A 72,089-nucleotide genomic window follows, 5' to 3' on the forward strand; every position below is an offset into this window, starting at 1 on the left:
TCCAAACAGGCATCCAGACACTGACGAAACAATTTCTTGTCCCCTGACATGTGTTATTAGAACTGAGAGCTGCTTTTACTCATGGCTAATGTTGCTGTCCCAATGTTATCTTTTGGCACCAGATGAATGACATCTGGTTTCTCCGTCATCAGCCTTTTCTCTCTGTCTGACATTTATATTTTCCCTGTAGGATGGAATCCCAACAGCATGGGAACAGGCCATTCAGCCCATTGTCTCCACATGGACCCCCACCCCTGGGATGTCAGGGTGACCTTGGAGTGGTTTATCAAATCATGAGGGGCATGGATAGGATAAATATCCAAGGTCTTTCCCCCCCCCCCCCCGAGGTGGGGGAGTCCAGAACTAGGGGGCATACGTTTAGGGTGAGAGGGGAAAGATATAAAAGAGACCTAAGGGGCAATGCAGAGGGTGATACGTGTATGGAACGAGCTGCCAGAGGAAGTGGTGGAGGCTGGTACAATTACAACATGTAAAAGGCATCTGGATGGGTATATGAATAGGAAGGGTGTGGAGGGATATGGGCCAAGAGCTGACAAATGGGACTAGATTAATTTAGGATACTTGGTTGACATGGACGAATCAGAGATGGCTCACCAGATTCGAAACATTAACACTGATTTCTCTTCACAAATGCTGCCAGACCTGCTGAGCTTTTCCAGCAACATCTGTTTCTGTGTTTTTTTTAAACAAAACAAAATCAGTCTCCTCTTCCCTTGAGAGAGCAGAGTCCTTCCCTTCACTCCACACTGAATCAGCTCCTGAAAAATGTTTTGCTGGAAAAGCGCAGCAGGTCAGGCAGCATCCAAGGAGCAGGAGAATCGACGTTTCGGGCATAAGCCCTTCTTCAGGAATGAGGAGGGTGTGCCAAGCAGGCTAAGATAAAAGGTAGGGAGGAGGGACTTGGGGGAGGCGCGTTGGGAATGCAATAGGTGGAAGGAGGTTAAGGTGAGGGTGATAGGCCGGGGAGGGGGTGGGGGCGGAGAGGTCGGGAAGAAGATTGCAGGTCAAGAAGGCGGTGCTGAGTCCGAGGGTTGGGACTGAGATTAGGTGGGGGGAGGGGAAATGAGGAAGCTGGAGAAATCTGAGTTCATCCCTTGTGGTTGGAGGGTTCCTAGGTGGAAGATGAGGCGCTCTTCCTCCAGGCGTCGTGTTGCCATGGTCTGGCGATGGAGGAGTGGAGTGGGAGGGGGAGTTGAAGTGTTGAGCCACGGGGTGGTTGGGTTGGTTGGTGCGGGTGTCCCAGAGGTGTTCTCTGAAATGTTCCACAAGTAAGCGGCCTGTCTCGCCAATGTGGAGGAGGCCACATCGGGTGCAGCGGTTGCAATAGATGATTTGTGTGGAGGTGCAGGTGAATTTGTTATGGATATGGAAGGATCCCTTGGGGCCTTGGAGGGAAGTAAGGGGGGAGCTGTGTGCATTTCTTGCGGTTGCAGGGGAAGGTGCCGGGAGTGGAGGTTGGGTTGGTGGGGGGTGTGGACCTGACGAGGGAGTCGCGGAGGGAGTGGTCTTTTCGGAACGCTGGGAGGGGAAGGGAATATATCCTTGGTGGTGGGGTCTGTTTAGAGGTGGCGGAAATGACGAAGGATGATATGATATATCTGGAGGTTGGTGGGGTGGTAGGTGAGGACCAGTGGGGTTCTGTCCTGGTGGCGATTGGAGGGGCGGGGTTCAAGGGCGGAGGAGCAGGAAGTGGAGGAGATGTGGTGGAGAGCATCGTCAACCACGTCTGAGGGGAAATTGGGGTTTTTGAAGAAGGAGGCCACCTGGGTTGTTTGGTATTGGAATTATTGTGGTTCTGTTCGCCGAGCTGGCAATTTGTGTTGCAGATGTTTCGTCCCCTGTCTAGGTGACGTCCTCAGTGCTTGGGAGCCTCCTGTGAAGCGCTTCTGTGATGTTTCCTCCGGCATTTATACTGGTTTGTCTCTGCCGCTTCCGGTTGTCAGTTCCAGCTGTCCACTGTAGTGGCCGGTATATTGGGTCCAGGTCGATGTGTTTGTTGATAGAATCTGTGGATGAGTGCCATGCCTCTAGGAATTCCCTGGCTGTTCTCTGTTTGGCTTGTCCTATAATGGTAGCGTTGTCCCAGTTGAATTCATGTTGCTTGTCATCTGCGTGTGGATACTAAGGATAGCTGGTCGTGTCGTTTCGTGGCTAGTTGGTGTTCATGGATGCAGATCGTTAACTGTCTTCCTGTTTGTCCTATGTAGTGTTTTGTGCCGTCCTTGCATGGGATTTTGTACACTACATTAGTTTTGCTCATGCTGGGTATTGGGTCCTTCGTTCTGGTGAGTTGTTGTCTGAGAGTGGCTGTTGGTTTGTGTGCTGTTATGAGTCCTAGTGGTCACAGTAGTCTGGCTGTCAGTTCAGAAATGCTCCTGATGTATGGTAGTGTGGCTAGTCCTTTGGGTTGCGGCATGTCCTCGTTCCGTTGTCTTTCCCCTTAGGCATCTGTTGATGAAATTGCGTGGGTATCCGTTTTTGGCGAATACATTGTATAGATGTTCCTCTTCTTCTTTTTGCAGTTCTGGTGAACTGTAGTGTGTTGTGGCCCTTTTGAACAGTGTCTTGATGCAACTTTGTTTGTGTGTGTTGGGGTGGTTGCTTTTGTAGTTCAGGACTTGGTCTGTGTGTGTGGCTTTCCTGTATCCCTTTGTGGTGAATTCTCCGTTCGGTGTTTTCTGTACCATCACGTCTAGGAATGGGAGTTGGTTGTCCTTTTCTTCCTCTCTCGTGAATCGGATTCCTGTGAGTGTGACGTTGATGATCTGGTGTGTGTTCTCTATTTCTGTGTTTTTAATGATTACAAAGGTGTCATGCACATATCTGACCCAGCGTTTGGGTTGAATTTGCGGTAAGACTGTTTGTTCTAACCTTTGCATTACTGCTTCTGCTATGAGTCCAGAGATCAGTGAGCCCATGGGTGTTCCGTTGATTTGTTTGTATATTTGGTTGTTGAATGTGAAGTGTGTTGTGAGGCACAAGTCCAGTAGTTTGAGTATGCCGTCTTTGTTGATAGGTTCAACGTCCGGTTGTCTGTTCTGTATGTCCAGCAGGTTGGCGATTGTTTCTCTGGCTAGGGTTTTGTCGATAGAGGTGAACAGTGCAATTACATCGAATGAGCCCATAGTTTCTTCCTTGTCTATGTGTATATTTCTGATGATGTCCAAGAATTCCTGTGTCGATTGTATAGATTGTCTGGATCCGCTGATCAGGTGTTTCGGTTTCTGCTGTAATTCTTTGGCTAGTTTGTGTGATGGTGTCCCTGGTAGTGATACTATGGGTCTGAGTGGGATGGCTGGTTTGTGCACTTTGGGTAGTCCATAGAATCTGGGGGTGTTGTTGCTTTCAGGTTTCATTCTCTGTAGGTCAGACCTGGTTATCTCAGTCAGGCTCACTGCCTTTATTCCTGATGAAGGGCTTTTGCCCGAAACGTCGATTTCGCTGCTCGTTGGATGCTGCCTGAACTGCTGTGCTCTTCCAGCACCACTAATCCAGTATTTGGTTTTCAGCATCTGCAGTCATTGCTTTTACCTCAGTGTGTTGTTTATCCTATTGGTGAGCTGTGGGGTGGGGTCATACTCCCTCTTTTGGTAGGTGTTGGTATCTGCAAGTAGTTGTTGCGCTTTTTGGATGTAGTCTGCTTTGTCCAGGATGACCGTCATTCTGCCTTTGTCTGCTGGTAGTATGATTATGCTCTTATCGTTTCTTAGTGATTTTAGTGCTTCCCTCTCCTTGGCGTTGAGGTTATGTGTCTTTTCCTTGTTATCAGGGGGACGATACTTTGTCTCACTGTTTGTTGTGTCTCTTCTGTCAGTCCAAATGTTCCTGAGTGTGCATTCTAGTGCTGCTAGGAAGTCTGCTGTCTTGGTGTCCCTGTGGTTGTAGTTGAGTCCCTTGGCCAGTATGGTTCTTTCCGTGTCTGTGAGCTGTCTGTGGGAGAGGTTTCTAACCCCGGTGTGTATTGTGGTGTCCTCTCTATTGTGTGTTAATTTGGCCATTTTTTCTTTTAGTGCCGTTTTTTTGCGGTGTGTGGTCCTGTTCTGTCCTATGGTGACGGCCTGTTCTATGGTCTGGGTCCATTCCTGATTGGTGGTTTTTGAAATTAACGATTTTTGGGTGCAATTTCTTGTCTGTATTTGTGAAGTCTGTTGTGAGCGTGTGTAATCATTACCTGGATCATCCTGAATCCGTTCTGCCTGGCAGTGTCCCTGGCTTGTGGATTGTTGACTGGTGGTCTGTATCTGACACATGGTGGAAGGATTCGATTCTTTCGGCATTCATGCAGGAACCGGAGTTGTTCGTATGTGGTGCTTAGGCGGTTGGCACAGGATTCCCATTTCCTGGCTTGTCTTAGCATCTCTCGCCCGTAGGTGTTCAAAGTTTGGGAGAAGATTTGTAGCTCGTGTGCTCGTTGTTGTGGTTGTGTTCGCCGAGCTGGGAATTTGTGTTGCAGACGTTTCGTCCCCGGTCTAGGTGACATCCTCAGTGCTTGGGAGCCTCCTGTGAAGCGCTTCTGCGATCTTTCCTCCGCTATTTATAGTAGCCTGTCTCTGCCGCTTCCGGTTGTCAGTTCCAGTTGTCCACTGCAGTGGCCGGTATATTGGGTCCAGGTTGATGTGTTTGTTGATAGAATCTGTGGATGAGTGCCATGCCTCTAGGAATTCCCTGGCTGTTCTCTGTTTGGCTTGTCCTATAATGGTAGCGTTGTCCCAGTCGAATTCATGTTGCTTGTCATCTGCGTGTGTGGATACGAAGGATAGCTGGTCGCATCGTTTCGTAGCTAGTTGGTGTTCATGTATACGGATCATTAGCTGTCTTCCTGTTTGTCCTATGTAGTGTTTTGTGCAGTCCTTGCATGGTATTTTGTACACTACATTAGTTTTGCTCATGCTGGGTATCGGGTCCTTCGTTCTGGTGAGTTGTTGTCTGAGCGTGGCTGTTGGTTTGTGTGCAGCTATGAGTCCTAGTGGTCGCAGTAGTCTGGCTGTCAGTTCGGAAATGCTCCTGATCTTTGGTAGTGTGGCTACTCCTTTGGGTTGCTGCATGTCCTCGTTCCGATGTCTTTCCCTTAGGCATCTGTTGATAAAAATGTGCGGGTATCCGTTTTTGGTGAACACAAACCAACAGCCACTCTCAGACAACAACTCACCAGGATGAAGGACCCAATACCCAGCATGAGCAAAACTAATGTAGTGTACAAAATCCCATGCAAGGACTGCACAAAACACTACATAGGACAAACAGGAAGACAGCTAATGATCAGCATCCATGAACACCAACTAGCCACGAAACAACATGACCAGCTATCCTTAGTAGCCACACACTCAGATGACAAGCAACATGAATTCGACTGGGACAACACTACTATTATAGAACAAGCCAAACAGAGAACAGCCATGGAATTCCCAGAGGCATGGCACTCATCCACAGATTCAATCAATAAGCACATGGACCTGGACCCAATATACTGGCCACTGCAACAGACAGCTGGAACTGACAACCAGAAGCGGCAGAGACAGGCTACTATAAATGCCGGAGGAAACAGCACAGAAGCGCTTCACAGGAGGCTCCCAAGCACTGAGGATGTCACCTAGACAGGGGATGAAACGTATGCAAGACAAATTCCCAGCTCGGCGAACAGAACCACAACAACTAGCACCCGAGCTACAAATCTTCTCCCAAACTTTGATATTGGAATTGGTCCTCCTGGGAGCAGATGCAGTGGAGGCGAAGGAATTGGGAATATGGGATGGCATTTTTACAGGGGGCAGGGTGGGGGGAGGTGTAATCTAGGTAGCTGTGGGATTCGGTCGGTATATAGTAAATGTCCGTGTTGAGTCGGTCGCCCGAGATAGAAATGGAGAGGTCTAGGAAGGGGAGGGAGGGGTCTGAGACGGTCCAGGTAAATTTGAGGTCGGGGTGGAAGGTGTTAGTAAATTGGATGAACTGTTCAACCTCCTCGTGGGAGCACGAGGCAGCACCGATACACTCATCGATGTAGCGGAGGAAAAGGTGGGACGATGAGGTTGGAGGCGGTGGATGGGACCATCCCTAACCTCATCACCTCAGGGGATCGCCCACCTACCGCCTCCAACCTCATCGTCCCACAACCCCGCACCGCCCGTTTCCACCTCCTGCCCAAAATCCACCAACCCGACTGCCCCGGCCGACCCATTGTCTCAGCCTGCTCCTGCCCCTGGGACCCTGGTGCTGTGAAGCAGCAGTGCTAACTGCTGAGCCATTGTGCTGCCCCATGGTTACAGACTGTCATTCTGAAGATGTCTCCTTTTCCCAAGTCCCTGTCTCCCGTCAGTTATACAACCCTTTAATCCCTCCTCTCGGTTAGCTACCCTTCTGTGCTTCAGTCCATATCTAACGCAGTGAAGATACTTCACAGGGACTTGGTGATACGCTGAATAGTATTGAGGAATTTTAGAAGCCAAGAAAGAAAACAGAAGACACTGTCATAAGAATTAGACAATGCTGCAAATACTCAGCAACGTCTGTGGAGAGACAAGCACAGTTACCAGCAACAGACAAAGAACAAAGAACAAAAAAATATTTACAGCCCAGCAACAGACCCTTCAGCCCTCCAAGCCTGAGCCGATCCAAATCCACTGTCGAAACCTATCACCCGATTCCTAAGCATCTGTATCCCTCTGCTCCCCACCTACTCACGCATCTGTCCAGCTGTATCTTAAATGAATCTGCCGAGTCTGCCTCTATGCCTCTGCTGGCAACGCGTTCCAGACACCCACCACCCTCTGTGTGAAGTACTTGCCATGTGTATCCCCCTTAAACTTTCCACCTCTCACCTTGAAATCATGACCTCTCGTTATTAAAACCTTCACCCTGGGAAAAAGCTTATCTCTATCCACCCTGTCCATACCCTTCATGATTTTGTAGAACTCGATCAGGTCCCCCCACCCAATCTCCTTTTTTCTAATCAAAACAATCCTAACCTACTCAACCTCTCTTCATAGCTCGCACCTTCCATACCAGGCAACATCCTCGTAAACCCTCTCTGCACCCTCTGCAAAGCGTCCACATCCTTTTGGTAATGTGGCAACCAGAACTGTACACAATATTCTAAATGCAGCCGAACCAAAGTCTTGTGCAATTATAAAATGACCTGCCAGCTCTTATACTCAATACCCCGTCCGATGAAGGCAAGCATACCATATGCCTTCTTGACCACTCTATCCACCTGTGCAGCAGCCTTCAGGGTACAATAGACCTGCACTCCCAGGATCTCTCTGCCCATCAACTTTTCCCAAGGCTCTTCTGTTTACAGTCTAGTTCACTCTAGAATTAGACTTCCCAAAATGCATCATCTCATATTTGCCTGGATTGAACACCATCTGACACTTCTCCGCCCAACTCTCCTTCAGTCCAACTCATCCATGCTGACCAGATATCCGAAATTCATCTAGTCCCATTTGCCAGCATGTGCCACATATCCCTCCAAACCCTTCCTATTCATATACCCATCCAGATGCCTTTTAAATGTTTCAATTGTACCAGCCTCCATCACTTCCTCTGGCAGCTCATTCCACACACGTACCACCCTCTGTGTGAAAATGTTAGCCCTCAGGTCTCTTTTATATCTTTCCCCTTTCACCCTAAACCTATGCCCTCTAGCTCTGGACACCCCCACCCCAGAGAAAACACCTGGTTTATTTACCCTATCACCCGAAGGTGGGATCGAACCCAGGTCCCTGGTACTGTGAGGCAGTAGCGTTACCCACTGAGCCCACGCCTCCTGTGCTTGATGATGCACCCTGAGAACTATCTAAGGAATGATATCATTTCCTTGGAGGCTGTTAAAGAAATCTCACGAGGATGGCCCCTGGCAGGGAGGGATTGTCTTACCAGTTGAGGGTTGGGACGGTACTCCCTGGAGTTTCGAATGAGAGGAGATCTCATTGAACCTTAAGGGGTTCGACAGGCTCACTACTGAGAGGATGTTTCTCCTCATGGGAGAGTCTCGTACCAGAGGGCACAATCTCAGAATAAAATGGCACCAATGTAAGACTGAGATGCGGAGGAATTTCTTCTAGAACGTAACACATACAACATTCCAACGTAGTGCAGGCCCTTCGGCCCTCGATGTTGTGCCGACCTGTGGAACCAATCTGAAGCCCATCTCACCTACACCATTCCATTCTCATCCATATATTTATCCAATGACCATTTAAATGCCCTTCCAGTTAGGGAGTCTCCTACTGTTACAGGCAGAGAGTTCCACACCCTTACTACTCTCTGAGTAAAGAAACGACCTCTGACATCTGTCCTATATCTATCACCCCTCAATTTAAAGTTGAGTCCCTTTGTACTAGCAATCACCATTTGAGGACAAAGGCTCTCCCTGTCCACCCTATCTAACCCTCTGATTATCTTATATGTCTCAATTAAGTCACCTCTCAACCTTCTTCTTTCTAATGAAAACAGCCTCAAGTCCCTCAGCCTTTCCTCATAAGACCTTCCCTCCATGACAGGCAACATCCTGGTAAATTTCCTCTGAACCCTTTCCAATGCTTCCACATCCTTCCTGTAATGCGGTGACCAGAACTGGACACAATTCTCCAAGTGCAGCCGCACCAGAGTTTAGTACAGCTGCAGCATGATCTCATGGCTCTGAAACTCTTGCAACCTTGAAACCTTATTTCTGAGCTCGCTACTCTCAATCTCCTGGACACTGGAACTATAATTCCAGTTCCTATGCCCCTGTTGAATTAGTTTAAACCCTCCTGAATAGCATTAACAAATATCCCCCTCCCCAGCACGTTGGTACCCTTTGGTTCAGGTGAAGACCATCCTGTTTGTCGAGGTCCCACCTACTCCAGAAAGAGCCCCAGTTATCCAGGAATCCAAAACCCTCCGTCCTGCACCATCCTTGTAGCCACGTGTTCGACTCCTCTCTCTGCTTATTCATCGCTTCGCTAGCACGTGGTACGGCTAACAAACCAGTGATAACAACTCTGTTTGTTCGAGCTCTAAGCTTCCACCCTAGCTCCCTGAATTCCTGCTTTACATCCCCATCTCTCTTCCTCCCTATGTCGTTGGTGCCTGTGTGGACCATAACTTGGGGCTTCTCCCCCACCCCCTCAAGGATCCCAAACACACGATCAGAGACATCACGACCCTTGGTACCTGGGAGGCTACGCACCAACCGTGAGTCTTTCTCATTCCCACAGAACCTCCTGTCTGTCGCCCCCTAACTACGGGGTCCCCAGTGACTGATGCGCTGCTCCTCTTCCCCCTGCCCTTCTGAGCAACAGGGACAGACTCTGTGCCAGAGACCTGTGCCCCATTGCTTTCCCCTAGTAAGCCATTCCCCCCAACAGTATCCAAATCCAACTTGTTGTTGGGGTGAACAGCCACAGGAGATCCCTGCACTGCCTGCTGGTTCCCTTTCCATCCCCTGACTATAACCCATCTACCATCTTCTTGTACCTGAGGTGTGACTAGCTGCCTGCGACTCCTCTCAGTATTCCCTTCCACCTCCCGAATGATCCGAAGTCCATCCAGTTCCAGCTCCAGTTCCCTCATGTGGTTTTCGAGGAGCTGGAGTTGGGTGCACTTCCCACAGATGGAGTTTACAGGGACACTAGTGGTGACCCTTACTTCCCACATTCTGCAGGAGGAACATTCAACTGCCCTAACCTCCATTCCCACTGTTCTAAATTCCCAACGAGAAAACTGAAGAAAAAAAAAACAACTAGTTACCTTACCAATCCGGCACACAGAACCTTTATTTTGGTAATCAGAGGGTTGAGATTCCTTGTCACAGATAGCCAATCCATGGGGGCAGAGCCCTCGTGTGTATTGAAGGCCGTGACAGATAAATTCTTGATCAGTCAGGGAATCAAAGGGGAAGGACAGGAAAATGGACGTGGTGAGTGTTGGAATCAGCCATGGTTTGCTTTGGTTTGGTTTATTATTGTCACATGTCCCGAGGTACAGTGAAAAGTTTTGTTTTATGTGCAGTACAGACAGATCACATCATACAATGTGTGTAAGGGTAACAGAACAGAGTGAGGAATACAATGCTGCAGAGAGCTAGAGTTAACACTAAATTTAAAATCTGAGAGTTCCACTCAACAGCGGGGAAGGTTAGAGAGTCACAGAGTCATAGGGGCTGACAGCAGGGAGACACACCCCTTTAGCCCAAACCGGTCCATGCTGACCAAAATGGCCGTCCATGCTCACCCCATTTCCCTGCACTTGGCCCATGTCCTTCTAATCCTTTCCAGTCCGTATGGTTCCACATCTGTGATCCTACTGAACGATGGAGCAGGGTTTGGCAGCCCTATGGCACACACCTGGTCTTATTTCTTATGGTCTTTGCTGGAGGAGGTGAAGGCTCATTCCCCCAGATCCCCCTCCTCACTCTCGCCGACCCATCCACCCATCGACCAGCCTGGTCGCAATTCTCTACCCTGGGGCAATTTCAAATTGCCTCGCCCAACATCTCTGTTCCACTCGCTGCTCCCTATGCAGGATGCCAGTATCGCTACCCGTCGGATCTCTGACTGCCCTTGGTCCTTTCAGACTAATTGAATGCAGAGTGACTGGTGCCTGGTGAGGACATCCCAGTTCACACCCCCTTTCTGCAACTTCTTCCAAGTAGTTACATGTTAATATTGTCGACTGGTTTGCTTCTCTTTGTCTGGGTCGATTCCCAGTGGTTTTTCAAATCCAGACTCTCACCTTCTCGTGTACTCAGCCCTTGAACTACCAGCCTTTGTCACAAACAGATTATTTGAGGGAGCTGGATTTTAACCCTTTCAAAGTCTTGTCCCTTTAAAGTTGTGTTGGAATGTATATTCTGGCTGGCTTTTGAGGGAGAGGGAATCCAATGTGTGAACAGAGGAGGGCTTACAGTGATTCCTGATGAAGGGCTTTTGCCTGAAACGTCGATTTTACTGCTCCTCGGATACTGCCTGAACTGCTGTGCTCTTCCAGCACCACTAATCCAGAATACAGTGGTTCATTGCCAACACTGCCCACGAGCTGGGAGTTATCAGTATCATACCACAATTGTTTACTGTTGCTATGTTTTATTGACCCGGCGTTTCAGGCAGTGACAAGTTCCTGCAATGGGACAGCAGTGTGAGTGCTACAATAGAAGTCACTGCAATGTCAGAGAAAGGCATGGGAAAGCAGTCAGGTTATTTCTGGTTGCCCTCTGCTGGCCTCTCCTAGAGATTGTGCACAAGAGAGGGGAAGCTCATGTCTATGTGTTTGTGCATAGGTATACGTGTGTGTGTGTGTATGTATGCATCTGTCTGTGTGCGTGTGTGTGTGTGTGCGTGTCTGTCTGTGTGCCTGCGTGTGTGTCCTGTGTGTCATTGTGTGTGTGTGTCCTGTGTGTCGTGTGTATGTGTGTGTCCTGTGTGTCGTGTGTGTGTGTGTCCTGTGTGTCATGTGTGTGTGTGTGTCTCTGTGTCTGTGTGTTGTATGTCTGTGTCTCTGTGTCTGTGTCTGTGTGTCATGTATGTGTGTGTCTGTGTGTGTGTGACTCTGTGTGTGTGTGTCTGTGTGTTGTGTCTGTGTGTGTGTGTCTGTGTGTGTTGTGTGTGTGTCTGTGTGTGTGTGTGTCTGTGTGTGTGTCTGTGTGTCTGTGCCTGTGTGTGTGTGCCTGTGTGTGTGTGTCTGTGTGTGTGTGTCTGTGCCTGTGTGTGTGTGCCTGTGTGTGTGTGTCTGCCTGTGTGTGTCTGTCTGTCTGTGTGTGTGTGTATGTCTGTGTGTGTGTATGTATGTGTGTGTGTGCGTGTGTTTGAGAGAGAGAGAGTTTAAGTTGCGTTAAACACCAAGAATCCTGGAGAAACTGAGCAGGTCTGGAAGTGAGAGAAACAGAGTTCATGCTTCGAGTCTGATATGACTACTTCAGAACTGATAATGGCTGGTCAATGGATGTTAAACAGTGACAGTGGGGCAGGTGAAGCGAGGGGAACTGCTTATGAGGGTGCTCAGAGCAAAACATCATCTACAAGGCTCAAGTCTTTCACAACACACACACGCGCACAGACTCATTCTCACACACACTGTCTCACTGTCTCACACACACACATTCTCTTTCTCACACACACACATAGACACACAAACTCTCCCTCACTCACCCACACAGACACAGGCTCACATGCTCTCATTCACACACACAATCTCACTAACTCAAACACACATTTTTTCTCTCTCACAAACACACAAACTCTCTCTCACTCACACACACACAAACTCATTTTCACACTCTCTCACTGTCTCACACACAAACACAGACTCTGATACAGACACATACACACTCAAGACACACACTGGCACTCCCAGACACACACATTCAGAGGCACACACAGATACTCACAGACAGATAGACAGACACAGATACACATAGACACTGGCATACACTCATAGACACATGCTCTCTCTCTCACACACACACACACACACACACACACAGTGACGCACACACACTGCTTTTCTCATTCGAGAGTAATAACTGGTGAGAGGTTGATCTGAGCGAGGGGAGAGAATGAGAAGGCGAGGCCTTCATGGTAACCTCAGCCAGTGCAGTGGTTGAACCCACACTGCAGCATCGCAGACCAGCTGCCCAACCAACTGTGGGTCAGTTAGTTCACACCCAGCGCCAGACATTAACTCTGTTTCTCTCTCCACGGAAGCTGCCAGACTTGCTGCGTTTCCACATGGTTCTCTTCAGATTTCCAGCGGTTTTGCCGTCACTGAAGCCAGTTGGATCGATCGGTCGAACAGTGACACACACAAACAGAAATGGCTGGAGAAGCTCAGCAGGTCTGGCAGCGTCCGTGGAGAGAGGGAGAGAGAGAGAGCTAACGATTTACAACTGGGTAGGTGATGCAATGCTGAGTGCATGAGCATGAGAGCTAGAATCTAACCCGTGAGTGTGAGAGAAGAAGATTTGACTGTGAGAGAAAGGTAAAATATTTATGAGAGAAAGCGTGTCTGAACAAATGGGTCAGTCTTTTCTGTTTACCAGTAATGGCTTTGTGCGAGGACGATAGTGTATATGGGTGTCTGTGTGTGTGTGTGTGTCTGTGTGTGTGTGTCACTGTGTGTGTCATTGTGTGTGTCTGTGTGTGTGTGCCAGTGTTTGTGTGTGCGTGTCACTGTGTGTGTTTGTGTGTGTCACTGTGTGTGTATCAGTGTCTGTGTGTCAGTGTGTCAGTGTGTGTGTGTCTGTGTGTGTGTGTCTGTGTGTGTGTCACTGTGTGTCTGTCACTGTGTGCCTATGTCTGTGTGTGCCTGTCAGTGTGTGTTCCTGTATGTGTGAGTGTATGCGTGTGTTTGTGTTCTCTGCGTGTGTGCCCGTGTGTGTGTGTGTGTGTGTGTGTGTGTGTGCGTGTATCTGTGTCTGTGTGCGTGTCTGTCTGTGTGTTTGTGAGTGTGTGTGTGTGTGCGTGTCTGCGTCTCTGTATGTGTGTTTGTGTGTGTGTCTGTCTGTCTGCATGTGTATGTTTGTGAGTGTGAGTGTATGTGTGTAGGTGTCTGTCTGTCTGTCTGCGTGTGTGTGTGTCTGTGTTTCTGTATGTGTGTGTGCGTGTCTGTCTGCGTGTGTGTGTTTGTGAGTGTGTGTGAGTGTCTCTGTATATACGTTTGTGTGTGTGTGTGTGTGTGTGTGTGTGTGTCTGTCTGTCTTTGATGGAGATGCCAATGTTGGCTGACACTTTGCCCAGTGCGCCCCTTCCTTCACCAAGTGCCCCCACCCTCACCATTTCAGAGGCGACAGTTCAGGCAAAGGCAAGGTGAAGGTAGGCCTGGGCCCTCAGAGAGCAGCTTGACGTGACGATTTCCTCTCCGATGTCTCTTTGGTTCGAAAGCTGATTGTAGGCCCGTCGCCCCGGCAACACAAGCGCCTCCACTGGAAGGTGTTGCTGGTGAATGAGTAGACCACGGGGTCCAGGCAGCTGTTGAGGCTGGTCAGCGCCATGGTAACCCGCCGGGCCGAGTAGGTGAACTGGATGAGGCGGCAGCTGGACAGCACCCGAATCCGCCTCAGGGTGTGCACCAACTGGATGAGGTGGTAGGGCACGAAGCAAATGAGGAAGACCACCAGCACCACGAGTACCGTGCGGAGGGCCTTTCGCTTCACCGTGTGCACCGACTCCTTGCCGGCGGTGGGCTCCAGCAGCTTCTTGGCGATGAGGGGGTAGCAGACGATGATGACCACCAGCGGGATGAAGAAGCCAATGATGGCAGCCACGATACTGATCCGGGAGATGCGGCGGCCCCAGGACTTGGCGTTGAAGTTCTCCAGGCACGCGGTGTTGCCGTTGGGGAACTGGCTGGTCAGCGGCCCTCCGAGGCACAGGTAAAGCAGGATGGAGGCCAGCAGCAGCCAGATGAGGCAGCACGTGACCACGCGGTAGCGGGTTTTGCGCAGCCAAAGCGAGCGGATGGGGTGGACCACGGCGATGTAGCGGTCCACGCAGATGCAGGTGAGGAAGAGAGTGCTGCCGTACATGTTGGCGAAGAAGAGGGAACCGGTGATCTTGCACGCCACCTCACCGAAGATCCAGTTGTTCTCCAGGGTATGGTAGATGATTTTGAAGGGGAGCAGAATGGTGAAGATGAGGTCGATCACGGCCAGGTTGATCATGAAGATGTCAGAGGGCGTGAACTCCCCCTTCTTCCTGAAGAGGTACCAGAGGACGCATAGATTGGAGACGGTGCCAAAGACAAACACGAGGCTGTACACCACGGGAAACAGGACATACTGGAAGTCAGCGCTGACCTGGCAGGGGTTTGTGTTGTTGGTGAGGTTGGCACTGCCTGTGGAATTGATACCCATTGGAGACGATGTGTGTGACTCCCATCCCAGGGACCAGTCTCGCTGGGTCACAGTGAAACCAGTTTCAGCTGTCAGCATGTTTGGGTCAGTCACGGCAAGGAATCTGAAATTATAACAACAAGAAGCAACAGAATTGCATTAGCATATGCGAATTTCGGTTTGAATCCAACAAAACATCTTTGTTATGCCACTAGAGTGCACTGGCCTTAATCTACACATTTTAAAATCCTTACATCGGGAGAAGGCGTTGGTGGGACAGTCTTTACAGGCTGAAGGGCCTTTTCATTACTGTATGATTCAAACTGTCATGAAGTCATCGAGATGTACAGCTCAGAAACAGATCCTTTCGATCCAACCCGTCCATGCCAACCAGATACCCCAACCTAATCTAGTCCCACTTGCCAGCACTTGGTCAATGTCCTTCCAAACCCTTCCTATTCATATACCCATCCAGATGCCTTTTAAATGTTACAATTGTACCAGCCTCCACCACTTCCTCTGGCAGCTCATTCCATACACGTATCACCCTCTGCGTGAAAATGTTGCCCCTTTGGTCTCTTTTATAACTTTCCCCTCTCACCCTAAACCTATGCCCTCTAGTTCTGGACTCCCCAAACCCAGGGAAAAGACTTTGTCTATTTGTCCTATCCATGCCCCTCATGATTTTATAAACCTCTATAAGGTCACCTCTCAGCCTCGGACGCTCCAGCTGTTTTCCCTGGAGCGTCCGAGGCTGAGAGGTGACCTTATAGAGGTCCCACCCTGTTCAGTCTCTCCCTGTAGCTCAGATCCTCCAACCCTGGTATCATCCTTGTAAATCTTTTCTGAACCCTTTCTAGTCTCACAACATCTTTCCAATAGGAAGGAGCCCAGAATTGCACGCAATATTCCAACCAATGTCCTGTGCAGCCGCAACATGACCTCCCAACTCCTGTACTCAGTACTCTGACCAATAAAGGAAAGCATACCAAACACCTTCTTCACTATCCTATCTACCTGTGACTCCACTTTCAAGGAGCTATGAACCTTTACGCCTTGAAATTTGAGACCTCCCTCTTTAGAGCAAAATCCTGAGGAAACAGAAATCATAGGAACTGGAGGAAGCTATTTGCTTTTTTGATCAAACCAGAAGCTTATTTTTCACTTCATTCTTTCACAGGATGAGGGCATCATTAGCTAGGCCCAGCATTTATTGGCCATCCTTAATTGACCAGAGGGTTATTAAGACTCAAGCACATTACTTGTAGCTCTGGAGTCACATAGCGTCATAGAGTCCTTCCACATGGGACAGGCCCTTCAGCCCAAATTGGTCCGTGCTGACCAAAATGGCCGTCCATGCTCACCCCATTACCCTGCACTGGGCCCATACCCTTCTAATCCTTCCCTCTCCATGTATTTGTCCAAATGCCTTTTAAATGTTGTTAATGTACCCGCCCCAACCACTTCCACTGGCAGCTCATTCCATCTGCGTACCACCCTCTGGGTGAAAAAGTTGCCCCTCAGGTTCCCTTTTATTCTTTCCCCTCTCACCTTAAACTGATGCCCTCTAGCCCTCGATTCCCCAACCCTGGGGAAAAGGCTGAGAGTATTCACCCTATCCGTGCCTCTCAGGATCTTATACACCTCTATAAGGTCACCCTTCAGTTTCCAAAGAAAGTATCTAGACCAAATGACAGTTTCCATCCCTAAAGGGCATCAGGGAACAAGATGGATTTTTCCTGACAAACTGGTCAACATTAGATTCTTAATTCCACATTCTTTTTAGAATTGAGTTCTAATTTCAGCATCTGCCACGGCAGGACTTGAACCCAGATCCCCAGAATGTTACCTGGGTCTCTGCATTAGCGGGGAGAAAGTGAGGACTGCAGATGCTGGAGATCAGAGCTGAAAAACGTGTTGCTGAAAAAGCGCAGCAGGTCAGGCAGCATCCAAGGAGCAGGAGAATCGACGTTTCGGGCATCAGCCCTTCTTCAGGAAACTTCAGGAAACGTCGATTCTCCTGCTCTCTGCATTAGCGGTCCAGCGATAATACATCTCAGCCATCACCACCCCCCATTTGCTCATTCATGGGATGTAGGTTTTTTTTAAAATTAATTAACTAATTAACTCATAATTAAACAACTAATTCAGTCAATGTGAAGATTGTGAGCCAAGTGCTGAGAAGGTGGGATTGGAATCATAATGTGGTTATCTTGGACTGGTGTAGACTGAATGTGTTGAAGGGAACTTTCTCGTGCTGTAGATCTTGCTGATGAATCTTCTTCATGCTTGTTCTCTCCCATGTTTTTGTTTTATTTCTGTTTGCATCTTTTCCCTTTTGCTTTCTCTCTCTGTCTGCCTTCCCGCCTGAATTTATCCATGTGAACCTCCCCTTCTGCTTCATATTTTCATCTTTAAATTCCACAGGTTCTGAGGTTTAATGAAAAATTAGCACCCGTGAACTCGTCGTATCAAAATCTAGAATGGCACGTGATAAAGAAAGGTTTTCCTCCCTCTCTTCTCTAAACCTCTCGCCTTTCGCTTTAAAATGATGCCCCCTTGATATTGACCCTTTGATTAAGTTGCTATCTACTCCCTCTTAATCTTATCCAAGTCTGTCAGGTGACCCCTCAATCTTCTCTATGCCAAAGATACCAACCTGGGCTTATCCAGCCTCTCTTAGTCACTAACCTGCTCCATCCCAGGCAACATCCTGGTGAATCTCTTCTCTCAGATGTCTTTGTGGTGACCAATACTGCACAGAGTACTTCCCACAGTGGCCTAACCCAAACTCCTGAACAGCTCCAATATAACCGCCCTGCCCTTAAAACCTATACTCTAGATCAGAGTGGTGCTGGAAAAGCACAGCAGTTCAGGCAGCATCCGAGGAGCAGGAAAATCGACGTTTCGGGCAAAAGCCCTTCATCAGGAATACAGGCAGAGTGCCTGAAAGTCTCCACCCTTCAGGCTCTCTGCCTGTATTCCTGATGAAGGGCTTTTGCCCGAAACGTCGATTTTCCTGCTCCTCGGATGCTGCCTGAACTGCTGTGCTTTTCCAGCACCACTCTAATCTAGAATCTGGTTTCCAGCATCTGCAGTCATTGTTTTTACCTTGTAACCTATACCGTGACTGATTAAGGTAAGTGTCTTAAATGACTTCAGAATGACCCTATTAATCTGTCCGACCAGCACCAGGGATCTGTGCACGAGCACACCAAGATTACTCTGAGCATGTTATTCATTGAGCACTTTCTTGCTTTGTTCCTTCTTCCAAAGTGCATCCCCTTTAAATTCCACCTGACAAAGATCTGTCCAACCCATTTATATCCTCCTATAACCAAACCTAGTTCATGGAATCCTCACTACATGGAAGGGGAACCAAGCCTATGTTTGAGTCCAGATGACCTCAGTTGAAATCATAGAATCCCTGCAGTGCAGAAAAAAGACCATTCGGCCCATTGAGTCTCTCACTGACCCCTTCGAAGGGCACCCCATCCTCACCAGCCCATGGCTCATCCATCTAGTCTGCCCTCCCCTGGACAGGGTAGGGCAATTTCTCGCAGCCAGACCACCCTAACCTGCACATCTTTGGACAGCAGGAGGAAACCCACGCAGACACAGGAAGAGAACACACAAACGCCACATAGACAGCTGCCCAAGGCTGGAATTAAACCCAAGTCCCTGATGCCATGAGGTAGCAGTGCCAACCACTGAGCCATCATCCCAAATTTATTTCCCATGGTGTCCGTACAATTTCTGTTTGAAAGCATTGCTCACTTCCGACATACGAATGGCAAAGTGTTTCAGACAATTAACTGCAAAATGATTTTCCTTCAGAACAAAGGGGGACCAATTTAAGACCAACATGAGGGAAGAATGTTTCCTCTTGGGGGAATGAGTCTTTGGAACTCCCTTCTTGCCACAGAGAGCCGATGGAGGGAGGTTAGAGTCCTTGCGTATATTTAAGGCTGAGTTCAATTGATTCTTAATCAGTCGGGGAATGAAAGGTGACTGGGAAAAGGGAGGAAAATGGACACAAGGAACGTTGGATCAGCCATGCTCCCCTTGAACAGTGAGGTAAACTCGAGGGAGTCCAACACACTACTCCTGTTCCAATTTCTCGTGGTCGTTCCTGGTCTTATGTCTCCTGCAAATCTTGTTGAAAACCTCAAATCTATAGTTCCAAGTCTTTGGAAATAAGAAGCAGCTTCGCCAACCTTCCATCGTGATTTTGTCCAAGTCTATGCAAACAACTCTCCATGTTATTTGCTCCAATGTCTCCAGCCTGAACGTATCTTAAAATGTACTCACTGTACAGCGATATATCCTGTTACTCCATCAGGAAGTATCAGGAAGTATCCTGTTACTCCATCACTGAGGTGATGCCAAGGAAGCTAACGAAATGTTGGCTTTTGTGTCGAGAGTGTTGGAGTACAAGGATGCTGATGTTGTGCTGCAGTTATACAAAACCCTGGGTCGACCCCACTTGGAGTACCAGTGAACAGATGAGGGCACCACACTTCAGAGAGAATATCTTGGCCTTGGAGGGAGCCCAGGACAAGAATGATAGCTGGGCTTCAGGAATTAAGCTGTGAGGAGAATTGGCACAAATGAGGCCAGTTTTCTCGAGAATGTAAAAGGTTACGGGGTGATCTGATTGAAGCCTTCAAGGTACATGAGGGGCAGGCAGCATTGAGGAGGTGGGCAGGTTGCGGGAGGATTTGGACGGGTTAGGAGAGTGGGCAAAGAAGTGACAGATGGAGTACAACATGGGAAAGCGTGAGGTCATGCACTTTGGTCAGAAGACTAGAGACATGGGCTGTTTTCTAAATGAGGAGAAAATTCAAAATCTGAAGTGCAAAGAGACTTGGGAGTTCTAATCCAGGATTCTCTCAAGGGAAATTTCAGGTTGAGTCAGGAGTTGGGAAGGCAAATGTAATGATGCATATTTTGAGAGGACTTGAAGATAAGAACAGGGATGTATTTCTGAGGCTCTATAAACCACTGGTCAGGCCACATTTGGAGTATTGTGCGCAGTTTTGGGCCCCATATCTCAGGAAGGATGTACTGGCCCTGAAGCGTGTTCAGAGGAGGTTCATGAGAATGGTCCCAGGAATGAAAAGCTTAACGTACAAGGAACATTTGAGGACTTGGGGTGGCACGGTGGCTCAGTGGTTAGCACTGCTGCCTCACAGCACCGAGGTCCCAGGTTCAATTCCAGTCTCAGGCGACTGTCTGTGTGGAGTTTGCACATTCTCCCTGTGTCTGCGTGGGTTTCCTCCAGGTGCTCCGGTTTCCTCCCACACTCCAAAGTTGTGCAGGTCAGGTGAATTGGCCGTGCTAAATTGCCCGTAGTGTTAGGCACATTAGTCAGAGGAAAATGGGACTGGTTGGGTTACTCTTTGGAGGGTTGGTGTGGACTGGTTGGGACGAAGGGCCTGTTTCGACACTGTAGGGAATCTAATCTATATTTGATGGAGTTGAGAAGAATGAGGGAGGATCTAATTGAAACAGCCAGAATAACAAATGGCCTGGACAGAGAGGATGTTGGGAAGATGTTCCCATTGGGAGGAGGGACTAGGACCCGAGGGCACAGCCTTAGAGTAAAGGGAAGAGCTTTTAGAATAGAGAGAAGGAGATTCTTCTTCAGCCAGAGAGTGGGGAATCGATGGGATTTACAGAAGGCTATGGAGGCCAGGTCATTGAGTACATTTAAGAGAGAGAGAGGTTCTTGATTATCAAGGCAATCCAAGGTTACAGGGAGAAAGCGGAAGAATGGGGTTGAGAAACTTATCAGCCATGGTTGACTGATGGAGCAGAATCGATGGGCAGGAAAGCTTAATGTTTGCTCTTACGTCTTCTGTCTTATTAACAGCAAAAGACAGAGATAAACCATTTCCACTGGTTGGAGGTTGTAGAACTCAAGGGCATTGTCTGAGAATTTGAACCGGACTGTTCAAGAGAGACGTTAGGAAGCACTTCTGCACACACAAAGGATGGTAGAGGTTTGAACCTCTCTTACATAACTGGCTGCGTTAGTTAACTTCACACCTGAGATCAATATTTTGGTCAGTGTGGGTAGGTTTGAGCCGAAGGGCCTATCCGACTCAATGACTCTACTCCTTTCATGAAACAAAGGTATTTAAGGGGTATGGTGTTAGGCCACAGATTAGCCACTGAGTAGTGGAGTAGGGCCAAGAGGCCTACTCCTGTTCCCATCAAAGAAAATCGATGATATTCGTCCAACACCTTCAGGGTTGTGCAAATAGCTTTCGGCCTGCCTTGAAAAAACGCAAAGCTTCCTAGATTCCCGTTGTCTTTTCGTCACTCCGTTGTGGTGTATGGGTGTACCGGTAAAGCCCAGTATCTGTTGCCCATCTCTTCATCGCCTGTGGGAAGCTACGGGTGCGTCATCTTGCTTGAGCTGCCGCTGGGTGTACTTTTAGGGAGGGAGTTCTGGGATTCGCAGCCAGCGACAATGAAAGAGTCGGGGCGGTGCGTAACTCAGAGGGGGGTCTGCAGGCGATGTGCCCGCTGCCCTTGTCTTACGAGCTGGCAGAGTAGGTGGATTTTTGGTAGGTGTTGCCCACTGGTTGAAGTGTCGGAAATGCGCCTTGCACAGCAATGCACACAGCTCTCCACTGCATGTTGGCGTCGGTGAGAGATAACCTTTCTTAATAATTGTATATTATTCATTAATTAGTCTTTATTTATATACATAGTCACTGGAGCAGTTCGATTCAGTCGATGGGTGACACACCAAACAATTGGGCTGCTTCACTCTGGATGGGGTCATGATAAATGAGACAAAACCTGCATCCCCACTCTAAGTGATTAAAGACTTAACAGCAATCTCGATTGTTCAATACATCACATCAGTTGTATGGCACTTTGATCCTTTTACTGTAAATTCTGACTCCTTTAATCCTGCCCCACCTGGCAAAGGAGCAGTGCTCTGAAAGCTACTGCTTCCAACTAAACGAGGTCAATTCCCGGAATGGCGGGACTATCTTACACTGAAAGATTGGAGCGACTGGGCTTGTATACTCTTGAATTTAGAAGGCTGAGAGGGGATCTGATTGAGGCGTATAAGATTATTAAAGGATTGGACACTCTGGAGGCAGGAAGCATGTTTCCACTGATGGGTGAGTGCCGAACCAGAGGACACAGTTTAAAAATAAGGGGTAGGCCACTTCGAAAAGAGTTGAGGAGAAACATCTTCACCCAGAGAGTGGTGGGTGTATGGAATGCTCTGCCCCAGAAGGCAGTGGAGGCCTAGTCCCTGGATACTTTCAAGAAAGAGATGGATAGAGATCTTAAGGATAGTGGAATCAAGGGTTATGGGGATAAGGCAGGAACAGGAAACTGATTGTGGATGTCAGCCATGATTATAATGCTCGCAGGGCAGAATGGCCTACTCCTGCACCTATTGTCTATTGTCTAAACCTGTTGGACCATAACCTGGTTGTCAGGTGATCTTTTGTCCACCCCAGTCCAACACCAGTCCTCCACATCAAGTTTTGTCAGCAGTGTTTAGCCACTCCAGGCTAGGGATGGAGGGGGAGGGAGGCCTATTCCATCATACTCCGGCCATGTGTCTTGTGTATGGTGGACTGCTGGGGAGTTGGGGATAACTTAACTCTGTATTCAGAACTACAGTAATTACGTAGCTGCGTGGTTCAATTTCTGGTCGATAGGGTGAAGCAAAAAGCTGATAGTAGGTGGAATTCAGCACTGAGTGCCAATGTTTTCCCATATTATTGTTTGTAAAATCTCTTGCTCTTGTATCAAGCTAGCACAAAACGCAGCTAAGAGTCTCTGCCTTGGCTACAAGCTTTCAATGGTTTCACGTTTATTTGAATTCTTGGAACCTTTGCTACATTCTGTAGCACACCTTGTCTTCAAAGCCTTGTGAGCAGCATGTAAATAAACTACCTTCACCCACCCACGTCTCCATCAATTCCTGACAGAGCCCAGTCAGGTTGGTTAAACATACTCAGCATTCCCCGCTTATCCCAGGATCGGGAAATTCTCCCCCGCCCAGAAAGAGGCCGTTTCACTCAAAGGCTCGCTTGCCCCAGCTCTCTGAATGAGCAACTCGCTTATTGCCAATAACCGCCATCATCTTTATGGGCGGCATGGTGGCACAGTGGTTAGCACTGCTGCCTCACAGCGCCAGAAGCCCGGGTTCATTTCCCGTCTCAGGCGACTAACTGTGTGGAGTTTGCACGTCCTCCCCGTGTCTGTGTGGGTTTCCTCCGGGTGCTCCGGTTTCCTCCCACAGTCACAAAGATGTGCAGGTTAGGTGAATTGGCCATGCTAAATTGCCCGTAGTGTTAGGTAAGGGGTAAATATAGGGGTATGGGTGGGTTGCACTTCAGCGGGGCGGTGTGGACTTGTTGGGCCGAAGGGCCTGTTTCCACACTGTAAGTAATCTAATCTAATCTAATCTTCCTCTGATTGCCCGCACTATACCCTTTCTGATGACAGTCTGGCTCCCACTTCAGGAGAGTTTGCATCTCGTCTCATCGTTGCTCAGGTTGAGACGAGACAACCTTTCTCCCCGTCGTAAGACCACAACAGCAGAAACGGAGGCCATTCAGCCCGTTCAGTCTGCTCAGCCGCGCAACAAAATCGTGGCTGATCCGACAATCCCCGACTCCACGTCCCCTTGTGGTCCCCACTTCCCTTCCTCATTCAAAATCTCAGCCTTGAGATCAATCCTCCTGCTGTATTAATCCCCACCTCTTTCACTGGGGTCTGCGCCCACGCGCTTCCCTCCACTTCACCTGACGAAGGAGCGGCGCTCCGAAAGCTTGCGATTTCAAATGGACCAGAAGCTGGTGTCACGTGACTTTGTCCACCCCAGGCTAACGCCAGCAGCTCCACAACACTGTGGGCTGGCTAACAGCACCTCCCTTGTGTACAGTATAGTGAAGCGGCTCTGAGGAGTCAGGGAATGACTGCGCATAAGGTGAAAAATATTGACTTAATACCCCAGCAACAGCTCTCATTAAACTTTCTCTTCCTTTTACGGCCCATTTACTCTTCATTATAAAACATTTTGGCGTTCCCTTTAATATTGCCCAAATTTCTATTTGCATTCACTGAATTTATTTGCTTTTCGTTTCCTCTCTGAACCTTCAGTCTGGTTCTCCATTGTATGGCCTACGTGGCATTTAACAAGATTACATCTCACCTTCTTCATGTAAATCTCTATCTTTTATGTCATCTAGGGTCGTATCCATTTGTTTACACCCCTTAACTAGTAATATAGTGATATGGTGGTTCGCACTGCTGCCTCACAACGCCAGTGACCCGGGTTCAATTTCAGCCTCGGGCGACTGTCTGTGTGGAGTTTGCACATTCTCCCCGTGTCTGCGTGGGTTCCCTCTGGGTGCTCCGGTTTCCTCCCACACTCCAAAGATGTGCAGGTTAGTGGGATTGACTGTGCTAAATTGCCCATCGTGTTCAGGTCAGGTGCATTAGTCAGGGGTAAATGTAGGCTGGGGGCAATGGGTTTGATTGGGTTACTCTTGGGAGGGCTAGTATGGACTTGTTGGGCCGAAGGACCTGTTTCCACTCAGTAGGGATCCTAATTCTAAACTGTGCCCAATGTACCTGAAAGTCACCCATCGCTCGGAGATTGCAAGATTTTGATTCAGGTTATATTCAGCCAAGATCAGGGTTGGCTTTCACCCATTACTCTGGATTGTTCCTTGCCCTTTTTCATAGCGAATCTAAAACATATGATAGAATGATCACTGTGCCCTAAACATTGCCCCATTAGCGTTTGATACACTGGGGTGTTGACTATAAGGAGAGGCAAGTTACGCTGACGCTTTATGGAACTCTAGTTAGCCCACACTTGGAATATTGTGTACAGTTCTGGTCACCACACTATCAGAAGGATGTGGATGCTTTGGAAAGGGTTCAGAAAAGGTTTCCCAGGATGTTGCCTGGTATGGGGACTTGTAGTGATGAAGATAGGTTGGATAGACTGGGTTTCTTTTCACTAGAATGTAGGAGGTTGAGGGGTGACCTGATAGAAGTTTATAAGATTGCGAATGGCTAGAGGGGAAAATATGAGGATGTATCCCAGGGTGGAGGTGTCAATAACCTAGGGGACACAAGTTCAAGATGCGGGGCGGGGGCGATGATGCTTAAAAGAGGTGTGCAAGGCAAATGTTTTTCACACAAAGGGTGGTGAGTGCCTTGATCATGCTGCCAGAGGACGTGGTGGAAGATGACACAACAGCAGGGTTCACCTGAACGAACACATGAATATGAAAGGAATAGTGGGAAATAGATCCTGTAAGTGAAGGCAGGTTTAGTATGGAAGGGCAAAATGTGTCAGCGCAGGCCTGGAGGGGCCGAAGGGCCTGATCCTGTGCTGTATTGGGTTTCTTTCACAGAATTGCAGAAGTGTTAGAGTGCAGAAGGTGGCCGTTTGGCCCATGATCCTTGTCTTGGCTCATTCGATGAGCATCATAACCAGTCCCACTCTCCTGGCTTTTCCCCAGACCCCTGTGTTTTACTCCTATCCAAACCGCCATCCAATGCCTCTTTTGGATGGTTCAATTGAAGCTGCCTCCACCACATTTCCGGGCAATGATTTCCCGACCCGGGCTACTGGCTGCGAGAAAAGCTTTGACCTCAAATCACCCTTATTTGGTTTTCACATCACTTTAAGTTCCTGCCCCCTCACGTACATCTTCCCTTTGAGTGCAGGAACAGCTTCTCTCTCTCTCTCTCTCTCTACCCTGCCCAGACCTTGCTCATGATTTTGAAAACCTCGATCAGATCTCCCTCTCAGCCTTCTTCTCTCGGAGGAGAACAATCTCAATGTCTTCAATCTGTCCTCATTGCTGAACTGTCCAATCCCTGGACCCGTTCTTGAAATTGGCTGACTGCACTTTCTCTGTTTCTCTCTCTCTGTCTCTCTCTGATGCGTTCAGGTCTTTCCTGTCATGTGGCACCCACAGTACTCCAGCTGAGGTCCAACAGGCATCTTATACAAGTCCAACATCTCTTCTTTGCTCTTGCTCTCAATGCCCACCTTAATAAAGCCAGGTACACTGCGTGCTTTATTAACTGGCTCTCTTCATCTGTTCTGCCACCCTCAATGATTTGTGCACAAGGCTGGGGTTGTTCTCTCTCGAGCGACAGACGTTGGTGGGAGACGGGGTAGAAGTCGGTAAAATGGGGCGCTGCACAGTTAGGGTCGGTGGTCAGAATACTTTTCTTCCCCCCAGAGTTGGAAAATGTAATACTGAGGTGGGGGGGCAGGCATTTTAGGTGAGAGGCAGACAATTCAAAGGAGGGGACAGTTTTGTTTTTTGACACAGAGAGTGGTAGGTGTCTGGAACGCACCGCTAGGGGGTGGTGGTGGAGGCAGATACGGTAGGGGGCATTTAAGGGGCTTTTCGATAAACACATGAACATGCAGGGATATGGAGCAAGAAGGGACTGGTTTGATTTGGCGTCACGTTCGGCCCAACATTGTAGGCCAAAAGGGCCTGTTCTGTGTTCAAAACATAACAAGCTCCCCCTGCTCCTGCACCATCTTACCTCCTATTTAATGTTGCCTTTCAAAGTTCCTCTCAATAAAATGTGTCAACTCACACCTCTCAATCAACCATCTTATTTCCAAATTCCAGGTCTGCTTCTGCCTCCCCTCTCCTAGGCTGAGAAACACATACTGCTGTTGAATATTTTCTTGAACGCCACCCCTGAACTCTTGCCCATCTTTGCACCACTTCGACCTGAAGCTATATTCCAATCATCAAACTTCCCCCCCCGCCAAAGTCTCCCCGACATGACCACTACTTTTCTCATTCCTATACCTGCCTGTGCATACATTTCAGATTAGATTCCATACGGTGTGGAAACAGGCCATTTGGTCCAACAGGGCCACACCAACCCACCCATACTCATTTGCCTCTGACTAATGAACCTATCACGACAGGGCATTTTAACGCGGCCAATTCACCTGCACGCCTTTGGACTGTGGGAGGAAATCAGAGCACCCAGAGGAAACCCACACAGCCAGTCACCCAAGGCGGGAATCGAACCTGGAGTCCCCGACACTGCGAGGCAGTCGTGCTAACCACTAAGCTACCATGTCCCTTTAAATTTGGAATATGATTCTCTCTGAATATAACAATGAAAAGAAGGATTTTCCCTTCTCCGTCCCTCTGCTCAATAATGGCTGATCTACGCCCTTCCCATTACCTTGTAGACTATTCCAATACAAGTTTATATTTGCATAATTAATAATCTCCTTTAATGCTCCTCTTGAAATCTTGTACCGCTCTCTAATCTCTTTGCAAATTTGTTTTTCCACTTCCTTCCCGTCAATTAGAGGCTTATAGATTCCAAAGTGCAATGTAATTGTGGTGTTTTTGTGGAACCTGTTCAAGTGTGTGGTGCCCCGCCCAGCTTCTGGAGCAGGGGGCTCAGAAAGGGCACTCCAGCACTGCACCCAGATCCTGTACAATTCAGTTCCACCCAATTCGAACACACGGATCACTAACTTCAGACTCTACCCTGCTCGCTGCCACTCTCTGGAATCCACAGCGTTATCTTAAATCAAACTGGTCAACGTGATCTAAAATGCATGCATGGTGCTTCAGTGGCTCGCATTGCTGCCTCACAGTCCAAGGGCCCGGGTTCGATTCCAGCCTTGGGTGATGTCGTGTGGAGTTTGCACATTCTCCCTGTATCTGCTTGGGTTTCCTCCCACTGTCCAAAGATGTGCAGCTTGGGGTGGATTGGCCGCACAAAATAGCCCATAATGTTAGGTGCATTGGTCAGGGGGAATGGGTCTGAGTGGGCTACTCTTCGGAGGGTCGGTGTGGACTTGTTGGGCCGAAGGGCCTGTTTCCATACTGTAAATAATCTAATCTAGTGGCCTGCTTCCACACTGTTGGGACTATGATTGCGATGTATACAATGATGAGGGCACACAGTCAGGCTCTATTCTCCTTGACGGAGTTATAAGTGACCAAGGGGGAGAAGGGCTGTGAGAAAAAGCTTTTTTACTCAGAGGTTGAAGGAAATCTGGAACTCCCTGCCCGTAACGGTGGTACAAGCAGAAGGAACAAAGAACAACACAGCACAGGAACAGGCCCTTCGGCCCACCAAGCCTATGCTGACATGCCACACCCTTCCAAACTAAAAACCTTTTGTCTCTACACTGTCCATATCCTTCTATTCCCTGACTATTCATGTATCTGTCAAGATTCCTCTGAATCGTAACTAATGTATCTACTTCTATCACACACACCCCCACCCCCCCCCAAGACTGCATTGTACTCACCACCCTCTGTGATAGAAGCCTCACCTCTCCTATCTCCTTTAAAAGTTAGCCCCTTCACCTTAAAACCGTGTCCCCAAGTGTTTGATGTTTCGAACGCGGAATCGGAAATTGCTGGAGAAACCTCAGCAGGGTCTAGCAGCATCTGTGAGAGAGAAAGCTGAGTTAACATTTCAGGTCCGGTCACCTTTCTCCAGGACTGTTCTTCCAACCTGCCATGTTCTCCCAGAAACGTTTGTTTTTTGTCCCTGATTTCCAGCATCCACAGTTCTCTTCAGCTGCATTGACGTTCCTACCCTGGGAGCAATAGACTCTGCCCATCCAATCTACCAGTGCCCCTCATACGTTTGTAAACTTCTATCAGGTCACCCCTCGTCCTTCAATGTTCGAGAGAGAGCAAGCCAATCTCTCCACAGAGTTAATACCCTCCAAACCATCCTTGTAACTAGAAGCTCTGCAGAACGGTTACTGACCTCAAAACATTAACTCTATTTCTCTCTCTGCAGATACTGCAGAGTTTCTCCAGCAATGCTGGAGAATGTGGGCGGCACTGGGCAGGGTGCACCGCCCATCCCGAGTTGCCCAGAGGTTCGTTAAGAGTCAACCATGTGCGTCCGGAGTCACGTGTAGGCCAGACCAGGTAAAGATGGCAGTTTCCTTTCCCCTAAGGGCAGTACGGTGGCTCAGTGGTTAGCACGGCTGCCTCACCGTGCCAGGATCCCAGGTTCCATTCCTGCTTCGGGCAGGATATCTGCATGCAGTTTGCAAAATCTCCCCTGCGTCTGTGTGGGTTTTTTCCCGCAATCCAAAAATGTATGAATTGACCATGCTAAACTGCCCCGTAGTGCACAGGGATGGGGAGGCTAGGTGCATTAGTCAGTGGTAAATGTAGAGCAATAGCTTCTGAGTGGGTTGCTTCTTTGGAGACGCGGACTTGTTGGGCTGAAGGGCCTATTTCCACGCTGTAGGGATTCTATTCTAGGACATTATGAAATTCCCAGCTGTGTTGACGTGTGCAGACATTTAAACTGGTGTCACAATATTACCATTCTCAATTCCCTTTTACCAACCACATACTGTCAGTCTGACCAGCTGTGGTCTTGTCCTTTTTCATCCACGAGCAGCTGCCTAACTTTTGCAATCTTTCAGGCTTTCAAAGCTGCCCATGATTTGAAAGGAGGTTGCTAATTTGTGGTCAGGGCGGCTCCCATTTTCACACTCTGCCAGTTAATGGTGATGCCATCCATTTGTCCTGGGTGACCTTTCTGCACTCAGCACTGTCAGCAGTGTTAACTATTTCCCCTTTATCTCGCAGCTGGTGTCTCTGCTGTCTTTAACATGACATTCACACCAATTGCTCCATTTCCTTCCAATGAAGGTATTGGCATTTCGTCAGAAGGAGCCAGGAGATAGCAAGGGTTGCAGATGCTGGAGAGTCAGAGTCATTAAAGGCACCCCTGGTCAGGCAGCATCCGAGGAGCAGGAGAGTCTACATTCCATTAGGACTTGGGAGGGGGAAGGGAGCTGAGGCATCGATGAGGGGGGGTTGGGGCGAGGGGAAAGGTAGGTGGGATGGCGATAGGTGGGCGAGGACAGGAGGTGATTGTGATGCCTTGGTGGGAAACGTGGAGCAGAGAGGTGGGAAGGAAGATAGCCAGGTCAGATGTCCAGTCGGAAGGTTGGATCTGGGATGGGGTGGGGGAATTGGAAGCTGGTGAATTTGGTTGGAATCTCAGCCATGCTTTTTGTCCCAGTAGACAATTCCCATTCTCATTCCGAGGTCATGCAATGCCCACGTCCTTTTTTGAGGGGGGGGGGGGGGAATCAGCTTGACCTTTGTTCCACAACCAGATCTAATTCCCTTACGGAACGTGGGCAATGTCTCGGAGTCGAGTGGAGATGTTCAGAGGGTTCAAGGCTATGTTCACCTCCCAGGTAATTCCGGGGGCTACCGTAGGGAATTTTGAAACAAAACGCAATTCATAGGATGTGAGCCTCACTGGGCAGGATGCACTGCTCATCTCGAGTTGTCCAGGAGATTGTTAACGGTCAACCATGTGGGTCTGGAGTCACGTATAGGCCAGACCAGGTAAAAGTGGCAGTTTTCTTCCCTAAAGGACATTAGTGAAAAGATGGGTTTTCTCCCTGACAAACAGCAATGATCATTAGAGTCATAGAGCTGTACAGCACAGAATCAGACCCTTCAGTCCAACTCGTCCATGCCAACCAGATATCCTAAGCCAATCTAGTCCCGTTTACCAGTGCTTGGCCTATATCCCTCCAAACCCTATTCATGTACCTATCCTGATGCCTTTAAAATCATTGTACCAGCCTCCACCACATCCTCCAGCAGCTCATTCCAAACACGTACCACCCTCTGCGTGAAAGCGTTGCCCCTTACATCCCCTTTACATCTTTCCCCTCTCACCCAAAACCTATACCCTCGAGTTCTGGACTCCCCTAACCCAGGGGGAAAGACCTTATCTATTTACCCTATTCATGACTTTATAAACCTCTATAAGGTCACCCCTCAGCCTCCGACGCTCCAGGGAAAACAGCCCCAACCTGTTCGGCCTCTCCCTGTAGCTCAGATCCTCCAACCCTGGCAACATCCTTGTAAATCTTTTCTGAACCCTTTCAAATTTCACAACATCCTTCCTATGGGAGGGAGACCAGAACTGTACATATTAAGAAGCATTTGGATGATACTAAGGGAAAATTCTAGAATTCCTCTCCAAGGGAGATTTAAATGGGCCAATTCTATCCCCTAATCATTTGTGTATACTTGCTGATATTCTTATTTATGTTTCTCCTTCCTATTCAAAGTGTCCTTTGATCCCTTATCCTAATGCATATCCCAGGTAATGTGTCAAACAGAAACGAAACAATTCTTCAAGTGCAGTTTAATCATTTTTTAAACAGGCTATTTTTCCCAATCTCATTCCTTTCCCCCCGAAATGAAAAGTTATTCTGAACCCTCTCACCTTCTAACTAAATATATCGTAACAAACTCGAAACCTTCTCACTACTTTCAACTTCCTGAGAGGTCAATCACGTATTGAAACTTGCTTGGTGACCTTCCCAAGATTTTGTTGGAACAATTCAGACAGCTGTCTCGGCCATCAGAAAATCGGAGTCAATTTCGATTTGGTGTGACTGCGGGAGCACCATTAACATTAGAACCAGAGTGTTAGGAAGGCCAAAAAAAAACCAGATAACAATGAGTGAGCAATGATGACTGAAAGCTAGGCAACTGGGCTTCCTGGAGAACGGGCACAGTGGCTCAGTGGTTAGCACTGCTGCCACACAGCACCAGGGTCGCAGGTTCGATTCCAGTCTCGGGCAACTGTCTGTGGGGAGTTTGCACATTCTTCTCAGTGTCTGTGTGGGTTTCCTCCCACAGTTCGAAGATGTGCAGGTTAGGGAGGATTGACTATGCTGAAGTCGCCCCATAGCATCCAGGGATGTGTAGGTTCATGGATTAGCCATGGGAAACGCAGCATTTGAGAGAAGGGGTGGGTCTGGGAGGAGTGGTCTTCAGAGGGACAGTGTGAGCTTGATGGGTCAAATGGCCTGCTTCAACAGTATAGGGATTGCACAACGCTCCCTTAATCTCCACTTTAGTCAGTGGATTCTGATAAAATGAAGTTTATAGGCCTCAGGAAATTCTAGACCAGGGTATCTCGCCTGATTTTGTTTTATCAAAATTCAGATAAAGTCACTGAACGGCTTAGGGAAGGTCAGTAGTAAAGCAGCAATGTTACTGGGTTAGTAATCCATGCAGGTGTTTGGGGGCATTGAACCCCTACAGTGTCAGGGCAGGCCAATCCAGTCAATACCAACTCTGCAGAAACCACCTAGATCCCACCCTATCCCTGCATTTCCCAAGGCTAATCCACTCAACCTACACCTCCCTGGACAACTTAGCATGGCCAATCCACCCTAACCTGCACATCTTTGGATAGTGGGTAGAAACTGGGGAACGAACTGACACAGACAGGGGGAAGAACGTGCAAACTCCACACACAGAGAGTCACCCGACAGTGGAATCGAACCCGTGTCCCTGGTGCCGTGAGGCAGCCGCGTTAACCCCTGAGCCGCTGTGCCACTTGGGCCTGAATCCAGCCGTGGAACCGAGTTTGTTTAAAAAAGCTCCGGAGTTAAAAGCCAGCCACTGGCGATCACTGATTGAAAAAGCCACCCGGTTCAGTGAAGGAAATCTGTCCGACCTTGTGCAGTTTGGACCTGAACACACGACTCCAACCCCCCCCCCCCCCCCCCCCCCCCCCCTACCCCCACCCTAACCCCCTCACCCTCCCCAGTGATGCGGTCGCCGCTTACCTGAGCAAATAGATGGGCGACCGGTTCCAACCCGAGCCTCTGGCATCCAGGTCCTACCAACAAATGAAGAAAAGGACATTCCGTCACCACTTCCCTTTTGCAAGTGCTGAGGTTTGCTACTTTAGTCACAAAGCGAGTGACGGAAGACACATTGCATGGCCAGGCTGACAGCCTTCTGAAAACTGCAGATTGCACACTCGAATCAGTTCGACCGCACAGGGCTCCGATTCCGCACAGGTTTCTGGTTTTTCTTGGGGGGACGGGGGCTATGCAAGTGAAGGTTACCAGACCATAAGACCACGCTCTCATCAGAGAGGTGGTGCTTTCAGCCTGAGGGTCACCACACCTCAGGCGAGACAGTTCACCATGGTACCGGCAACTGGTGCAACAATTGCGGGCACCCACTCCGTTCTGGCAACTGAAATGGCTGAGGTTGGCTTCCCTTGCATCCAGTTGCAAATGTTTAAGCCTTAAAGCTTCTCCCAGGCAATCTGACTGGCGACATGAGGCACCAAGCAAGAGGCTCAGTGGTTAACGCTACTGCCTCACAGCGTCCTCGCAGGGTTCGATTCCAGCCTCAGGTGACTGTCTGTGTGGAGTTTGCACTCTCTCCCCGTGTCTGTGCGGGTTTCCCTCGAGTGCTCCAGTTTCCTCCCACAGTCCAAAGATGTGCAGGTTAGGGTGAGTTCACCATGCTAAATTGTCCATTGTATCCAGGGATGCACAGGTTAGGATGGATTAGCCATCCTAAATTGCCTCATTGTGCCTGGAGATGTGTACATTGGGTGGATTGGCCATGCTAAATTGCCCATTGTGCCTGAAGATGTACAGGTTGGGTGGATTGGCGATGATAAATTGCCCGTTGTGCTTGGAGATGTGTACATTGGGTGGATTGGCCATGCTAAATTGCCCATTGTGCCTGAAGATGTATGGGTTGGGTGGATTGGCCATGATAAATTGCCAAGGTAAAAGCAATGACTGCAGATGCTGGAAACCAGATTCTGGATTAGTGGTGCTGGAAGAGCACAGCAGTTAAGGCAGCATCCAAGTAGCTTCGAAATCGATGTTTCGGGCAAAAACCCTTCATCTTGCCCGAAACGTCGATTTCGAAGCTACTTGGATGCTGCCTGAACTGTTGTGCTCTTCCAGCTCCACTAATCCATGATAAATTGCCCATTGTGCCTGGAGATGTGTACGTTGGTGGGGATTGGCCATACTAAAGGGTCCATTGTGCCTGGAGATGTGTACATTGGGTGGATTGACCATGGGAAATGTGGGGTTATAGGGCCTGGGTGGGAAGCTCTTCAGAATGGACTTGTTGGGCCAAATGGCCTGTTTCCGAACTGCAGGCGATTCTCTCGGTGAGGCAAAGCCCACAGCAACTGAAGGAGGTCATTCAGCCTGTCAAGTTTGTTCTACCATTCAACATGGCTGACCTGAGCTTCCTCAACTCCACTTTTCCTGCCTTCCTCCCCTTGACCCTCGATTCGTTCACTGATTCAAATTCTCCCAATTTCATTCATCGACCTGCAGGCTTTTCACTCACTCCCAGCCTCCCCACCCATCTTTCTGCCAACTCGCACATTTCACTTCCCTCAGCCGAGTCACTTGTTATTTCCATGTATCACAGAGCAAAAACAGTGGGTTTCAGGACAAATCCCCTTCCCTCAAACCCGACCAGCTTCCAAAACATCTTCGAGACGACCAATGCGAGTTTCTCCGGAACTTCCTGCGTTTGCACTTTCACGGTTCTGTCCCTTTCTCCACTTGCTGACTGCAGTGGCTCATTTGTCCAAAAGCTCACACTCTCCCCTCCACCCCAACACCAAGAGACAGCGATGGGGAGTCACCTGAGTTGCAGTGACAGTCCGTTCCCGAGACGTACAGAAATAAAATGACTCACCTGTAACCTGTGTCTTCAGCGATCGTTTGCGATGTGGTGGAATCAGATTGGATTGCGGAGTCTCTGAAGTTCTTTCTCAAAAGACTTTTAAATGTTCTGCTTTTCTTGCTTAATAATTGCTCCCTCTCTCACTCCTTGAATCACTCAGTCTTTCCAACTCACGTTTTTCTGGATGTTCAGTCACACTGTCTATCTGCTGTTCCTTTCTCTCTCTCTCTTTCTCTCAGCGTGTCGGTCTCTCTCTTGCTTTTTTTTTGTGAAACATGAGATTCTGTTACTGAACGCCTTGGTGACTAATCATTGCAACCCGAATGGCTTCCAATAAGCCTCTCACTCAGAATCTCATGCCTTTCTTTGTTGGTAATATTATTTTAAGTGCTTGGAATTTCCACATTGTGCAACTGAATGTGTTTGATCAGAGATTGCTCACTGGAGCCTGTTACAGACTCTCATTAATCATGCATTTGGAGCGAGCAAGTGGGTAAAAAGCAGTAAAAGGGCTCTGAGCAGTTCATTAGCGCTGCCTGAGACTCACGGTCTGAAGATAAGGGACAGAGATGGGAGGGTTCTTCGCAGAAAAAAAAATTGAAGCCAAAACGTTAAATGTTTTCAAGTAGGGGAGGCTAGAAAAACGTGGGATGTTTTCTCTGGAGCGGCCGAGGCTGAGCGGAGACTTGAAAGAAGTCTACAAAATTATGAGACACATAGGCAGGGTGGACGGTCAGAGTCTTTTTTTTGTTCCCCCAGAGTTGCAATGTCTAAAATTAGGGATGTGCATTTAAGGTGAGAGGGGGCAAGTTCAAAGGAGAGGTGTGGGGCATTTTTTTTAACGAGGGTGGCAGGAGTCAGGAAAGAGAAGCTCAAGGATATGCAAGGGATGGAGGGACATGGAACAAGGCTTAGTCTAATTTGACGCCATGTACATTGTGGGCCGAAAGGCCTGTTTCGGTGTTGTTACTGTTCTATGATTAGATTCCCCACAGTGCGGAAATAGGCCCTTTGGCCCAACAAGTCCGCACCAACAGGATCTGGCTGAGAAGTGGCAGATGGAGTTTAATTCAGATAAATGCGAGGTGCTGCATTTTGGGAAAGCAAATCTTAGCAGGACTTATACACTTAATGGTAAGGTCCTAGGGAGTGTTGCTGAACAAAGAGACCTTGGAGTGCAGGTTCATAACTCCTTGAAAGTGGAGTCACAGGTAGATAGGATAGTGAAGAAGGCATTTGGTATCAGTCAGAGTATTGAGTGCAGGAGTTGGGAGGTCATGTTGCGGCTGTACAGGACATTGGTTAGGCCACTGTTGGAATATTACATGTAATTCTAGTCTCTTTCCTATTAGAAAGATGTTGTGAAACTTGAAAGGGTTCAGAAAAGATTGACAAGGATGTTGCCAGGGTTGGAAGATTTGAGCTATAGGGAGAGGCTGAACAGGCTGGGGCTGTTTTGCCTGGAGTGTCGGAGGCTGAGGGGTGACCTTATGTGAGGGGCATGGATAGGGTAAATAGGCAAAGTCTTTTCCCTGGGGTTGGGGAGTCCAGAACTAGAGGGCATAGGTTTTGGGTGAGAAGGGAAAGATATAAAAGAGACCTAAGGGGCAACTTTTTCACACAAAGGGTGGTACGTGTATGGAATGAGCTGCCAGAGGAAGTGGTGGAGGCTGGTACAATTGCAACATTTAAGAGGCATTTTGATGGGTATATGAATAGGAAGGGTTTGGAGGGATATGGGCCGGGTGTTGGCAGGTGAGACTAGATTGGGTTTGGATATCTGGTCAGCATGGACGGTTTGGACCAAAGGGTCTGTTTCCATGCTGTACATCTTTATGACTCTATGACTCTAAATCCGCACTGGGTCCACTCAAATCAGCACTGGGCCCTTTCGAGTCTGCACCAGGCCCTCTCAAGTCTTCACTGGACCCACTCAAATCTGCACTCGGCCCAGTCAAATCTGCACTTCGCCCAATCAAATCCGCACTGGGCCCAATCAAATCCACACTGGGATGACTCAAATCGCACTGAGCCCTCTCAAATCTACACTAGGCCCACTCAAGTCTGCAATGGGAACACTTAAATCTGCACTGGATCCACTCAAATCCACACTGGGCCCACTCAAATCCACAATGGGTTCACTCAAGTCCATACTAGATCCATTCAAATCTGCATTGGCCCCCTCAATCTCCTATGCTCCAGTGAGTAAAAGGCCCACCCTCTTCTTATAACTCAAATCTGCCATTCCTGGCAATGACCTGTTTTCTGAACCCTCTCTAGTCAGGGGCAATCAGCTAGCTTTCTCTTGCCGATAGAATCCCCATAGTGTAGAGGCTGTTTGGCCCATCAAGTCCATGCTGACACAACCCTCCACTCTACCCCATCTCCATTCTTGTCACCCTATGGCTATACCCACTTGGACTGCACGATGCAGGGCAATTTAGCGCAGCCAATCCACATAAGCTGCACATTTTTGGGGTATGAGAGGAAACTGGAATGCCTGGAGGGAATCCACACGGACACAGGGTGTGGGTGCAAACTCCACACAGGCAGGACTCGAACCCTGGAGAGGCAGCAGCAATAACCACTGAGCCGCCTGTAATAAATCCTCCTGCCTTGACCGGGAAATGGTTTAACAGAGCAGACACCTGAATACAAACCAGTGACCCCCCTGATTGCTCTGCATTGGGCCCATCCTAGCAAGAAATATCCCCCTTCCTTCTCAAAGCATCCTTGCGCGATGGTGCTTTCGATGACTTGCGAATCAAAGTTTCTTCAATTCGGGAGGGATGCAAACTCGCACCTTTTGAAAATTAACCCAAGTTTCTGGTGCTCACATCTTATAAGGTCATTGCAACATAGCCAAACTGCTCCCAAACACTAGCCCAATTCACTGGCTCAGCCATTGTTGCTGTTACCAACTCACTTCCAGACATTCACCTGAAAAAGAGAACACCTCTCTGTAACTTGGACACGCAAGACTACATTTCAGGCGGATTTAGACCGATGAGCTGGTCAGTGGGAAACGGAATTCAATCCTGATAAATGTGAGAGAGCAAGACAAGGGAATACATAGTGAACAGCTGTGAATTGTTTTACTGTCTCCTTAATGGCTGCTAGACCTTTTTCAAATCAAAAAAAACCTCTCAGATTTGTTTTAACTCAATGACTCCAATTGCTGTGCCGCTATTTGAACTGAGATCTTCAAAATATTACACCAAATTTCCGGTTTATTAGTCGAATAATTGCCATGACGATGCCACTGTCCTCTTCTCCTCCAACCCCACCCACCAGAAATAAAGTCATGAAGTCACACAGTCATACAGCACGGGAACAGATCATCATCCCCAAACTGAACTAGTCCCACCTGTCTACTCCTGGCCCACATCCCTCCAAAGCCTTTCCTCGTCGTGAACTTATCCAAATGTCTTCTGAACCTTGTAACCATACCCGCATCCAACACTTCTTCTGGATGTTCATTCCACACATGAACCAGCCTCTGTGTAAACACAAATGTCTTTTTTGAATCTTTCTCCTCTCACCTTAAAAATGTGCTCCCTAGTCATGAAATCATAGGGGAAGGACATCTGCCATTCACCTTCTCTATACCCTGTTTGATAAACCTCTATAAGGTCATCCCCCAACCTCCTAGATTCTTGTCCCAGCCTCTCCCAAGTAACTCAAAGCCATTTCTAAGAAGTTCTGAAGAGAAGTCATTGTCTAAGACTTAAGGGTCACCCCTTCCCGATGTTCGTTCTGCCAGTAGTTTCCTATTTCATTTCAGATTCCCAACTTCTCCAGTGTTTTGCTTTCGCTTCTAAGGAGTAAATTGTAGAAAGACGCAAGTGCGTGGTTTCAGGACTGTAGCGCTGTGTCCTAAGTACTAGCACGAATGATAAAGCAAAGAAACCAATTGAGGTGTTTGTAAACCAGATGGGTCATTAGATCTGGAAGACTGTAGTCATTTTGTTTCCCCTTTTCTTTCAAGAAAAAGCTTCATTTCCTTTGGAAACAGTTCCCCTAAAGAAGGTTCACTTGGATGATCCCCAGTGTCGAGGGATTAACTTTTGAGTAAACACGAAATAGCCTGGGCCTCTACTCGCTGGAGTTTAGAAGAATGAGAGGTCATTCTGTTGGAACATATCAGATTCTTAAGGGGCTTGACAGGGTCAATGTTGAGAGGATGTTCCCCCCTCATGGGTGAGTCTAGGACCAGAGGGCACAGCCTTACAATAAAGGGGCACCAATTTAAGACTGCGATGAGAAGGAATTTCTTCGCTCGAAAGGTTGTGAGTCTTTGGAACTCATTCTCGCAGTGAGCTGTGGGGGCACTGTCTGTGTGCGCGTTTCAAGCTGAGAGAGATAGACTCTTGATCAGTCAGGGAATCAAGGGTTACGGAGAAAATGCAGGCCAGTGGCAGGAGGAATTGGATCAGTGAAGCAGGCTGAGGGGATGAGTGGCCTCCTCTTACAGTGCTCTGATCTTAGCGGAGTGATGACCTGATAAGACCATAACCCCATAAGACAGAGGAGTGGAAGCAAGGCCATTCGGCCCACCGAGTCCACTCCGCCACTTAATCATGGCTGATGGGCATTTCAACACCACTTACCCACACTCTCCCCATAGCCCTTAATTCCTTGCGAGATCAAGGATTTATCAATCTCTGCCTTGAAGACATTTCTCGTCCCGGCCTCCACTGCACTCTGCGGCAGTGAATTCCACAGGCCCACCACTCTCTGGCTGAAGCAATGTCTCCTCATTTCCGTTCTACATTGACCCCCTCTAATTCTAAGGCTATACCCACAGGCCCTAGTATCCCCACCTGACGGAAACAAATTCTTAGCGTCCATCCTTTTTAAGCCATGCGTTGTCTTGTAAGTTTCTGTTAGATCTCTCCTCAACCTTCCAAACTTTATTGAGAATAATCCGAGGATTCTCAGCCATTCATCATATGTTAGGCCTACCGCTCCAGGGACCATCCATGTGAATCTCCTCTGGATGTGCTCCAGTGCCAGTATGTCCTTCCTGAGGCATGGGGCCCTAAACTGAACACAGTATTCTAAAGGGGGCCTAACTAGAGCTTTATAATGTCTCAGAAGCACATCGCTGTTTTTAGATTCAAACCCTCTTGAGATAAATAACAACGTTACATTTGCTTTCCTAATCACGGACTCAACCTGCAACCTGAGAGGTCAAAAGATCTGGGTTCAAATCCCACCTGGCTCAGATGTTTCTTTGAGCAAATCGATCGAAAAGCGAAGGTTTAAATGATAGCTGTGTCATCATTATTTCTGATATTAGACACCTTAGTGAACGGAATTTAACCCCTCCACAAGAGCTACCGCATTTGACATCTGAACTCCTATTTTCAGACTAAAAATCCAGATGAAGCATTTTTATTCCAGAAAATGCTTAAAGAGTTCAACACCTTCCCTTTTCCTTCATTTACTCCATGAATCACAAGATCCATCCTCAATATTTTTATCCACTTTATAAACTTTCTTCTTCCCCCGTTCAAACTCTGCTGTATTCATAGAATTTGTAAAAGTGCATTGCTATGTATTTTCACTTGGTAATGACAGAAAGTGCAATAGAATGTAACTTGTCCATAGACAGCATGTTCCCCTGTGATAAAAGCAACGTACTTTGGATAGTGAAAATCCGATGCGTGCGCGCGTGGACACACACACACACACACACACATGCACACACGCACCACACACGTACACACATACACACACGCACACACACAAACACACACATGCACACACACACGCATACACGCACCACATACGTACACACACACGCACACACACGCACAAACGCATGCACAGGCGCACACAAGTACACACGCACACACGCACACACACACACACACACACACACGTACACACACACATGCACACACACACGCACACATGCACACACACGCACGCACACATGTACAGACACATGCACACACACGCACACACACACGCGCGCACACACGCACACACACACACACACACACACACACACACTGGTGTAACTCGGCAGGACAGATCAGCATCTGTGCAGAATGAATCTTCAGGTGTGAATCTTCTTCAGAACTGTTCTTCACTTCAGAGTTCTCTATTGCCAGGGTATGAAAGTGAGTCCTGTGTTCTCGAATGCTGTAAGAGTTAATGTTACAGCTGTACAAAACTTTGGTTAGGACACATTTCAAATATTGCGTGCAGTTCTGGTCACCACACTGCCAGAATGATGTGAATGCTTTGGAGAGAGTGCACAGAAGGTTTACCAGGATGCTGTCTGCACTGGGAGACCACTTATGAGGAGAGGTTGGATAGACTTGAATTGTCTTCATCAGAAAGATGGAGGCTGAGGAGCGACCTGATAGAGGGCTGCAAAATCATGAGAGGCATAGATACGGTGGATAGTCAGAGGCTTTTTCCCAGGGTGGAAAGGTCAACTACAACAGACCATAAGGCCATAGGAGCAGAAATTAGGCCATTCAGCCCATTGACTGCGCTTCACCATTCTATCGTGGCTGACAGGTTTCTCAACCCCATTCTCCCGCTTTCTCCCCATTACCCTTGATCCTCTTGACAATCAATAACCTATCCATCTCCTTACTCAATGACCCGGCCTCCACAGCCTTCTATGGTAGTGAATTCCATAGATTCCCCACTCACTGGCTGAAGACGTTTCTCCTTATCTCCGTTCGAAAAGCTCTTCCCTTTCCTCTAAGGCTGTACCCTCGGGTCCTAGTCCCTCCTCTCACTGGAAACATCGTCCCAAAACCCTCTCTATCCAGGCCATTTGTTATTCTGGCTGTTTCAATTAGATTCCCCTCCCCCCCCCACCCCCATTCTTCTAAACTCCATCGAGTATAGTCCCAGAGTCCTCAAACATTCCTCATTTGTTAAGCTTTTCATTCCTGAGACCATTCTCATGAACCTCCCCTGAAACCTTTCCAGGGCCAGTACATCCTTCCTAAGATATGGGGCCCAAAACTGCACTCAATATTCCACAAACATTGTCTGACCAGAGCCTTATAGAGTCTCAGATGAATATGCCTGATTTTGTATTCAAGTCTTTTCAAAATAAATGCCAAGATTGCATTTGCCTTCTTAACCACTGACTCAGTCTGCAAGTTTACCTTGAGAGACTCCTGGACTAGATCTCCCAAGTCTCATTGCCCTTCAGACTTCAGAAGAGGATGCAGATTTAAGTTGTGAGGGAGAAAGTTTCAGGGAGAAACGCGGGGAAAATGTTTCCAGTGCCCGGAATGCACTGCTGGTGGAGGTGGTGGAAGCAGGTACCTCAGTAACGTTTAAGGTGTGTCTTGACACAGGAGGAAAAGGGAAGCGAACAGAGGGAGAGAAACTGCAATAAGTAGCAACTCAAAATAAGAATTTGAATCAGCGCAGACTTGGGTCTGAGGGCCTGTTCCTGTGTTTTTGGTGTTGTATTTTTGAGAAGGGGTTGTAAAAGCAGAAATGTGGCGATATTCCGTGATTTAGGGAGTGAATGATTGGGGTTGACGCTCAGCCGAGTCCACAGGTCTCAAGCAAAAACGACAGAGATATACAAGATCCCAGTAAGAGCTGCAAAGCAGAAGGCTGGCAGTTGAATGACACTTGCAAAGGTGGGTGCATCCATATTGATCACTCAGAGCAATGAGGGAACTCACCTGCATTTACCTGGATCTCCTAATTTTATTTTATATATCGATTTTGTGGAATATGGGTGCTGCTGGCGGGCCCTGCGTTTCTTGCCCATCCCTAATTGCCCCCTTGAGAAAGGGGGAGGGGGACGGTGAGCTGGCTTCTTGATCAGCTGCAGTTCCCCTGCCATGGGTTGAGCCACAATGCCGTTAGGGAGGGAATTCCAGGATTTTGACCCAGCGACGGCAAAGGAACGGCCAATGTGCTTCCAAGTCAGGATGGGGAGCGGCTTGGAGGGGAATTTAAACGGGGTGGTGTTCCCATTTCTGTGCTGCCCTTGTCCTTCTAGATGGAAGTGGTCGTGGGTTTGGAAGGTGCTGACTTAGGATGTTCGGTGTACTTGCAGATAGTACACACTGCCGCTACTGAGCGTCGGTGGGGGAGGGAGAGGATGTTTGGGGATGTGGTGTCAATCAAGCGGCTGCTTTGTCCTGGATGCTGTCAAGCTTCTTGAGTGTTGTTGGAGCTGCCCCCATCCAGGCAAGTGGGGAGTATTCCATCCCCCACTTCTGACTTGTGTCTTGTAGATGATGGACAGGCTTTGGGGAGTTAGGAGGTGAGTTACTTGTTGCAATATTCCTAGCCTCTGACCTGCTGTTGTAGCCAATGCATTTATGTGGTGAGTCCAATTAAGTTTCCGATAACTCAATGTTAACTCTCAGGATGTTGATGACGACGGATTTGTGATGGTAACACCATTGAATGCCAGGCGGTGTTGGTTAGATCGCCTCCTACTGGTGATGGTCAAAGTCTGGCATTGGTGCATTGTGAGTGTTAATTGCCACTTGTCAACCCAAGCCTGAACATTGTCCAGGTCTTGCTGCATTTGGACTGCTTCACTATCTGAGGAGTCATGAATGGTGCTGAACATTGTGCAATCCTAATGTTGGGACAGACTTCATAACCAGCCTTGTGTAATAGGCTGGTAAAATTTAGGAAGCGTGTCAGCAGAGTAATGTCAGATAATGTTTGTGGCTGTGGGTTCAATGGTTTTTTTGCTCAGGACCCAAGGGAGAGCTCAGCTCAGTGATGATGCAAGGAACATCCTGAAGTTTTCTATGATTCAGAGCTCAGCAGACATAGACTCAGAGTCATACACCACAGAAGAGACCATTTGGCCCAATAGAACGGTGACAACCTATCTAGGGTGACAGGGTGGCTCAGTGGTTAGCACTGTTACCTCACTGCGCCAGTGAGCCGGATTCAATTCGACTCTTGGGTGACAATCTGTGTGGAGTTTGTACCTTCTCCCTGTGTCTGCTTGGGTTTCCTCTGGGTGCTCCAGTTTCCTTCAACAGTCCAGAGTGTTTAGCTTAGGGTGGATTAGCCATGCTAGAGTGTCCAGGCACGTACAGGCTGGAAGGGAGGAGACAGAGGGTTTGGAAGAGAGTGGTCTTCCCAACTGGAAGCCTGTGACCTGTGGTGTGCCGCAAGGGTCGGTGTTGAGTCCAATGCTTTTTGTCATCTATATAAATGATATGGATGTGAATATCAGAGGAATGGTTAGTAAGTTTGCAGAAGAGACCAAAATTGGTGCCAAAGAAGGGACCTTGCCTAGATGGGTCAGTGGGCCAAAGAAATGGCAGATGTCATCAAGTCGAGTGAAACCTTTTGGTCAGTGACCATGGGGCAGATATATCCAACTGGCGACCTCTCCCTGGTTTCCATGAGATCAATCCTTGCCAAGCAGTCTACCATGCAGAAGCTCTTGAAAGGTTTTAGTATCTGGTGCCTCGGGGAAATTTGGTCTCTTAATAACCACAAAAGTGATGGGTCCACACGCTGCGAGAATTCCTTGTCCCTTTTCGTCCGCCATTTGCCTGGGAAAAGTAACACATTCTGTCCTCATGCCGGACCCAGGCCTCAACGGCAGGATCAAACGAGACACGTTTCCCAAATTACAGCACGACGAGGAAATACTTTTCCCAGCTCAAAGACAACTGGTGCGAGCGGGTTTCTTGAGGAGCTGAGTTTTTTTACTCTCGTCACCACTGAACTAACTCCACAGTGGCTGGTATCCTGTCACCAAGTCACCTTTTATTTCCATGTGCGTAGTCCTTGACAGTGACCCAGCACCCTCAGAGCAGGCTCTCAGAGTGAGCAGAAACTCTGACGATCCTGTCTGTATCTGTCAGCCAGGGCTCCCTGATCAGACCCGGTTAACAGCCCCAGTCAGGGAACTCCTATTCTATGAGGTCCACCTGACTGACCCCATTACACTCGCTGGGCCCTGTGTATTGTGCTGTACCAGCCCCTAGACGGGTTCTGAAGGGTACAGTGTTACTTGAAGCAGTGTTAGGTTTCAATGTTTGTGATCCCAATGCAGGGAATAATCTGATCATTTCTCAAGTTTGTTAAGGCACACAGTTTCGATATGACCATTTCGTCAATCTGATAAAGGAAGTGTACAACCACGACAATTGAGGATGGTTAATTGATACGCAATGACATTAAAGGTAAAGCTGCCACATTCCCAGCGGTCTGTAGGACTGCTCTCTCATTGCAATGCTTTAGGGAGTTCTTCCTTCAGTCTTCCTTCTCCCCTTTTGGTCTACCTTCCATCTGGAGAAGGCAGCTCCCCAACAATGTCTGTTATCAACAAGGACCACCTTACACAACAGCCCTCTGGCCCTGCACTCGTCAATATACCCGATTCCCAGAGGGAGGGAGCTTACACCGTGTCACTGAACTGCCTGAACCCTATTGGCCAATGACCAGGGGGCAACATGGCCTGGCTGTAATCTCCTCGTCTTCCTCCATTTAATGGTTAGCTGTCATCACTTCTCAGACCAAGGCATTCAATTTTCCCAAACACGGCACTGACAGTAAGGTAAGGTGGGCCCAACAGATGGTGGGCCCCAGTTCAATGCAACATCACAATTCATAAGAACATTAAACATAAGAACCTAAGAACCAGGAGCAGGAGTATGCCGTCCGGCCCTTTGAACCTGCTCTGCCAGTCAATAAGATCATGGCTGATCTTTTCATGGCCACAGCTCCACTTACCCACCCTCTCACCGTATCCCTTAATTCCTTTACTGTTCAAAAATTTACTTATCTTAGCTTTAAAAACGTTTACTGAGCAAGCCTCAACCACTTCACTGGGTAGGGAAGTCCACAGATTCACAACCCTCTGGGTGAAGAAATTCCTTTCAGTTCAGTCCTAAATCTGCTCCCTCTAATCTTGAGGCTATGCCCTCTTGTCCTAGTCTCACCTTTCAGTGGAAACATCTATCTTATCTATTCCCTTCATAATGTTATATGTTTCTATAAAATCCCCTTCATTCTTCTGAATTCCAGTCTCTCCTCATAAGCCAACCCCCTCGACTCTGGAACCAACCCCGTGAATCTCCTCTGCACCCCCCTCCAGTGCCAGTACATCCTTTCTCACGTAAGGAGACCCCAACTGCACACAGTACTCCAGGTGTGGCCTCACCAGCACCTTGTACAGCTGCAACATAACCTCCCAGTTTTTAAACTCAATCCCTTTAGCAATGACCTTTTACCTTCCCAATTACCCTGCAGAGCAACGTTCTGTGATTCATGCACAAGGACCCTCTTCACAGCTGCATGCTGCAACTTTTTACTGTTATTCCTACCAAAATGGCTGACTTCACATTGATTAACATTGTATTCCATCTGCCAGACCTTTGACAACTCACTCAATGTACCTATATTCCTCTGCAAAGTTTCACAATCCTCTGCACACTTTGCTCTGCCTCTCATCTGAGTGTTATCTGCAAACTTTGACACACTACACTTGGTAACGAACTCTAAACCATCTCTGTAAATTATGAACAATTGAGGTCCCAACACCAATCCCTGAGGCACACCACTAGTTACTGATTGCCAACCAGAAATGCATTCATTTACTCCCACTCTTTGCTTCCTGTTAGTCAACCAATCCTCTAACCATGCTAATACTTTACCCATAATGCCATGCATCCTTATCTTATGCAGCAGCCATTTGTGTGGCACCTTGTCAAAGGCCTTTTGAAATCTAGGTGCACCACATCCACTGGGTCCCCATTGTTCATCGTGTTCAAAATGTCTCCATAGAATTCCAAAAGGTTTGTCAAGCATGGCCTGCCTCTCCTGAATGCAGTGGGACAATTTCTATCTAGGTATGCTGCTATTTCTTCCTTGATAATAGACTCAAGCATCTTCCCCACTACAGAGGTTAAGCTCACTGCTCTATAATTCCCTATTGTTTGTCTACCTCCCTTTTTAAACAGTGGAATCTCATTTTCCATTTTCCAACATGCTGGGACTCCCCCAGAGTCCAGTGAATTTGGAAAATTTCCACAAGGACACTTGCTATTTCTCCCATCATCTCTTTTAGTACCGTGGGATGCATTCCATCGGGGCCAGGAGACTTGTCTGTCCTTAGTTCCACTAACTTGTTCAACGTGACCTCATCGGTTATAACAATTGCTTCCAGGTCCTCGCCTTTGTCTTTGTGTCAGTTACTGGCATGTTATTCACTGATATAAAATATCGATACAAAATATTCAATGCTTCAGCCGTTTCATCATATCCCAAGACCAAAATTCCCTTCTCATGTCATTTACAAAAATATCTTGCAAGAACTACAACAAACACTACATTGGACAAACAGGCAAAAAATTAGCCACCAGCATACATGAACATTGACTAGCCACAAAAAGACATGACCCATTCTCACTAATATCTTTATGTACAGATGAGGAAGGACACCACTTTGACTGGGACAATGCACTCATGCAAGCCAAACGGAGGTAAACATGAGAATTCCTAGAAGCATGGCATTCCAACCGGAACTCTATCAACAAACACATTGACTTGGATCCCATTTTCGCCCCCTGAGAAAAAGAATGGGAAATGACATCACTACAGGAAATGATGTCAGCATGGGAATTGGCATGACCAACCCAAGGAAATAGAAAGCGGGCCATGCCAGCAGTGCTTCATCCAGAGGCTCACTGATGGTGTTACCCAGTATGGTGATGAAACGTCTGAAAATGAACCTTCCAGCTCAGTGAACAAACCTACATCCAGAACCCTTTCTCATCCAGCGTTTACTCTGGCCACTCTTTTCTGTGTTATATATTTATCTATATTGATATATTTATCCTTATGGCCTTTCTGGTTGTCTTTCTTCATGAGGTATTTGGAGAGCTGCCCTCTGTTGAAGCTGAGAGCTCATGCTGCACAGAACATACAAGGAAAACCCACCCCAATTTTCCACCCCAGGCACGCGCTGGACTGGAATCTGTGAGTTTATCGAGGAAATCACCTCCTCAGCCAGCTCAGGCACCTTTGAAAAGTCTTACAATCGAGCCGACAGTGAAGTAGGCAACTTGGCACGATGCCCGATTCTCAGTCTGTGGGGTAAAGGTGCCATGTCCAGGGCACTGCCATTTCAGTGAAACACTCGCAACCTTGACCTGGAAAGTTACAAAACGAAAAAAAGGTGCTGCAGTTACTGGGTATGACTCGTAATTTCTGCAGGAAACTGATCCTTTTCCTCTCATTGTCCCAATGTGGCCGTGCGGGGACACAGAGAGGAACAGAGGGGCTCTTTCAGCATTGAGGGAGGTTTTCCTTCTAGTACCTGTTTGGATTCGCCAACGTCTCTGTTCAAATGCCAGTGGAGACCATTGGATATGAAACAGAATTAGGCCATTCAACCCATCAGGTATGCGTCCCCATTCAATAAGGTTATGGCTCAGTGATGAAAGAAAGCTGCCGACGCTGTGGTGATTAACACACGGCAAATAATGGGACATTGCAAAGCATTGGCTCTTTATTGAGCAAGGATCTCAGCAAGGGCTCATTCCCCCCCATGGAGAGCTCATTTGAACCTTATGCTGAGAAGTGGGCTGTGTTGAAGGGCTGGTGCTGCTGGGGAAGTATATGCCAGACCCAGAGCTATGGAGAGCTAATACCTGTCCTTGGTAATATTAATGAACATCATTAGTGAGAGGGTTCACAAAGGGTTTACAAGGATGTTGCCAGGGTTGAAAATTGTGTTGCTGGAAAAGCGCAGCAGGTCAGGCAGCATCCAAGGAGCAGGAGAATCGACGTTTCCGGTATAAGCCCTTCTTCAGGATTCCTGAAGAAGGGCTTATGCCCGAAACGTCGATTCTCCTGTTCCTTTGATGCTGCCTGACCTGCTGTGCTTTTCCAGCAACACATTTTTCAGCTCTGATCTCCAGCATCTGCAGTCCTCACTTTCTCCCTGTTGCCAGGGTTGGAGGATTTGAACTAAAGGGAGAGGTTAAATAGGCGAGGGATAGTTTCCCTGGAGCGTCAGAGGCTGAGGGGTGACCTTATAAAGGTTTATAAAATCATGAGGGGCATGGATCGGATAAATAGACAAAGTCTTTTCCCTGAAGTGGGGGAGTCCAGAACGAGAGGGCATAGGTTTAGGGTGAGAGGGGAAAGATATAAAAGAGATGTCTGGTCGGCATGGATGAGTTGGACCGAAGGGTCTGTTTCTGTGCTGTACATCCCTCTGACTCTATAATAGTGACCACCTGGCCCAGGAATGTAACACCAGTTAGTACTTCAGATTGGATCAGGGTGTGAACTGCAAGGGAACCTTGATTATCCGAAGACACAGGCTGGGAATATTTCGTTCGGTTAATCGAGTTCCAGGTAATTGATGCCGGATAATATAGTCAGCCACGCATTGGAACCTGGTGATCTAGTTTGGATAATCCGAAATTCTGTTAATTGGAAGCCAGATAATCAAGGTTCCTTTGCAAAATGTAAATAATGAGCAGAGCATGACACAAAAGCACAAAGTTTTGTTATGAAACGTGAATTCTCATCATCGACATGGTTTGACCATCCATGAAAGGGAATAATTCATTCCAGTTCTCAACTCCCCTCTGGGTTACAGTGTAAATAAAAGTATTTGTGCAGCAGCTTAAACGCTGATGCCAATTTCTCGAACGAACGCTGGTACAGAAACAGAATATTCCAAGTAATCTAGTCGTCTCAATATAGAACAAACCATGAACACCACCCACATCAGAACAAAGTTCCCCGATATCACAAACAGCAGAACCATGGATTTCCTTCGACTTCCCATCTCTGGGTCACTTTGACTCTCACTGTTACTCCGATACTGAAGTCTCTTGCGTGCTCTGCTGGCCATTAATATGTGCCTGACCATCATTGCATTGAGGAGAAGAATCAGAATAAATGGAATGAATGGCGTTAGTATGTAATGGATTAATTCAACAATGGCCCAGACCAGTGAATGGGATACTCTGAGAGCCACATGGCAAAACCAAGAACTGTTTGAAAGCCAATATTCACGTGTGTACAGAAAATACCAGAAAATGTTTTTCACAAAGCACAACCCTGTCACTGTTCCCAAGACCACAGTTGCCGACTTTTCAGTGCAATATTTAGATTTGAGCTTCTGGCAAGAAATGGCCACAAATCGATCAAAGGTGAAAGTTGCAGTGAACCAGACAGAACTGTCTGTGGCTGCATAAAGCAGGACGGCATGGATATTGCACTAGGGAATTACAGGATGGCTTTTTGGAGCAGTTTGTGATGGAGCCCACAAGGGAGCAGGCTATTCTGGACTTAGTGCTATGTAATTAGCCAGACTTTATGAAAGATCTTAAAGTAAGGGAACACTTAAGAGGCAGTGAACATAATATGGTAGAGTTCAGTCTGCAGTTTGAAAGAGAGAAGGCAAAATCAGATGTAATGGTGTTACAGTTAAATAAAAATAATTACAGAGGCATGAGAGAGGTACTGATGAAAGAGCCTAGTGGGGAAGACAGTAGAGCAACAATGGTAGGGGTTTCTGGGTGTAATTGAGGACACAGTACAGAGGTTCATCCCGAAGAAAAAAAGGTTATCCAGGGAGGGGTTAGACAGCCATGGCTGACAAAATTAAAAATCACACAACACCAGGTTATAGTCCAACAGGTTTAATTGGAAGCACACTAGCTTTCGGAGCGTCGCTCTTTCACTATCACCTGATGATGGAGCAATGCTGCGAAAGCTAGTGTGCTTCCAATTAAACCTGTTGGACTATAACCTGGTGTTGTGTGATTTTTAACTTTGTCCACCCCAGTCCCACCCCAGGCATCTCCAAATCATGGCTGACAAAGGAAGTCAGGAAACATATCAAAGAAAAAGAGAGAATCTATAAAGAGCACTGGGAAATCAGAAGATTGTGAAGGCTACAAAAACAAAGAGAGAAATAAGGATGGAGAAGATCAGATATGAAGGTAGGCGAGCCAGTAATATTAGAAATGATAGTAAAAGTTTCTTTCAATACATAAGAAACAAATGAGAGGCCAAAGTAGACATTGGGTCGCTCCAAGTTGGTGCTGGAAGGCTAGTGATGGGAGATAAGAAAATAGCAGGAGAACTTAAATACTTTGTGTCAGTCTTCACAGTGCAAGACAGGAGTAATATCCCAACAATTAAAGAGAGTCGGGGGGGGGGGGGGAAGTTGAGTGTGGTAACCATTGCAAAAGAGAAAGTGTTAGAAAAGCTGGAAGGTCTAAAGATTGATAGATTTCCTGACCCCGATGGGCTACATCCTAGAGTTCTGAGGGAGGTGGCTGAGGAAATAGTGGAGGTGTTGGTTGTGAACTTTCAAAAGTCACTGGAGTTAGGGAAAGTCCCGGATGATTGGAAAATCGCTGTTGTAAACCCCTTGTTCAAGAAAGGATCAAGACAAAAGATGGAAAATTATAGGCCCATTAGCCTAACCTCGGTTGTGGGTAAAATTCTAGAATCCATCATTAAGGATGAGATTTCTAAATTCTTGGAAGTGCAGGCTCGGATTAGAACAAGTCAGCATGGATTTAGTAAGGGGAGGTCATGCCTGACAGACCTGTTGGAATTCTTTGAAGAGGTGACAAGTAGGTTAGACCAGAGAAACCCAGTGGATGTGGTCTATCTAGACTTCCAAATGGCCTTTGATAAGGTGCCTCACAGGAGGCTGCTGAGTAAGGTGAGGGCCCGTGGTATTCAAGGTGAGCTACTGGCATGGATTGGGGATTGGCTGTCTGACAGAAGGCAGAGAGTTGGGATAAAAGGTTCTTTTTCGGAATGGCAGCCGGTGATAAGTGGTGTCCCGCAGGGAAAAGTGTTGGGGCCGCAGCTGTTTACTTTGTATATTAATGATCTGGATGAAGGGACTGGGGGCATTCTGGTGAAGTTAGGTGGACAGGCAGGTAGTTATGAGGAGGTGGGGAGGCTGCAGAAAGATTGAGACAGTTTAGGAGGATGGTCCAGGAAACGGCAGATGAAATTCGATGTGAGCAAATGTGAGGTCTTGCACTTTGGAAAAAAGAATACAGACATGGACTATTTTGTAAACGGTGATAAAATTCATAAAGCTAAAGTATAAAGGGATCTGGGAGTGCTAGTCCAGGATTCCAGGATTCTCTAAAGGTTAACTTGCATGTTGATGCAGTGGTTAAGAAAGCAAATGTAATGTTATCATTTATGATTAGATTAGATTACTTACAGTGTGGAAACAGGCCCTTCGGCCCAACACCCTCAAGTGGGTTGGAATGTAAAAGCAGCGATGTGCTACTGAGACTTTGTAAAGCTCTAGTTAGGCCCCATTTGGAATACTGTGTTCAGTTTTGGGCCCCACGCCTCAGGAAGGACATACTGGCACTGGAGCGTGTCCAGAGGAGATTCACACGGATGATCCCTGGAATGGTAGGCTCAACATACGATGAACAGCTGAGGATCTTGGGATTGTATTCACTAAGAGTTGAGAAGGTTGAGGGGAGATCGAATAGAAACTTACAAGATAATGCCTGACCTAGAAAGGATGGACACTTGGAATTTCCGTGAGGCGGAGAGACTAGGACCCGTGGGCACAGCCTTAGAATTTGAGGGGATCAGTTTAGAACAGAAATGAGGAGACACTTCTTCAGCCAGAGAGTGGTGGGCCTGTGGAATTCATTGCCATGGAGCGCAGCGGAGGCCGGGACGTTAAATGTCTTCAAGGCAGAGACTGATCAATTCTTGACTTCGCAATGAATTAAGGGATATGGGGAGAGTGTGGGTAAGTGGAGTTGAAATGTCCATCAGCCATGATTAAATGGCGGAGTGGACTTGATGGGCCGAATGGCCTTACTTCCACTCCTATTTCTTATGGTCTTATCCAGCCTCTACTCAAACCCTCCAGTCCTGGAAACATCCTTGTAAATACTTTATCTGCAGCCTTTCTAGCTTCACAATATCCATCCTATAGCAGGGCGACCAGAACTGTATAAGTACTCTAAAGTTGGCCTAACCAATGCTTAGTTCAGCCGCAACATGACATCCAAACTCCTATACTCAATGAAAATCCAAAAGAATTGTGGATGCTGGAAATCAAAAGCAAAAACAGAAATTGCTGGGAAAACTTAGCAGATCTGGCAGCATCTGTGGAGAGAAATCAGAGTTAACGTTTCAGGTCCAGTGACTCTTCTTCAGAGCTGATGGTAGCCAGGGGAAATGGTGGTTTCTGTCAGTAAATAGGGTGGGGGTGCGGGGGTAAGGACTAAACGATAAGTGGAAGCAGACTCCAAAGAGAGAGAAAAGCAGTTGGACAGACAAAGGAGTGTGTAGCAGTCAGCCTGGGAGAAGTAATATCTGCTAATGGGAGCTATTAGTGGCTAATAATGGGTTGTGTGTAATAACAGACCATGTGATAACACGGTCTGGCGTGGGGAGGTTGGGGAAAGTGCGGATTAGGTGCTCAGACCCTAAAGTTGTTGAATTCGATATTGAGATGAGAAGGCTGTCGAGTTCCCAAGCGGAAAATAAAGGTGCTGTTCTGCCAGCTTGCACTGAGCTTCACTGGAGCACTGCAGTGAGCATGAGACAGTGATGTTGGCCAGGGGACAGGACACTGTGTTAAAGTGGCAGGCAATTGGAAGCTTAGGGTCCTTTGTTGGAGGGAACAGACTTTGCGGAAGGCTGCAAGGGAGGGCGTTCGACATCTGTATATCTATTTCTGGAGATAGGCTGGCCACCAACCCACTACAAACCAACCCACTCCCACAGTTACCTTGAATATACATCCTCACACCCCGCACCCTGTATTCCATCCTTTCAGTTCCTCTGGCTCCATCGCATCATGAGGCCAGATTTGACAAAAGGGCTCCCCAAAACATCCACCTTCTTCCCTCAACCAAGGATTTCTCCACACTAGGACCCTCAGCCAGGTCTTACCCATCTCCCGCACTTCCTCCCTCACCCCTGTTCTCCCCTCCCACAATAATGACTGGGTCCACCTTGTCCTTACTTACCATCCCCCAGCATCCACATCCAATGGATCATCAGCCATCACTTCCAACACCTCCAGGGAGATACCAGGCATGTATTCCCCCTCCCCTCCCTCGTCAGCCTTCCACAGGGACCGTTCCCACTAGGACACCCTGGTCCATTCCTCCTTCACTCCCAACACCGCACCCCTCCAGCCCCACGGTACCTGCCCTGCAACCACAGAAGGTTTTTGCAAGGTTTGTGAAGGTTTGTAGCTCAGGTTGAGGTTTAGGGTGTAGGTTTGCTCGCTGAGGTGTAGGTTTGATATCCAGACTCCACTTGGAGGTCGCCACTGATGATGTGATCTAGCCAGGTAATGAAAAGTCTGGATCTCAAACCTACAGCTCAGCGGGCAAACCTACACTCTAAACCACAGAAGGTGTAACATTTGTTGTATACATCCTCCCTCCTCAGTATCCAAGGTCCCAAACATACCTTCCAGGTGAAGCAGCACTTTACCTGCACTTCACTCAGTCTAGTCTACTGCATTCGCTGCTCACAATGGTGTCCCCTCTACACTGGGAAACGGAGTGGAGACTAGGTAACCGCTTCGTGGAACACCTACATTCTGTCCACAATGAAGACCCTGAGACTCCAGTTGCCTTACCCCCTCACCCCACCCGGTCTTCTGCATAAAAACAACTTTTCTGAGCAAGCGTCAGTTCTGAGGAAGGGTTGACCTGAAACGTTAACACAGGTTTCTCTCCACAGACATGCCACCTCACGGCAACAGGATCCCAGGTTCAATTCCAGCCTTAGGTGACTATCTGTGTGGAGTTTGCACATTCTCCCGTGTCTGTGCGGGTTTCCTCCGGGTGCTCCGGTTTCCTCCCACAGTCCAAAAATGTGCAGGTCAGGGTGAATTGGCCATGCTAAAGTCGCCCATAATGTTAGGTGCATTAGTCAGAGGGAAATGGGTCTGGGTGGATTGCTCTTCGGAGGGTCAGTGTGGACTGGTTGGGCCAAAGGGCCTGTTTCTGCACTGTAGGGAATCTTGTGCTGAGTTTTTCCAGCAATTTCTGTTTTCGTTCCTCAACGTAATGCTCAGGACCAATGAAGGTAAACGCACCAATGCCATCTTCACCACATGTGATGCTACTGTCAAGGAGTAATAAACCTGCAGCCTTCGGTCTCTCTGAAATACTCTAATCCCATTTTCCAACACATGCCCCATAACCCATACCCTTTGCACCAGAAGTGCATATTTAAATACTTGTTAAATAAAACCATTGAAAAAAAGGAGGGGCCATTCGGCCCTTGAGCCTGTAGTACCATTCAATAGGATCGTGGTCGATCCTACAATCCACACATTCAATTTCCTGCCTTTGCACTTAATTCCCCAACCTATCAATAAGCTCTCTGTCTCTCGGCCTTAAGCAAACACAAGAACTCTGTTCCCACATCTCTCAGTGACAAGCATCTCCAAAGACTCTCAACTCTCAGAGAGAAGAAATTCCTCTTCATCTGAGTCTCACATTGGAGCCCCTTTATTCAGAGACTGTGTCCCTCTGGTCCTAGACTCTCCCCCGAGTGAAAACATCCTCTCAGTAAGCCAAACAGGGCAAGCCAAACAGAGAACAGCCAGGGAATTCCTAGAGGCATGGCACTCATCCACAGACTCTATCAACAAACACATCGACCTGGACCCAATATACCGGCCACTGCAGCGGACAGCTGGAACTGACAACCGGAAGCGGCAGAGACAGGCCACTATAAATAGCGAAGGAAACAGCACAGAAGCGCTTCACAGGAGGCTCCCAAGCACTGAGGATGTCACCTAGACAGGGGACGAAACGTCTGCAACACAAATTCCCAGCTCGGCGAACAGAACCACAACAACGAGCACCCGAGCTACAAATCTTCTCCCAAACTTTGAAATCCTCTCAGCGTTAATCCTGTCAAGCCCCTGAAGCAGCCGATAGGTTTCAATGAGATTCCCTCTCTTTCTTCTCTGCCACAGTGAGTACAGCCCAATCCTGTTTGACCTTTGCTCAAAAGCCAATCCCTCCAAACTGGGATCATCTGAATGTATCTGCTCTGAACTGCCTCCAAAGGAAGTTATACTTTTTCCTTTCGGGACCGAAACTGCCCACATTACTCCCAATGCAGTGTGTGCAGGTGCAGGAAGACTTGCCTTCTCTTACACCATAAGACCACACGATATAGGAGCGGAATTAGGCCAGTCAGCCCTTTGAGTGTGCTCTGCCATTTGATTATGGTTGATATGCTGCTCAACTCCATTCTCTCACTTTCTCCCTGTAACCATTGATCCCCCTCACCATAGAACAGAGAACATAGAACATTACAGCTCAGTACACTCCCTTCGGTGCTCGCTGTTGCACTGACCTGTGGAACAATCTGAAACCTATCTACCCTACACAATTCCATTTTCATCTATATGTTTATCCAATGACCATTGAAATGTCCTTAAAGTTGGCGAGTCTACTCCTGCTGCAGGCAGTGCGTTCCACAGCCCTACTATTCTCTGAGTAAAGAAACTACATCTGACATCTGTCCAATCAAGAGCCTATCCATCTCTGTCTTAAATACACTCAATGACTTGGCCTCCACAGCTCTCTGAGGCAATGAATTCCAGAGATTTACCACCATCTGGATGAAGAATTTCCACCTCATCACAGTTCAAAAGGGTCGTCTCTTCACCCTGAGGCTGTACTCCGAGTGCTGGTCTCTCCTGCTAATGGAAACATCTTCTCCATGTCCACTGTGCCCAGGCCTGTCAGTATTCTGTCAGATCGTCCCTCATCCTTCTGAACTGAATTGACTAGAGACTCAGAGTTCTTAACCGCTCCTCATATGATAAGCCCTTCATCTCCAGGATCATTCTTGGAAACCTCCTCTGAAAACTCTCCAAAGCCAGCACATTCTTCCTTAGAAACCGGGCCCAAAACTGCTCACAATTTTCCAAATGCAGCCAACCAGAGTTTAGTACAGCCTCAGCAGTACAACCCTGCCCTCGTATTCTGGCCCTCTTGAAATGAATGCCAACATCGCATTTGTCTTTCCAACTACCAACTGAACCTGCATGCTAACCTTAACAGAATCCTGAACTAGGACTCTGAAGCCCCTTTATGCTTCATATCCTGGAAGTCTTTCCCCATTTAGAAAACAGACTGTCCTTCTAGTCTTCCTACTGAAGTGCATGCCCTCACACTTTCCCACATTGTATTCCATCTGCTCCTTCTTTGCCCACTCTCCTCGCCTGTTCTTCAGCCTCCCTGCTTCCTCACATGACCTTTCCCTCCACCTATCTTTGTGTCATCTGCAAACTTAATAATAATGCCCTCACTTCCTTGGTCCAGAGTGCTAATGTATAACGTGAATAGCTGTGGTCGCAACTCTGATTCCTGTGGATCTCCACCAATTACTTTAGCCCTACACTTTGCCTTCTGCCAGTCAGCCAATTCTCTATCCATGCCAGTATTTTGCCCCTAACAGCATGGATTATTATCTTATTTTGATCTTTATTTATTCCAACCCCCTTGAAGTAAGTTCCAAAACTCCATTTGCTTTCCTGATTTGCTGCGCTCCTGTGTGTTAGCTTTCTGTGTTTTATGTGCAAGTCCCCGCAAAGTCCCCTTGTGTTGTAGCTTTCTGCAGGTTTTCTCCACTTAACTATTAACCTGTTCGCCCTTGTTCACTCTGCCCGTTTTCTCTGGTTTTCCAATTTCTTGACTACCAACTTGACCTATCACTATCTCTCTGAAAACTATCTGCATCCCTCTCATAACTTGCCTTTCCATATATTTTTGTGTCATCTGCAAATGTGGCTGCAGTACATTCACTTCCTCCCCTCAGGTCATCAATATTTATTGTGGACAGTTACAGTCCCAGCACTGAACCCTGTGGAGTCCCAGTGGTTATAGGTCACCAACCCGATAAAGAGTCCCTTATTATAACCCACTGATCCGTGTCCTTTGTCCAATTCTTTATCCACGCCAATATACCCGCCTCCAACACAACACACTCATCTTATGACTTAACCTTTTGTGAGGTTCCCTGTCAAACACCATTCCGTTTGACAGTTCCTTGAAAAGACATTGGGATACAGTTTGAAAATAAATAGACAGAGAGAGAAAGGAAGACAGAAAGAAACAAAGAAAGAAGGAATGAAAGCAAGGAAAAGGTGAGAAAGAGAGAGAGAGAGAGACAGAGAAAGAAATAAGGAGAGAGAGAAAGAAAGAAAGACAGAGAAAAAGAGTGGGAAAAAAATGATTGACTACCAGGCCAAGTGTATGAGGATCTTTCAAGGTGCGTTAGAGGAAATGACATCTCATTACTTGTGTGAAACCCACTGCTCTCCACATGTTCTTTAAACCTACTACCCTTTATTAAATCTCTGTCCCGAAGTCAATGATCCCTTCACTAGGAGAAATCTATGCCCCTCATAGTTTTCTACAACTCAATCATCTGGTGAACCCATCTGGTTCCCTAATGTATTGAAAGTCAGAAATCTGCCATCCTCACCAGGTCTGGCCTACATGTGACACCAGGCCTCCAGCAAAGTGGTTCATTCCTAACTGTGCTCTGGGAAATGAGGAATCGCAATAAATGTTGGACTAGCCAGTGATGCCCTCATCCCGTGAATGAATCATAAAAAAAATGTCCCAGTCTGTCCAATCTCTCTTTATAACTGAAACATTGCAGCTCACGCAACATCCTGATAAATCTCCTCTAAACCTGCTCCCACCTTCCTACAGCCCAACCAGTTTTTTACTTTGTCCAATACAGTGCTGTACCTTTTAAAATTTCTGACTGAAACCAGGCTAAAGGATCCAGCTTTTAAATTCCAAGCAATTTCCCACAGTCCAAGGATGTGCAGGTTGGGGTGAATTGGCCATGCTAAATTGCCCATAGTGTTCAGGAATGTGTAGGTTAGGTGCATTAGTCATGGGTAAATGTAGAGTAATAGGGTAGGAGAAGGAGTCTGGGTGGATTGCTGTTCGGAGGGTCACTGTGGACTTGTTAGGCAGAAGGGCCTGTTTCTACACTGTAGAGATTCTACATATATAGGATGTAGAGAGTCATAGAGTCAAACATCACAGAAACAGACCCTTTGGTCAAACTGGTCCATATCTACGAACTAAACTAGCCCCACTTGCCCGCGTTTGGCCCATATCTCTCTAAACCTTTCCCATTCATGTACCTATCAAGATGTCTTTTAAATGCTGTAACTGTGCCCACATCCACCACTTCCTCTGGCAGTTCATTCCACACAAGAACCACCCGCTGAATGAAAAAGTTGCCTATCCAAAAAAAAACAGCCATTTCTCATGGATAATGACATTTTAGCTTTTATTTTCAAGTGGAGATACTCTGTATGACAGCTTTATATATTGCAAACAATTTCTTTTTTCCATATGCAAGGATAACAACTTAGAGAAAGCAGTGAAAAGAAAGGACTTTGCGAGTAGATTTGAAAGAATCAAAAAAGCATAAAGTAATTTGGGATGAGATTTTAACCAAACGTTAGAATGTGGATTCAGGGTGTTCTTACCAAATGAGTTAACGGCCTTGATTATACACCACATCAATATTGACAAAGGGAAGAGCATTTATTTCCTCCTCGTCAGTATTTTAAAAGCCTAAACTCCAACATTCATTTAACATATGGATCATGCAGAATGTAAGTTGTCAGTCTTTTAATAAACAACAAAGTCCAGTTCACAAAATCAGAATGAAATTAAAAGCTTGTTTGATGGATTATTTAATTTTCTATATTATGTTTGAAACAATCATTTTACCCTCCATTTCTTGAGCCCAATTCAATAAGTTATCACACTAACAGCTTAATTTGTCAGGATCTATGAAAGTGTAGTTTTTGACCTTGCATTCAGTGCTTTATCAGACCGGTGGTTAAATTGCTTGTATTGAAAATCGTGTAGTGAAAGTTTCTTTGTGCGATTTGTTTGTTCAGTGACTGTAACTAAACCCGATCAATGTGGGATCAGAATTTATGTCCGGGTGGAATCTCTGTTTTAAAAGCAAGGAGAATCCTCATGCCTTGTCAATCGGAGAATCACTCTCAACATCAGCAGCAATCCGTCAGGAAAAGAAACATGGCGCTTGATTTTCTCATCAAGCTTGAGATTCTCTGGGCGCTGTACGACATCCAAATGGTGTACTTCCCCATCCTGGCTGCATTCGGTGTGCCAGGTAAGTGACTCACTGCAGCGGGTACCCAAGATTACACTAGGGGGGCATTGAGTTCAAGGACCCATTTCTTACTTTCATCACCTTCGCTGCAGTTCGCTGCATGAGTGGGAGCTGCAGGTTTCACAACGCTAATGACATGTCATTGCCTTGCTTTAATCCATTGGCCTTACCCAATCACCAGCTCAGCAACAAGACAGTTCAAATGCTCAAAGCCCCCAGCTGTCTCTTCCCCATTGGCCCACGTTCACTGATGCTACTGTTTTTAGAACAATTAATTTTGTTGGGAACTCATTGTTTGTATTTAAGGGCAGACGATGATCAAGTGCTGATTGAAAATGCTGTCACTTTAAGAGGTAATTTTGTCCCAGGTTTGTTTGTGAAGAGAGGTTGTAAGGCAGAGGTTCTGGCCTGTCTCTAAGAAAGTAAACAGTCTGTGAGGCCTTGGTTTTTTTTATAAAGTTGGAACAATAGAAGCAACCTGAAAGGGTGTGGCCAGTTCTCAAAGGCCAGGCTTTCGAGTTTTCTTTTTAGGTTTTAGGTTTATCTTTAGCCTTTAAGCCTTTGGGGCTCGAAAGAGTTGGAAACTTCAACGAATGTTTCCTAGCTGCTACTCTCTCTGAAGTTTCTCTTGATTTATTTTCCTCCTGTATGAGAGAACTGTGTGAGAATCTGTGTCTGAATTTGCCTTTTTGCCAAGGGGTGTGCTTCTGGGATGTTACAAAATTGAAACAGTTATTTAGTAATAGCTACTATATATTATTTGGTTAAGGTTTCCAATAGTTAAGGCATTTTAAATTCCTCTTTTAGTTGCCTGTATTTTAACGGTACTGTTTAAATAAATTGCGTTTGGCTTATTGTTGAGTAGTTTGACCAGTCACATCACATCTGGAACACTGCACTTCCCATCTACCATTACAATTAGAAAATGTTAGGGTCTAGGTAACCTTCTTCAGATATTTTGACGGGAGTCTGGTCTGGTCCATAGCAAGTGTTTTCAAGAGATTATTAATCCAGAGAACCAAGTAATATTCTGGGGATAGCAGTTCAAATCCTGCCATGGCAGATATTGGAACCTGAATTTGATAAAAATCTGGAATTAAGAGACTTAATGAAAGTGTTGCGGATTAGTGAAGAAGGAAGCTTTTGGTTCACTAACCACCCCCAAGGGAAGGGAACGGCTGGTCTATGCGTGACTCCAGACCCACAGCAATATGGCTGTCTTGGTATATTTAGGGATGGGCAAAAACTGCTGGGGCAGTAAGGGACACCCACCTTTCATTAATGAATAAAGAAAATTCTCCATCTAGATAATTCAACTGGTGAAGGACCATACCCCATTCTGCGAAATCATGGCTCATCTATGTCTTAAATGCATTGCCCCTTTATGCCCATGTCTATTACTAGCCTTGGCAAGCAAAGATAAAATCAGTTCTCAGCAATGAAATCTGGGATTTACCTCATGTCAGGAGCCCCCAGTTTTGAAGCTACTAGCAGATCTTTAATGCACTTTACTGTATCAAAGTGCTTCCTGACAATACCCCTGAATAATCAAATAAACAATCAAATTGATACAAATATAAAACATCTCGGAGCAGGAGCAAGCTGTTCGCCATCTCCAGCCTGCCTTGTTATTCTGTAACCCAGTTTACCCCAATTTCATGTGCAGTTCTCACAATCCTTGACCATATTGTATGTCAAAAATCTATGCGTAGTTAATCGTAAGTTTCCACAAGAGGGAATAGATTATCACTGTCCGTTCTTCAACCCTTTTATCTTAGTAAACATTTCAAATAGATGAACCTTGAAATTTATTCAGAGAGAATATCAGCTTTTTCTTTGAAATGTTATTCTATTCATTTATATATATGGTTATGCATTGTTAATGGGTGTAATTATGATGAATATCTATATTACTCAGTGTCATGGGTAAAATTATACATTTCTAGCATTGGATGCAAAGTGAATCTTTGATCGGTTTCAGGTTCCAACAAAGAGTTTTATGACTGCATTTACATAGCCATCTTTATGTTTCGGGAACACACCAAACAATGTGTTTTTATTTCCTAAAGTGTGGGTAATTTCCCTCTCCTCAATTTCCTCACAGTTAATGTGATGACAATAGCCATCCTGTCCTGGGGAAAGTGTGGTCTTTCCAAATGCATGACATGCTACTTGGTTGCTATGGCACTTGCGGTTCTACTGATCGTCATCATCAATCTGATACTATGGCAGATTCCGATTGTCTACCGGGAGAAGTTCATTTTCCTGAGGAACGTCAGTTTGTGTAACATTCATGCCGTCTTGCTTTACGTGGTCACAGACTCTTCTGTCTGGTTCACGGTCATGTTCACCTTTGATCGTTTTGTTGCCATTTGCTGCCAGAAACTGAAATTGAAATATTGCACAGACAGTACGGCAGATGTGGCTCTGGGAAGTGTGACAGTGCTTAGCTTTTTGAAGAACATACTTTGGTATTTTCTGTAACCACTGAGTACTGGCTTTCAAACAGTTCCTGGTTTTGCCGTGTAGTATTCGGTATATCGTTCTCAATGGCCTGGGCTGTTGTTGAATTAACACATTACATTATAACACCATTTGTTCCATTTCCCTTGATTCTACTGTTTAATGCATTAACATTAAACAGCTGCTTCAGGAAGCCAGAAAAGAGGTTGCTAAGCTGTTGGCAAGGATATTTGCCTCCTCATTCTCCACAGGAGTCATACCAGAGGATTAGAAGGAGGCGAATGTTATTCATCTTTTCAAGAAGGGTAATGAGGAAATCCCTGGCAATTACAGACCAGCCAGTCTTACGTCTGTGGTCAGCAAAGTTTTGGAAAGAATTCTGAGGGATAGGATTTATGACTATTTGGCAAAGTGTGGAGTGATTAAAGGCAGTCAGCATGGCTTTGTGAGGGGCAGGTCATGCCTCACAAATCTCATTGAGTTCTTTGAGGAGGTGTCAAGACAGGTCGATGATGGTCGAGCAGTGGATGTGGTGTATATGGACTTCAGCAAGGCATTTGATAAGGTTCCCCACAGTAGGCTCATTCATAAAGTCAGGAAGTATGGGATACAGGGAGATTTGGCTATCTGGATTCAGAATTGGCTGGCTGACAGAAGGCAGAGAGTGGTTGTAGATGGAAAGTATTGTGTCTGGAGGTCACTGTTGAGTGGGGACCCGCAGGGCTCTGTTCTTGGGTCTCTGCTCTTTGGAAGGTTTTATAAATGACTTGGATGAGGAGGTTGAGGGGTGGGTTAGTAAATTTGTAGATGACACAAAGGTTGGAGGTGTTGTCGATAGTATAGAGGGCTACTGCAGGCTGTAGCACGACATAGACAGGATGAAGAGCTGGGCTGAGAAATGGCAGATGGAGTTCAACCTGGATAAATGAGAAGTGATGCATTTTGGAAGGTCGAACTTGAATGCTGAATATAGGAATAAACACAGGATTCTTGGCAGTGTGGAGGAACAAAGGGATCTGGGTGTGCAAATACATAGATCCCTCAAAGTTGCCACCCAAGTGGATAGGGTTGTTAAGAAAGCATATGGTGTTTTGGCTTTCATTAACAGGGGGATTGAGTTTAAGAGCGGTGAGGTCTTGCTACAGCCCTACAAGTCCCTGGTGAGACCACACTTGGAATACTTTGTCCAGTTCTGGTCGCCCTACAATAGGAAAGATACAGAGGCTTTGGAGAGGGTGCAAAGAAGGTTTACCAGGATGCTGCCTGGACTGGTGGGCTTGCCTTATGAAGAAAGGTTGAATAAGCTTGGACTTTTCTCTCTGGTGAGAGGAGGAAGAGAGGAGACCTGATAGAGGTGTACAAAATAATGAGATTAAAAATCACACAATACCAGGTTATAGTCCAACAGGTTTAATTGGAAGCACACTAGCTTTCGGAGCGACGCTCCTTTATCAGACAATCACCTGATGAAGGACCGTCGCTCCAAAAGCTAGTGTGCTTCCACTTAAACCTGTTGGACTATAACCTGGTGGAGAAAGTGAGGACTGCAGATGCTGGAGATCAGAGCTGAAAGTGTGTTGCTGGAAAAGCGCAGCTTATGCCCGAAACATCGATTCTCCAGTTCCTTGCCTGACCTGCTGCGCTTTTCCAGCAACACACTTTCAGGACTATAACCTGGTGTTGTGTGATTTTTAACTTTGTACACCCCAGTCCAACACCGGCATCTCCAAATCAAAAATAATGAGAGGTATAGATAGAGTCAGTAGCCAGAGACTTTGTCCCAGGGCAGAATTGACTGGTATGAGGAGTCATAGTTTGAAGATATTAGGAGGAAGGTATAGAGGAGACGTCAGAGGTAGGTTCTTTATGCAGAGAGTTGTGAACGCATAGAATGTGTTGCTAGCTGTGGTGGTGAAAGCAGAGTCATTAGGGACATTTAAGTGACTGCTGGACATGCACATGGATAGCAGTGAGTTGAGGGGTGCGTCGGTTAAGTTACTATATTTTACATTAGGATTAAATCTCGGCACAACATCGTAGGCCAAAGAGCCTGTTGTGTGCTGTACTTTTCTACGTTCTATGTTCTATGTTCTAACAGTCAGGCATATTGCACTGGGCAGCAGAGCCCGCAGTAGACTCCGAGGTCAGAGAAGTGGAGAGAATTCCAATGACCCAGAGCTGGAGAATCGAAGGAAATCCATCATTTTGCTCTTTGTTATATCAGCCAACTTCATTCTGCTGTGGGTGGTCTTCATGTCTTGTTCTATATTGAGGCGACTGGATTACTTGTGATATCCTGTTCCTGTGCCAACATTCGTCCGGGAGCTGGGATTCATGCTGCAGCTTCTGAGCTGCTGCACAAACACATTTATTTATGCAGTGACCCAGAAGAGGTTTCGAGAGGAGCTTTGGAATGGAGTCAAATATCTTTGCACTGCGATGGCCAAAATAATCCTGTGAACAAATCTCGCCAATGTCTAACGTTGCCATGCACTCTCCAGTGCATTCCCCTGTGTACATCATGTTCTACTTTCTGATAATAAGCAGGTGAAATGTGAATTCAGATTTCTCCTTGTGTTTTTGGACTTGGAAGAAACCCTTTCTATAAGGAGAGATAGTCTATAGGTGGAGTTTGAACAATGACTTGGCTCAGGGATCTTAGTTGCTTTAGTCAATCCCAGGGTCAGCCAGTAATATATGTGCATTTTGCACATGGTAAAGCTGTTGTACGAAGAGATACTAGATCGATTAGGCCTATACTCGGTGGATTATAGAAGAATGAGAGGGGACATCAGAGAATCCTTTCAAATTAGAACGGGACTTTGATTTGATTTGATTTATTATTGTTACATGTACCTAAGTACAGTGAAAAGTTTTGTTTTGTAAGCATTACAAACAGATCATCACAAACAAGGACATACAGTTCATAGGGTGCTTAGACAGAGTGATGTATACATGGTACAAGAGATGGTCAATGCAAGATGGACATGTGATTTGAAATGAGAGAGGTCCATTCAGTGGTCTAATAATATTCTTGTACCCGTCGCTATGTTTGTTTAAACTTGTGTATCTTCTGCCTGGCACAACTGGTTGGGAGAGAGTATTACAGGGTGGGAGGAATCTTTGATGATGTGGACAGCCTTTCTGCAGCCACAGGGAGGGTCGATGGAGTCTATGGATGGGAGATTGGCTTCCGCGGTGGTCTGGGCTGTGCACACATGACTAGACAGTGTAAACGCAGGAAGGATCTCCCCGATGTCTTGGGAGTCCAGAACCAGGGGTCACAGTCTAAGGATGAGGAGAAATGTCTTCATCCAGAGAGTGTTGGGCCTGTGGTATTCGCTAGCACAGAAAACGATTGAGGTCAGAACATTAAATGTTTTCAGGAAGGAGTTAGCTGTCGGTCTTGGATCAAAGGGTATGGTGGGGAAAGCAGTAACAGGTGATGGGGTTGGAGGGTCGGCGATGAGCATAATGAACGGTAGTGCAGGCTGGAAGGGCCGATGAGCATAATGAACGGTAGTGCAGGCTGGAAGGGCCGAATGGCCTGCTCCTGCTGCTATTCTCTCCGTTTCTACACAATTGCTTGTTGTGATTATTTCCCAAAATAGACCGGTCCCTGGGCGGGGGTGGGGAAAGAGGTTGGATGTCTCAGTGATGATCTGTTTTTCTGATCTCTGGCCACTCTTTGAAGAAAGCTTGAAAAAGTCAAGGTGGACACCAGCAAAATGAAAACAATGCAACAGGATGATGCAATAAGAACCAGATCAGACTCCATATGTTTACTCTTTCTTTTCTCATAGATACTGCCAGACGTGCTGAGGTTCTACAACATATGTATGTACATGTATCCATATAAAGCAAGATGATCGAAATATGTATTTATATGTATTGATATAAAACAAGATGATCTCACTATATCTGTATCTCTGCATCTTCATTTGGACAAACATTGGGAAAAGTAATGCGTTTCCATTGGTTTTTCAACCCTTGAAATCCCTTCTTGCATCCCTCCAAACCTGGTCTTTATTTTTCCCTGTTATAAGGCCGATCAAGCTGATCAGATTATATCTCAGTTTGTGTTGAGTGTTCGCCATTTGTTGAGCACAAAGCAGATCACGAAACCAAGAGAGAAGTCACTATTCCCAAATCATATCTTTGTTTGCACACAGTTGGAAATTAAACACGAGGTGTGGCAAAGTCCAAACCAAATTTCACCGTCCAACTCACTGGCAACTGAACAACAGACTCTCCTGTCAGTGTAGGGCACTTTGCCAAGGCTATATCTGGCCTACAACTGGCAGAAAACACAGCTGCCTTCTGGGAAGGAGTGTGGTATATACCAACTACTGGCACAGCAGACATCAGGGTTTAGGTACAGCCCACTGAAGACCATAAGAAATGGGGGGACATTGAGGCTTCAGTGATAAAGGGTGGTGCTGGAAAAGGCACAGCAGGTCAGGCAGCATCTGAGGAGCAGGAGCATTGACGGTTAGAGCAGGACCCTTCTTCAGGGCTGGGGTCAGGGAAAGGGGGCTGAGAGATAATTGGGAGGAGGGGGAGGTGGTGCTGGGGAAAGGTAGGAGAAGGTAGGAGGTGATCGTGATAGGTTGGTGGGAAGGGTGGAGTGGATAGGCGGGAAAGAAGGTGGACAGGTTAGGTCAGGTCAAGAGGGTTGTGCTGAGTTGGAGGGTTGGATCTAGGATGGGGTGGGGGGGGGATGGGAGATTTGGAAACTGGCAAATTCAGTGTTGTTTCTATTTGGTTATAGGGTCCTGGGGCAGAAGCTGAGATGAGGCATTCCTCCTCCAGTTTGCGGGTGGCCTTGTGTTGGCAGTGGAGGAGGTCCAGAATGGCTATCTCCTCAGGGGAAGGGGGAGTGGGAGTTGAAGTGGGTGGTCACAGGAAAGTGGGATTGGTTAGTGCATACGGGCCGGAGATGTTCCCAAGCCGTCCCACGAGTTTGCGCTTGGTCTCTCCGATGTGGAGCAGAGCACATCGACAGCAATGGATGCAGTCAGTGAGGTTGCAGAGTGTACAAGTAAATGTCTGCCAGATTTGGAATGATCCTTCAGGGGCTTTGGAAAGAGGTTGTGGGGGGTGGGGGGGGAGGTGTGGGTGTAGGAGTTGAAGTGGTTGGCCATGGGAAGGTGGGGTTGGTTAGTGCGTATGGACCAGAGATGTTCCCTGAACCATTCCATGAACTTGCGCTTTTGGAATCATCCTTTGAGGCCTCAGACAGAGGTGAGGGGAGAGGTGTGGGCGCAGGTTTTGCAACTCTTATGGTGGCTGGGGAAGGTGCAGGAGTGGGGGGGGTGTGGAGTTGGTGGTGGGTGCGGAAATAACGAGGAAGTACAGAGGGAACGGTCCCTATGGAACACAGATAGGGGTGGGGCGAGAAATATATTTTTGTTGTGGGGTCTGACTGAAGGTTGCAAAAATGACGGAGGTTGGTAAGCTGAATTTGGAGATTGGTAGATAGGAATGTGAGGACCAGGGGGATTCTATCCTTGTTGGGATTGGGAGCATCTGGGGTTCGAGGGCAGAAGTGCGGGAAATGAAGGAGACATGGTTGAGGGCACCGTTGATCACATTGTAGGCTGTTCAGCCCCTCGAGCCTGCTACCCCCATTCAATCGGATCATGGCTGACCCATCCTCCTCATATCCGTTTCCCTCCCCTTTCCCTGATAATCCTTGATTCTCCTGGTGATTGAGAATCTATTGATCTCAGCCTTAAATACACATGAGGACTCTGTCCCTGCAGCTCTATGTGCCCAGGAGTTCCAAAAACTCACAACATTCTGAGAGAAGAAATTGCTCCTCATCTCAGTCTTAAATTGGTGCCCCTTTATTCTGAGACTGTGCCCTCTGGGACTAGACTCTCTCATGACGGGAAACATCCTCTGAGCATTGACCCTGTCAAGCCTCTCAAAACTCCAGTATCTTACAATGGGTTCGGTAAGCACCTCTCCCCATTCATCCTAGTGAGTAAGGCTTTTGGGTCTGGGCTCGGTAAACACCCCTCCAACGCTGCTCTGGTTGTCAACAACATTTTTGGGATGTACCATCGCTTTATCTCAATGCTGGGCACATCTTTCCTTCTGAACTCCTCTCGAATCTTGTCGTTTATTGTTGTTAGTTCACACTAGGCACTGTGTGTGTACAGGAGAAGGGAAATCCTCTCAGTTATGGTGCCTGTCTGCTCATGCAGAGCACCAAGCATACATCACTAAGACATGCAAAGGTCACAGTTCATCTTTCTGGACTCAGAAGAAATGATATGTCATGGTGTCATAGAGTCATAGAGACGTACAGCATGGAAACAGAACCTTCAATTCAATTCGTCCATGCGTGACCAGATATCACAAATTAATCTAGTCCCATTTGCCAGCACTTGGCCCATATCCTTCTAAAATCTTTCTATTCATGAACCCATCCAGAATGCCTTTTAAATGTTGTCATTTTCCATTATTTTGATTCTCTTTCCCCCAAAGTTCCAAAACAATGAAACAGCTTATAAAACAATAATTGCTGCTTCTGGAATTTGAGGAAATCAGCTCCAACACTTGAAGAAAAACCTCAAAAAAAGCTCTTACAATGTTTTTCCTGACCGCCATCTTGGATTACCCAGAATCCTACTTGTGCTCAGTAAAGAGTCACACAATTGCTAAAAGGCTGCAGAAGGGTCACAAAACTTTAAATCTGTTTTCTCTCCCAACAGATACTGCCAAATCTGCTGAGTTTCTCCAACAATGTCTGTATCGCATGCAGATCTTCAGCATCTGTGTTTTATTTCAGTGTGTGGAGCTGCCTTTCCGTGTTAGCACAGATTCTAAATTCTAAAGACTATAGCTACAATCAGTTCTGAGGAAGGGTCACTCTACCTGTAATGTTAACTCTGATTTCCCTCCACATATGCTGCCAGACCAGCTGAGCTTTTCCAGGATTTCTGTTTCTGCAGCATCAACAGCTGTTTTGGCTTTTAATTTGAGTTTTTTTTTTGGAAATTTGCTTTCAGCTATTTTGGTTACCTGGTCGCTGAGTTTGTAGCAAAATCATTTAATCGCAGTGCTGTTGCTGAAATCTTACTTATGCCTGCCGTGTTAAAACAAAGCATCGATGTGATGTTCGGAGCTGATGAAGCAAAAGTGATCAACCCAGGTAAATGTCAAATTGACCGATATAGAGGAGGGAATGGAAGAGATGTGAGCTGCCACTGGGAAGTTTGTTTTGCTGATTGATGGGTCCATCGATATGGACAGATACTGCCCACTGCCCAATAAATTATTGGGAGCTCAATTCAGGAGAATGTTCTCTTTAGCAAGGAGTGAGCCAGTCACGTGACTGAAATATTTTGCCTAACAGATATCTACTCGAAGGAAACCAACCTTACTTGGACAGTGTCCAGAGTCCAACGAGCACATTTAGGATGTTCCCTGCTTCCCTGCGCACTGATAGTGCCAAATGCACAGGAACTTGGCCATGTCCTTGGCTCACTGTCTTCCCCCTGTAAGCCCCACTCTTGTTTCTCAGGGCAGCACATTCCTGTCTCCGGGCACCTCACAATCCCTAATGTTGGCCCCAGCATGTTTCAGGATCGCCACACACAGGCATTCCCAAAGACACGATCAGAATAATTCCTGCTCCTGTCTAACTATGTTTCCCCTTTCTCTCGCTGCTCCTTCAATCAACTTCCATGGCACATTGCCTGCTCTTGGTCATCTACGTCCCAGTATCCAACCGCAGGATATTTCCCAATTCTGGCGGATCGGACAACAGTTCCAGCTGGGACAGTTTTCCCAAATTCTAGAGTAGTTCCTCAGCCTCTCCTGATCAGAGGTTGTCTTTGCTCTTCCTCCAGCAGGACTGCAATGCAACTCATTTGGAATCCAAAGGGGAAGAAAAAGATGGGAATTAATCATGAGTTTACAATTGAAGGATGTTTTACTGAAATTGAAGTAAATTTCTATAACTAACCAAATTGGCAGAAGCTTGTTGGATGCATTAAAGCCCTAATTCCTGATTGCTATTGGAAAGGAATTCAAACTGGAGTCATAGAGTCCTACAGCACAGAGACAGGCCCTTCAGCCCAAACTAGTCCATGCCAACCAAAATGTCCATTCACGCTAACCCCATTTCCCTGTGCTTGGTCCATATCCTTATAAAAAGCAAATCTTAGCAGGATGTATACACTTAATGGTAAGGTCCTAGGGTGTGTTGCTGAACAAAGAGACCTTGGAGTGCAGGTTCATAGCTCCTTGAAAGTGGACTCACAGGTAGATAGGATAGTGAAGAAGGCATTTGGTATGTTTTCCTTTATTGGTCAGAGTATTGAGTACAGAGTTGGGAGGTCATGTTGCAGCTGTACAGGACATTGGTTAGGCCACTTTTGGAATATTGCGTGCAAATCTGGTCTCCTTCCTGTCGGAAAGATGTTGTGAAACTTGAAATAGTTCAGAACAGATTGACAAGGATGTTGTCATGGTTGGAGGATTTGAGCTATAGGGAGGGGTTGAATAGGCTGGGGCTGTTTTCCCTGGCGTGTTGGAGGCTGAGGGGTGACCTGAGTGGCATGGATAGAATAAATAGACAAAGTCTTTTCCCTGGGGTCAGTGAGTCCGGAACTTGAGGGCATAGGTTTAGGGTGAGAGGGGAAAAATATAAAAGTGGTGGAGGTTAGTATCTAATTCACACACACACACACACTCGTGCATTCAAACCAGACCAGAGAATAGCTGAATTAAGAGAACTGGCCACTCTCATTTATTATACAGGTTTCTTTTAAACTTGAAAGCCTTCTGTCTGAGGCAGTATCTGTCGGTTGTAAACAAATTGACCCTAAAATCCATCCAACCTCAGACATTTCAGAACCTGTGTCATTTACAACCTCACTGGTAAAAACCCAAGGTAAAAAACCTAACCCTGTTAAAGGAACAGCTTTGTTACAAGGCTCAGTGTAATGTACACGTATTGTGTAGTTATAGAGTAAGATTAAAGTTCTTTCAAAATGAAATCTTCTTTATATATTTATGGCCCATTTCTTTTCAGGGGAGGTGTAAAGATACGCTGGCTTTAAGAGGTGCATTTTGTTCTGGATTTTTATATAAATCGATGCACAGATCTGTCCATCTGGATCCAATTAAGTAAACAGCTTGTAAGGCCTTGGGCTTTTTAAAAAAGTTGGAACAGTAGAAGCAGCCTGTATGAGTGGGATCACACGTGCACAGAGCTAGGAGTTTTAGTTTTGGCTTTTCAGTAGCAGTTTCCGGGTTGTTGAAACTAAGTTTGGAAGCTGCATTATATATCTCCCAGCTGCTGTCTCTCTTTCTCTGAGTTTTTTTTTGTTGATAGGTTTCCTCCTGGACTGAAGAATTGCATGTGAGGCAATCTATATTACTGAATTTGCCTTTGCCAAGGGTGCATTGATGGGATGTTACTGTAATGGAACAGTTACTGTTTAGTCGTTCAATAATCTATTGTCTGGTAAGTTTTCCAATCGAGTTCAGATATCCCAATTCCTTTTTCTTTTGTTGTATTTTAATTGTCATTTATGAATAAAGGTTGCTTTGTTTCAAGTCTAATAGTTTGAACAAATGAATTGCATTTGGAATGCAATTCCTGGCAGGTGTCTTTAAAATTATAAAGTTAAGGTCAAGCATATCTTCTTAATATATTTTGATCTGATCCATAACTCCCGAAATCTATTCTCCTTCATAACTCAGCCCTCAACCCGCTCTCTGTTCACCCTGTCCAACCCCTTCAGAATAATATACACCTCAATCATATCCCCCTCAGTTTTCTCTGCTGCAATTAAAACAATCCAAGCCTTATCTCCTAGTTTCTCCATCCCAGGCAACATCCTGGTGAACCTCCTCTGTATCTCCTCTAGTGCTATCAGATCCTTCCTGTATTGCGGTAACCAGAACTGCACACAGTACTCCAGGTGTGGCCTGACATATGGTCTGTACGGCTCCAACATTACCCCCTTGCTCCTATACTCTACGCCACGGTCGATGAAAACAAGTGTTCCATGTGCCTTTTTGAACAATCCTTCTCACACGCTCGGGCGACT

General features: G+C 46.9%; 1 protein-coding gene across 3 annotated transcripts; it reads right to left on the bottom strand.

Annotated features, from left to right (window-relative positions):
• Positions 1 to 9,888: 9,888 nt before the first annotated feature.
• On the bottom strand, positions 9,889 to 34,759 carry LOC140492583 (lysophosphatidic acid receptor 6-like). 3 transcript variants are annotated; one of them, XM_072591564.1, is made up of 3 exons: positions 34,390 to 34,759; positions 32,487 to 32,539; positions 9,889 to 14,951 (listed from the first exon to the last, which is right to left on the bottom strand). In XM_072591564.1, exon 3 carries the CDS (start codon positions 14,924 to 14,926, stop codon positions 13,823 to 13,825), a length of 1,104 nt encoding a protein of 367 aa, XP_072447665.1. In that variant the 5' UTR covers positions 14,927 to 14,951; positions 32,487 to 32,539; positions 34,390 to 34,759; the 3' UTR covers positions 9,889 to 13,822. The 3 variants fall into 3 exon arrangements, with proteins under 3 accessions (XP_072447665.1, XP_072447667.1, XP_072447666.1); XM_072591566.1 differs by lacking the exon at positions 32,487 to 32,539 and having other exon boundaries at positions 34,390 to 34,443; XM_072591565.1 differs by lacking the exons at positions 32,487 to 32,539; positions 34,390 to 34,759 and adding an exon at positions 28,207 to 28,249.
• Positions 34,760 to 72,089: the final 37,330 nt, after the last annotated feature.

Source organism: Chiloscyllium punctatum, chromosome 21, assembly GCF_047496795.1.
Source record: "Chiloscyllium punctatum isolate Juve2018m chromosome 21, sChiPun1.3, whole genome shotgun sequence".
Classification (NCBI taxonomy): Eukaryota; Metazoa; Chordata; class Chondrichthyes; order Orectolobiformes; family Hemiscylliidae; genus Chiloscyllium; species Chiloscyllium punctatum.

Excerpts from the sequence above, each read along its gene's own strand:
- LOC140492583 (XM_072591564.1), bottom strand. The coding sequence starts at position 14,926 with ATGCTGACAGCTGAAACTGGTTTCACTGTGACCCAGCGAGACTGGTCC.